We start from the raw sequence: 71,320 nt of genomic DNA on the forward strand, positions 1-71,320 counted from the left end.
TTGATGGGACCCAATAGGTTACCCTAGATTTTGACTATCTTTATACCTTGTTTCACCACTGGTTTTGCTACTAAATTTTTAGGTAGTACATGTTATTGCTTTATGTGGCTTTGGGTATAGAGATATTCATCACTCATTGTTATACTTTTTATCATTTGTTTATTATTTACTGTTCATGATAAGATCATTATGTTAATGGGAACATGGTGAACCACCCGGGAAAACAGTGCTACCACAAGGGTTCAATGGGACGCCCTTGGCTGATTAACTAGGAAAGCTAGTGGATGACTACCTTACCCGAAAGGGGCAAGGGCAGTAGGGGAGTGGTCAGTGTAGGGAGGTCCTTGGGTTGATTTTGCTGCAATGGCGGTCAGGCGAGGGATTCCTGCACTGGAGCTTCCTATAAACTGTAGCGGGTTTTCTAAGCTAGTGGAACTTTGTAAAGACCTCGTAGTGGTACCCTGCCTCGCTTCCTTCGTAGAGGTGTATGGGGTCTCATCAACTCCATGGCAAATGGGTAACACGACTTGTGGGTAAAAATGCGCAACCTCTGCAAAGTGTAAAACTGGTATACTCGTCATGCTCACGGTCATGAGCGGCTCGGACACTCACATGATTAATTTATGGAACTTAAACTCAATTTGTCATTTCATTGCATCTGGGATTATTTTATTATTACTTTTATTTATTATTTCTAAGGTTTGGTATTTACTTACACTTAGTAACTGCTAATAAAATTTTAACCAACATATAAAAGCAATGCTCAGCTTCAGCCTTTATTACATTGATTTGCCTTACACTTCACATGAACTCCCACCTTTGGTGAGTTCATGCACATTATTCTCCACAACTTGTTGAGCGATGAACATGTGTGAGCTCACCCTTGCTGTCTCACACCCCCCCACAGGAGAAGAACAGGTGGTCGAAGAGGAGCCGTCTAACACTGAGGCTTTCAACTTGATCTAGGTGGCGTCTCTCAGTCAGCTTTGTGGCGCTAGGGAATAATACATAGTTCTCTTTATTTTATCATTTATTTTTGTAAGGCTTCCGCTATGTAATAATTATATTTATGATATTTATGACATCTATCTCTATGCACTCTGTTACTATATGTGTTGTCTTCTCTGGCGCATATATGAGATGCACCCGTCTTGGTTCCTTAAAGCCCGGGTGTGACAGCTGCTCCCGTGCAGCTGCGAGCAGGTGCTGCACCGTCGGTCTTGTGTGGAATAGGTCCAACATTTGGCACGCGGCTCCAGCCTACCGCTGCTACACGAACTGGTCGGTCTGTGGCGCCACCTGCAACTACGCCATCCGGGTTGATGTTGGACCCCATGGTGATGGTGGTGGAATTGTCGAGGCGGCCATGGACTCTGGCAGGTTGTTCACTGATGTCGCGGTCTGCGAACACGTGCAGGGTCTCCACTAATGACCTCCACTGCGCCCGTGGACGCCTTGCATCGAACACATGTAGGGCAGATTGCTGGGCGGCGGCACGAGTACCCGTAGACTGTTGGGTAGCCGCCGAGAGATGTGCCTCGACGCCGGCGCGGAGGGCGGAGGAGAACTTGTCGCGGTGTTGAGCGGATTCCACCGCTTGGGACTCCGGAGCGCCGACTCGACGCGCCCACTTGGAGTCAATCGTGGTGAAGCGCTTGTCGAGCTCGGAGAGGATCTCACGAGTCTGTTGCTGCAGCGCCCTGGTAAGGTGGGCATCAATCGGTGATGAAGACACCATAGATGAGAGGGCCGAGGAACGTAGGAATTTGATACCAATTGTTAACAACTACACCAACGGAGTGTATTGATTCAACTCGACAGAAGCAATTACAGAGTAATAGAGTTGAGGTAGGAAGATAGCAGAAGAATCGAGGTAGGAGAAGAAACTCTAGAAGGTTTAAGACGACTGGAGGTACATGAGAGTTGTTCGAAGAAGAACATCGCTAGACGCAGGAGGAAGATGAACACTAAGGTAGTGTTTGGTTGAGGAGCCAAGTAGAACGGAGTCGTTCCATCCCTGATTCTAGGAACGGAGTCACTCTGTTCTTTGTTTGGTAATCTGGAACGGAGCGACTCTGTTTTTTGTTTGGTTGCAGAGTGAACAGAACGAAGTGTGACTGTGCGAGCGGGCTGGGAACGGAGCGGCTCCGTCCGGTTGATTTTTTGGAGCGAAATGGTTCCGAATCTGAGGAGAATATTTTCTAATTGGAGTCATTCCGTTCTAGTTACTTTATAACCAAACAACGATAAAATTGGGACAGAACGGCTCCGTTCTACTTTGCTCTTCAACCAAACACTACATAAGATGTTTTGATATTTTCTTTTATGCCCCCTTCGTGGTGCGACTTTGTAGTATTTCCCCTTAAGTATCTAGGCCAGCATGAGCCAGGTACTGGGCCAGCATGAGCCGTTAGACGCTGATGTCCCTAACAAGGTCCAACCGGAACCTTGGCCGTGGCGTCGCTGTCCGAACGCCAGACAGGAGACAGGGGAGATGAAAAAGAGGCGGCGGTGGTGTGGAACTAGAGATGTCCAAACGGGCCGCCCGGCCCGGTCCGGCCCGGGCCCGGTGAAGCCCGGTCCGTTTTGGGCCCGGCCCGCCAGGCACGATTATAAAACCGGGCCGGGCCGGGTAAGCACGCGGCTTAATTTCTTGTCCGAGCCCGGCCCGCAACGGGCCTAAACGGGCCGGGCCGGCCCGTTTAGCACGAAAAAAGCGGGCTATGCGGGCTAAAAACACGTTTTAGTGTAAAAAAAGCGGGCTTAACGGGCTTAGAGCTAAACGGGCCGTGCCGGGCTAGCCCACCGTGCCTAATTTCTTGTCCGAGCCCGGCCCGCTTATTCGTGCCGGGCCGGCCCGGGCCCGCATATAACCAGGCCGTGCCGGGCTCGGATCGGGCCCAAACAGCGGGCTTCGTGCCAGGCTCGCGGGCCTCGTGCTTGCTTATTGGACATTGGAACTGTGGATATGCTGGGGGCAGACAGGCAGAGAGCTCTGCCTCCCCAGGATACTTCGCCCCTCGTTCCACCGCGAGCCCTTCCGCGTTCCGCCTCTGTTCCGCCGCTCGGGACCCGGGAGACGAGAAGTAGTAGCCCCATCCCCAACTGGTCCTAACCCACGGTACCCAATCCTTGACTCGGTTCTCTCCATGAGCTTACTGCCCCATCTCCATTTCTTCAATCATTACTCGCCTTTCCGTTCAAGGGCGTTGCTTGCCTGGATAACCACGGCATCGTTCTACCCGCCGGGCCCGAGCTAAGGTACTTTGTTTCTGAACCCTTCGTTGGTTTCAGGATTTGTCCCAACCCAAGGTTGGTAATCCCTTGGTGCTGGTGTTCCTCTGTGTTTGTTTCGTCTGTAGTCATACGTGCAAACAAAGAGCAGCAAAAGAAGAACAAGTGGGGCGACAGGGACAGGGAGGAGGGGAAGGCAGAGGAAATGGAAGCCTCTTTCTTGAGGAAAGATGGCGGTGATCAAGCCAGTGCGGCGACAATGTCCGGCGAGCACAGGAACAAGGGCCTTGACTGGGATTTGAACGACTGGAGGTGGGACGCCAACCTGTTCCTGGCCACGCCGGCGGCCATCGTGCCGTCCGAGTGCAGCAGCAGGAAGCTGAGTCGAGCTCAGGGGGAGATCGACTTCGGCGTCGTCGTTGACAAGAGGCGGAGGCTCTCGCCAGAGGAGGACGGCAGCGCCGGTTGCAGCAATTCTGGGGTAGCAGATGGAGACAACAATCATGTGGTGCCTGCTCAGAGAGGGCGGAGCAGCGAGGAGGAGACACCCAGGAAAGGTGCCAGTTCGAGCACCACTCCGTCCTGCCAGGTTGACGGCTGCCATGCCGATCTCAGCGGTGCCAGGGACTACCATAAGAGGCACAAGGTGTGTGAAGCACATACCAGGACGACTGTGGTCTGCATCAAGAATGTAGAGCATCGGTTCTGTCAGCAGTGTAGCAGGTAGGTCAACAATTTCGTTGTGAGATTACTATTGCTGGTAATTTTTTTTCTCTCCTGAGGCATCTTTGTATTGGAGAAAGTAAAGAAAGACGGATCCAGTACAAAATCCAAAGCAGCAAAGAAAAGGAAAATAAAACACACCAGGACACATTACCTGGGTGCCACAGGCACACAACACAAATGAATTGCTGATCATTCAACCTTGAGAATTGCTGAACATATTAGTTTTATGCCCCATGATAGGATCCCAGTTCATGCTGATTATTATCTTGAGAAATTCCAAGCTGTTTTTTGTGCTTGGCAAAACTCTAGGTGATGCTGATCATGTACCTTGAGGAATGCTTATGCCCCACACATAATACTAGTTAGTATAATATAAAAGTGCTTTTACTTGGATCGGTGCTATCGGTACAATATCATATGATTATCTCATTTTTTTACCTTGTGCTACTATTAGAATGTCTTTTGTTATGGAAGAAAGATATTCTTTTGAAATAAAAGTATGAATATCTGAATTTGCTTCGATGTTACCAATTCTGTTCTTTTTTTGTTTATGTTTTACTTGTAAAAAATATTCTTTCTTGTTTTTCATTCTAGGATTCCATGTAGAGACAGCTATATGTCTCTAGTTCATTCAGAGTTTCTACAGTTAGTCCTTGTTCATTAGCCACAAATGGTTAGTTGAGAAGACCCTAATTTAATGAGGTAGCTTTAGTAGAGGTTTGTGCACTTTTCTTAATATTATTACATTAAGTCTAAAACAACAAACTAAAAAGAATGGAGGGAGTTGTTGGAGTGATGGTTTCAATTGATCAGCATTTGGGTAAGGAATATATAGCTAAAAGTTCATTTGATGATGTGGCATCATAATTTCTTCACCTCTATGTATCCGAGACAAGAACACATAGATAATTCAATGAAATTGTTGGGGATATCAATAGAGTGGTGTTGACTTGTTTGATTAATGAGAGGCCGTTTGCTCTAGGCATTGGTATACAATGCCCTTGTAAGTTATAACATCACAATAGGATGCAAACTTGAAGTTTGATGTTGGTCTAGGTGGTGCTATATACTTCTCTTGTAAGTTGCAACATCATGATAGGCTGCTAAATGTATGTAGGGAAAAAACCATGGTTCTTTCTTCTACATGCGTCTTGAGTTTAGCAGCTTATCATGATCTTGAGTTAGCATCGAATTCATATTTTAGTATTGCGAGCATTTGTCATTTCTTTTCATTTTCTCATTAGCTGAAGAAAGTAACTATTTTGTGTGCCATGTTAGGTTTCAGCTTCTTCAAGAATTTGATGAAGGGAAGAAGAGCTGCCGCTCGCGTCTAGCACAACATAATGGAAGGAGAAGGAAAGTTCAACCACAAACTGTTGTGAATGGGAATTCCATGAGTGAAAATCAATCTCTAAGTAACACCTCAATCCTTCTGTTAAAACAACTTTCCAGGCTAGAGTGTAAGTTCTCCTTTACAAAATTCGATTAGCAATTTTAGATGCAAATATTTCAAACCACATTCGATCCACAGGTACAGACATAGTCATTCTAAATGTGTGCTTGTATGGGTGGCAGCTGGTAGCTCCTCTGAGCCAATCAATCATCCTAATTCTTTGGTTAACCTTTTGAAGAACCTTGCTGCTATTGCTAGCACACAGTCATATCAAGATATTCTAAAGAATGCAAATTCAAATTCAATATTGTCAAATGCTGGTAATAATGCTGCAAATGGATCTACTGTGCATGAGCAAACTATACGGTCAATTCCAATCAGAGGAGAATCATTAGCAGGTAAAACATTTTATTATTTACTTGATGCTGTTTAGCATGACAAATACTAAATATATAAAATAAAATGATTTAAATAACTTGTTTTCTCAGAAGAGCCTCCAGTGAAAAGGCGGGTACATGATTTTGATTTGAATGATGCTTGCTTTGAAGAAGTTGAGGTAAATTTCATAAACTACAATAATCTTGAACAAACTATAGCAAAACTGCTTTGTCATGTGGGGCCGGAGTACCAGCGCCAGGCCTGCACACAGGACACCGCCAGGAGCGTGCCATAAGAGGCCACGCAGTCAATTCGGTCAGATTTGGACAGCAAAAGATCAGGGAAGAGTTAGTGGCATGGCTGCCAATCAGGGAAGAGTTAGTTGGCATGGCTGCCAACATGGCTAGAATTTAGGAGAGTGATTATCTCCAGGCTGTGACTGGTCTATATATCTTGTGTAATCAGACTTGGATGGATCAAGGAATAACACCCGATTTCCTAATCTCCCTCTTGCTTAAACATATCCCCTTCACTATTGGGCGCGCAGGGAAGAACCCCTGGTGCATTACCGGTCCACGCTACGAGGTCCGTAGCATGGACCTGCTACCCTGAGCACCGATGCCCTTGACACCAGTCGAACTACACTTTCATTGTCAATCTATGTCTCAAGTATATTTTTGAGAAGCATCTTCATGAAACTTCATTTCCATTGTCCAGTCAAATCACGACACTACACAATTATTGCCATTCAGTATTACAAAAATACATTTTTTTTATTTTAGCTCTTAATGAATTGTATTTTCCGGTACGAATTGAGTATAAATGTGTGGTTTGTCGATAATATTTGACAAAGAAGTATAGTTTTTTTATATGAAAGTGATTTCTAAAAGTGTAGTTTTGCAACAGGTTTTCCAATCTAGTATAATTTTGTGAAAGTTACACTGAAATTTTTAGATTGATTCTTCTAGATGTATTTCTGATGTTTGATTCCTACTCAGCTCAATAGCTCTTATGCACATAACATTTGCAGAGCCGAACAGATAAAATTGTGTTCAAGCTGTTTGGAAAAGAGCCAAAAGATTTTCCTGTAGATCTACGGGAACAGGTCATTTATCATGTTACAAACTGGAATCATGTTTCTGTAACAACTTTGTCTGTGTGAAGATTTTAAGTGCTAATGCGAGCTCTTCCATTAAATTTTTTGAATTTACAGATCCAACACTGGTTATCGCATTATCCAACTGATATGGAAAGCTATATTAGGCCTGGTTGTGTTATTCTAACTATTTACCTCCGCCTCCCTAATTGGATGTGGGATGAGGTAGTATGCACTGCATTAACTGTGACTTAGATATGTATATGTTTTCTTTATAATATATTTTGCAGAAGCAAATTGCTTACTTACTCTTCTTTTCCTTTTCTACTAAAGCTTGATGATGATCCAGCTTCGTGGATAGAAAAGCTTATTAGCATATCCAATGATGGACTTTGGAGAAAAGGATGGTTGTATGCTAGGGTACAGGACTGCCTAACACTGAGTTACAATGGTCCGTTTGTCTTATCTGGAGTGATTATTTTGCATTCTTCTCTTTTCATAGACCAGCTTCATTTGTCTTTCTTTACTTTTTTTTGGTAGGTAGTCTTATGTTTGCATCTCCCTGGCAACTGGTAATTGGCGACAAGCATCAGAGACTGTGTGTAACTCCTATTGCAGTTGCTTGTTCTTCGTCTGTAAAATTCTCTGTGAAAGGTTTCAATATAGTTCAGCCAACTACAAAGTATGTATCTTTTTACATCTAAATGTCTCCTCTAAACCAACTTGTGTGAACTGATAAATCCGAATTTTGTTTTAGATTACTTTGTGTGTTTGGTGACAAATATTTAATTCAAGAAGAGACACAAATGCTACTTGAAGATTCAACTGTGCAGCAAGGCCCTCAATGCCTGACCTTCTCATGTTCCTTTTCTTGTACAAGTGGAAGAGGATTCATAGAGGTGCATGGTTCGTGTGTTTTTTTTAATGTCCTCATTTTTTGTTCATATTACAGACTTGACTCCCTTTTCAGGTTGAAGATTATGATCAAAGCAGCCTTTGTGTTCCCTTTGTTGTCGCTGACAAAGATGTATGTTCTGAAATTCGGATGTTGGAGCATGGATTGAATTTAATTTCATTTGATGAAACCTCGGAAAGAATAGATGATCTGATGGCTTATCGCAATCGGTCGTTACATTTTTTGCATGAAATCGGATGGCTCCTTCAAAGGAGCCATGTGCGAGCTACATCTGAGCAGCCACAGTATTGTCCAGACCGTTTCCCTGTTGAAAGATTTAGATGGCTGCTATCCTTTGCAGTTGATCAGGAATGGTGTGCTGTTTTAAGGAAGCTTCTGAACACCATGTTCCAGGGTGATATTGACCTAGATGTTCCGTCACCAATTGAATTCGCCTTAGGAGAAAATGTGTTGCTTACTGCTGTTAAAAAACGCTCAAAGCCTTTAGTTGAGTTTCTATTAAGATACACAGCAACAGATTACGCCCCAGTGGGCAGTGGAGCCGGCGCTCCAGTTCAGTTCTTGTTCACTCCTGCGATGACTGGACTGTCAAATATTACACCTCTCCATATTGCAGCAACAATCAGTGATGCTACTGGTGTTTTGGATGCTTTAACTGATGATCCTCGGCAGGTAACTACTCTATATTCTCATGGTCTGACCTGTTATAGCTTCCTTTAACTAAAAAATGAATCTACATTCAAAGTAGCAGATTTCCGATTCTTAGTGTGCCAACACTATTTATTGTGAGAACCTAAGTCTGCACATGAAACATTTTCATCCTAAATGCATCCTGTACTTCTAAAAAGAATGGGGACCTTGACCAAAACATGGTTTATGTATTACATTGATTGTCGAATAGATCGCGTAGGGCATTAATATCACATCAGATTTCTGCATTAGGTGTATGATAAAAAAACATTTAGGTCTAGTTTGAGAACCCCATTTTCCAAGGGAAATTAGTTCATTTTTCCTTATGTCCCGTTTGTTTCCTTGGAACTGAATTCCATTTTAATAATTATAATTTAGACAAAACTAATTAAGTTCATATATTTATATATGTAATATATTTGTATATTATCCTAAATCATATGAGCGAGATAGTTATATACTACATTTATGTTATAGCGAAACACGTAGAAGCAGAGGCGGATCCAAGGGTGGGGCAAAGGGGGCCATGGCCCCATCTCAATTTTTATATGCTATTATACCTAGATTTAGATAAACATCAAAATAAAAAACTTTTATATAGTAGGTACAACCAAATCTAATGAAACCTAGTTTTAATCTAACTTTTTCTCGACAGTCCATTGCTCAGCCCGCTCTCCATACAAGTAGTTTGATTCCTTCCTCTAGCGGCTAGCTACTCGACCTACTCGTGGCTCGATCGCTCCTTCGATCATGACTGGATCGGTAGTGGGTGACCAGACCCGTCCGCTACCAGTGTCACCTTGTCTTCTCGTCACTCGTTAGTTCATCGCGTTGTCGGGATCCCACACGCAGCGCCACTACTTTGCCTCATATTCCGCATCGACTGGTGGGTAAGCTATTGGTGGGATCCTACCTTGGCACCATGGTGTCACCACCATCTGCCCTCACTATGTCACCAGGGTCCCACCACGTCGTCGCAATGCAACAATTGTTGTCGCTTGCCACTGTCTACAACCGCTTGCCCTCGCTGCCCCTCGCATGTTGCTGCCTCATCATCGCCATCTCAAGGCAGACTCACCACACAATGACGCGTCGATGTGGCCGCTTCACCCGCCTTTCTGTAGGGTGGCCAAAATGGTTTTCTGATATTCATAACATTTTAGAACGCTCCTGGTATTATCACCTAACCTTGTTATTATCATGAAGCTAATTTTATCTAGTCGTCTAGTATCGTGGTTTGTCTCTTATGGTGTCGCCCCACCTAAAATTTTGTTCTGCGTCCGCCACTGTGTAGAAGAGTGTGCTATAAGTTGTACATCGGAAAAATAACATATAAATCTATAGAATCAATTTCTATATCTCACCCCATGAATTTGAGATAGGCTTATATGATAACTTTGGAAAGTGGTGGAATGTCACATTCTAAAAAAATAGCATATTACATTAGTAAGATTCTAATTTCTTAAAATGAAAGGAAACAAACGGGACCTTAGGAAAATAAGAATTCCTTGAGAAAATAGGGTTCCCAAACTAGCCCTTAACCTTAAAATTTTTCCATTTACTTCTTAAAATTTGTGCAAGCACTGAAAAAAATGATGTCTGGCCTTTTTCTGCCTAAATGTCTGTTTCAGTTGGGAATCAAAGCGTGGAAGAACGCTCGTGACGCCACTGGCTTCACTCCTGAGGAATATGCTCGAAAGAGAGGCCACATATCCTATATCCAATTGGTACAGGACAAAATTGACAGAAGGGTGAGCAGAGCTCATGTCTCGGTTACCATCCCCAGCACAATTGATACTGCCGGAAAGCATGCTAGCCGATTGAAGCCTGCCGACCAAATCACATTTGGTGTGGAGAAAAAACAGCGAGGGATGAACCAAACATTGAGCTGCAGACAATGTGTCCAGCAGGTCCAGCAGCTTGCATTCCACTCCCGGACAAATAGGTTCTTGTCTAATAGGCCGGCGATGCTTTCCTTGGTCGCCATTGCTGCCGTTTGTGTCTGCGTAGGATTGATCATGAAGAGCCTGCCACAAGTTGGTGGTATGAGGCCTTTCCTCTGGGACAAGATACGTTGGGGCCCCAATTGATAGACTGCACAAGACCCAACCCAATTGTATCAGTGTATGATGAAGATGTTTGCGCCGAGCGAAGCTAGATTCTTGTAATGTACATGTTTCTTAGACTAAATGCCTAAATTGAAATTTCTGTTCCATAGTAAAACCTGTGAAATGCTCTAATTTGCCTAGCTTGTAGCTCCATTGCATTTGCATCCTGACTGAGGTAAAGCTTTTACTTGTTTTTATTGAGAGGAAAAAAAACTCAGTCTTAGCTTGAAAAAATACTCGAAGTCTCACCCTTTATCACTGGCGGGCCGTTACTATCTACTCTGCAACGATCACAAGGTATAGTGAGAAGATTTTTTTAATCAGAAATTTGTCCTCGAGGAATCGAACCCGAGACCTAGAGAAAGAAACCCTTTTACTTCTGCATTTTGTTTATTGTTATTGCTTTTTTTTGGTCGAGGGAGGGCGGAGATTGTTTGCACACATGGAATTTGGAAAGATGTAGCCGAGAATAGGTATCTGAATTTTCACACGTCCCATTAACCATTTTCGGTAAAGCTGGTCAGAAGTGCCCACGATACTGCAACCATAAGACGGTCACTACCTGTCCACCTGTGTTCCAAAAATGGGTATAAGGGCGTAGGAAGTTTCATTTCTCAGTTCTTTCCAAGTTTGGCTCGACATTACATATGGCAACGAAAATGAAAGGCATCACAAGCCCCACAAGTCACAGGCTTCTTGAAGAGATAAACAGTATGGGACGCACCCCATAAATTGCGGGTCTGTTTTTTTGCACAAATAGCATAAATATTTCACAGAATTAGCGTAAATAGTTCTTAGAGATAGAATAAAAACCTCGCCTAGCCACTTGACCATGTGCGCAGGCGCATGCATGCAGATCCTATTTTTACGGTAGATCTGATAATTATGCCAGATTGTGCAAGTTTCCACTGCATATGCGAAAAATTTGGAAGATATTTTTGTTTCCATTGCATTGCGCGCAAACAATTGGATGATTCCATAAATATAGAATCGCTCCAAACAGCCATGCAGCTAGACTCATTATAACCAGTTTATGATATATACTGATTCTAATTATGCTACACGATGTAGGTGTCACACCCGGATTTAGGGGGCCAAACCCGAGCGCGAACATCACCAAGTGTGCTAGGATCAAGTCTCACACATATGATGACTCATGGTACAGAAACAAATGTCACACCATTAATATATAACGGAGTTCTGTACAAAATAGATAAATGATTACATCATACGAAGACCACAATCCAGCAACCATAGTTGACTAGCAGATGACGGCCTAGACCTGTCACGAACACCATCACGACATCCTTCATGCGCCTCATCCTGTGGTACCTGTCCTTAACCTAGGGGAATGTGAGTATAGCAAAGGTGAGCTCACATACGTTCATCGCTCAACAAGTTGTGGGGAATAATGTGCATGAGCTCACTTGCAGCGGGGCTTATGTGAAGTGTAAGGCTTACCAAAGGAGATGGTTAGAGTTGAGCATTACTTTTAGAGTTGGTCAAAATTTTATTAGCAGTTACTAAGTATAAGTAGATACCAATCCAAAAAAATAAGAGATCACAATTGATAATAACACCGTGATGCAATGCATACGACAGATTAAGTTTAATTCTATAAATTAATCATGCGAAAGTCCTGAGTCACTCTTGACCGTGAGCACGGCTGATATACCAGTTTTACACTCTACAGAGGTTGCGCCATTTACCCACAAGTCGTGTATCCCAGCTAGCCAGGGTTTGTAAGGCCCTTAGACACTTCCGAGGTGAATGGCTAGGGATCCACTACGAGGCCTTTGCAAAGTTCCACTAGCTTTAGAAAACCCGCTACGGTTTCTGAGAAGGGTAATATAGGAATCCCTCGTCCGAAAAGCCACCGCAGCATGATCGACCCAAGAACCTCCTATACGCAGCTCCTCTATCGCCCTTGCCCCTTTCGGGTAAGGTAGTCCTCCACTAGCTTTCCTAATTAGTTAGCCAAGGGTGTCTCATTCCACCCTTGTGGTAGCGCGGATATCTCAAGTTAAGCTCCATGTTCCAATTAACACAATGATCTTGTCATGAACAATAATTAAAGCAATAGCATAACTGGAACATGTTCATAATATAACATTAATTTCCCAAAACAAGTGGAGCAATAGCAAAACTACCCAAAAATTAAGTGGAAAACAAGGTGTGGGATAAACAAAGCTAGGGAAACAAACCTGTTAGGTCCCATCAAATTAACCTAAACATGTCACAATGATTAACCGGAACATTATTAGATAAAGAAAAGTGATCAAGGGCACAACTTGTCTTAGACTCGAGATTCCCAGGTACCAACTTAGTCTTCAAGTGACTCGTAACCTCGCTGTTATTCATAGCAATACAAACAAACATGATATATGCAAAATTAACATCACACCAAACATCAGAACAAACTGCATAATAATATTCTACACGTCGTAACTAGATCCTAGGTTCGAGAACCACTAAATTCAGAGTTACAGTTATAAAGTTATGATTTTTCGAAGGTGTAAGTATCTACTATAAAGCAAAGGAGGTACAAGATTTTAATCATAGGTTTCATGGTAATACAAAGTTACTAGATGATAAACAATATTAATGTGAGATTAATGCAACTGGAATGGATCAAAAAGGATTTAAAATGAATTACTTATGAATTAAACAAGTTTATGGAATTATTTTTATACTAGAAAACATTTTTTGTTTTTAATTCTGAATTTCTTTAAAGACTCTAGACCACGGTTATTAATCTCTAAAAACACAAGGACTTAGCTGCAAATTCCAGGACTCTACCGCAATGATTTTAACATTAACCCGGACAATGGGTTATTTTTAAAAAAATCCAGGGTTTCTTCTGCAAAACGGCCTGACCGAAGAGGTATCACGTTACTACAACCGTCCGATCGAAATTTGGTGGTCCAGATTAGACTGCGGCTGTAATGAACGGACACACGAAATTGGCCGTCAGATCAAGATCTAGTGATCTGGATTTTATTAATCTAGATCTAATCCTACCTGTTCACATCCAATCCAGCGGACATGGTTCTCCAAGTCGAATCGTTACATCCCTTGTAATCTCCATCGTCCATCACCAGATCGACAGTTAACAGAACATCACCTCAACACCCTCTTCCCCAACTCCACACACGGTGGCACAGAGTGCCCACGGCGCCGCCATGGCCGTCATCTCTCCAAACTCAACTCCCATGTTCGAACTTCGATCAAAGGCAGTAATCACATAGAGGGTAACGATACGATACTGTTGAAGGGTTTCTCACCGTGATTCTAGTAGCGCAAATGCCTTGGCCACGACGTGCGACGGACCTGCGGTGGAGCTCCACCTTCGGCGAGGAATTCATCTATCGAGGTCGCCGTTTTTTGCCTGATGATGCCACGCACACCTTTCCCGATTACCAGCGAATACCCTATTGCCATGGCCAGGTCCGCGCGACGGCGTGTGCGCGTGTTTAGCCATGGTGGCGGACGGCGGGTCTCCCTGCCTCATGGCCCCCGGTGGCGACACAATCAGAGGCCTTGGCGCCCATGGGTGGCTGGACGAGAGGAGGACCCGGTTTTATACTCCGCGCGAAAGGAGGCTAGGCGCGAGCTCATTGGACGGATAGGGGGGGATCTGCCTGGGAGTCGCGCGGTTCTGTACCGAGCTCGCGGCCGAGATGAAAGGGGAAGCTAACGCCACGCGCCCACACGTCAGTGACCCGGTGATGAAGCAGCTGGGCACCAAGGCTGCGGTGGCTGGCCGAGAGGGCCCATTCGTTAGTGACGCTTGCGCGGGTTAACCAGTGCAGTGTGGAGAAGTGGGCCGCTGGGGAAGAATTCGGCTGGGCCAGGAATGGGAGAAGTGAATGGGCCGTCCAAGGGAGGAAACGGCCCATGCGCAGGTAAGTCTTCTTCTTTTATTTTCTTTTATAATTTCAATTTTTTCTCTCTTCTCAATTTCCAAATTTGGTATTTTGAATTCAAATTTGCTGGTGAGTTTCACAGATTAAGTGCACAAATAAAGTACTAGCATGAAGAATTATAATTATTTATATATTTTTCCTTTGTAATGTATTTCCCATTTCTATTTCATTCTCTTTTCTTATTTCTCTTTCCATTTTAAAATTCTATTTTTCAAATTTAAACTTGTCTCATGAATTTGAATACAAATGCAAGAATACAAGAACCCAGCATGGAATGCACATTTCTGTATTTATTTATTTGTTATTGGACCAATATAATCCCATTAATTGAATATGCACAAAGAAAAGAAAATCAAATAATCTCTAAAGGTTCCATAATTCCCAAACACTAGCATTGCTTCTTGTTAAAAGACGCTTGGGTTTGGGACGCTCCCCGCGCTTCACGCGTCCGAGAGCCTTCACTGCGTGACGCGTGGCTGAAAAAAGCCAGAGCAAAGCTGTGCAGTGTCACTGTGCCAGGCCGACCAAAAAGAAGAATCGGAGCCTCCCGCCACGCCGCCGCACGCGTCCGCGGCGGCGTCCACCCCGGCGCCGGCCTCGCGCACCGTCTACAGCGACCGCTTCATCCCCAGCCGCACCGGATCCAACCTCGCGCTCTTCGACCTTGCCCCCTCGCCCTCCTCCGCTGCCTCGTCCTCGCACGACGGCGGCCCCGTGGCCTCGTCCGGATCTGCGCAGCCCGCCGCGTCGCCCTACTGCACGCTCCTCCGCGCCGCGCTCTTCGGCCCCGACACGCCCGACCGCGTCGCGTCCTCGGCCGCTGCGTGCTCCTCGTCCTCCTCCTCCTCCCCGGGGCCCTCGCCTGTCGGCACCCCCGCCACCGGGAACATCTTCAGATTCAAGACAGAGGTGCGCCGAAACGCCAAGAGGGCGCTTTTTTCGGGAGACCAAGAGGAGGACGCGCTGTTCCCCGGCATTTTCACCACCAGGGGCGCGGGACCAAGGAAGGTGCCAAGGTCGCCGTACAAGGTGAGATGGGGAATTCGATTTGCTGCTTTCTTGATTGGGCCTTCTCTGTTTCTTGGGTTCTGGTTCTTGAGGTAGCCTCTGCTGCTTCTTGGCGGCGTGAAAGATTAGACATCTCGCCAATTGCACTCCGAAATGCTGAAAGAGACGTTTTTAACGAACATAATGTGAAATTTGCAGTTTCTTTCTGTTGCTTGCTTGTAGGTGCTGGATGCGCCCGCTTTGCAGGACGACTTCTACCTCAACCTTGTCGATTGGTCTTCACATAACGTCCTTGCTGTCGGGTTGGGCAATTGTGTTTACTTGTGGAATGATCAAATGTGTCCAGTTCAGTGAAAAGGGCAAGATCAAATGTGTCCAGTTTGGTATGGCTGCCAGATTTTCGGACAGCTGCCAGATTTCAGTTTTAGCGCATCTGCAATTTCAGTTAGCTTTAGTTTAGTTCACTCTGCTCTGAAAATACAACTGAATTTCTGACAGAAAACCGAGCAGACTGAACCGAGCAGACTGAATTTCTGAAATAGCAGAAAACCGAGTAGGCAATAATGTGAAATGGGCATGATAAAATAGAATCAGTCTGTAAACAAAACTGATTTTCTGTTTGGATGACCAATATACTGTAACATGTATTTGACTGTAAGCTGTAAGCTGTCGGTTCAGTTCAGTCCAAACTGATTTTCTATTTGGATGACCAATATACTGTTAGCTGTCGGTTCAGTTCAGTCAAACTGAAAACACCTGAACATAGAACTGAAAACAGAACTGTGATTTTTTATAAGGTGTCGGTTCAGTTAAGCTAAATCAACTTCAGTTGGTTGAGGTGCACATCAGAAGCTGTGCTAATTTCAGTCAACTGCCAACTTTTCTAGATCGTTTCAGTCACAAGCTGCCAGTCACAAGCTGTTCTAATTTAACTGTTCTAATTTCAGTCACAAGCTGCCAGTCAAATACAAGGTGCACATCACAAGCTGTTCTAATTTCAGCCATCACATGCTAGATCGTTTCACAGACAATACAAGCTGCCAGTCAAGCTTGGCGCCAACTTTTGATGTAAGCTGGAAACCATATTCTGAAATAAGCCCTGTGTTGGTGATATCTTGGTTCCAATAAGCTCGTCTTGGAGGGTGTTACACCATGCATACAATCATTGCAATTACAAGCTGGCGATACAGGTAATTAGCAATTTATTTTCTTGGGCATGATTATAAGCATCTATTTGCAAGCATGCATTCACTTCTTTCTTGATTGAAGTTTGTTTTTAATACTACGTATATGGTATAGCTACTTATTATTTGTCACATAGTTTCCATGCTATAGTAAATTACGCTGAATAGTATTATGTCATGTGTCCCATGCTCTCTGAATGTTGTTTACTGGAACCTTTTTTTGTGGTTATTTTCTGCAGTGACCTTTAGTCGTATAGATCCTGGAGGGAAACTTGTTATGGGCTTTCGGAAGGCCACAAATACTGTCAGTCTGCCAGTAAGCTAGATTTTCCATCAGACTATCGGTTGTTGTTGCAAGCGCTTGTTTTTCATCTCCTTTCTCATGTTTTTGTTTCAATGTTTGTTTATTACTTTTACACAGGACTCACAGATTTCAGCTATTGCGGATGGTTCCCTTCTCAGTGAGACACTCTTTTCTACTGCAAATGAAAGCATAGGAGTAGTAAGTGGTTATCCTGGATTTCTTCACTCAATAAAGGGAGCTGCAAATTTCCATCCAAGCTCTCTATATGATCATCATATGAACTCAGTTGACGGGGATGTCAGTTAGAATAAGGCAGGTAAATTTGGCAGCAGGCCAGATGAGGGGTCTTTGCAGTTTCTACAAAAACGAAGTCGCAATATTGGTTCCAAAAGCAGGAGGTTCTTAATCGACACTGAAGATGCCATGGAACTAAAGCTTACCTGGGAAGAAGCTCAAGAGTTGTATTAGGTTCTTAATCAAATCAAATCCAACGCTCCACCATCCATCGTATGCCCGGCTTTATCACTGTTTAAACTCTCAGATGCTCTGCCTGAGTTTGCAGGTTTGTATCATACATTGTATTTTCTTTGTTATGCCATCTGCGGCGTCTTGTGTTAAATGTCCCAATACACGAGTTGTGAAGCATTTTATAGCTGCAGCTACAATCGTGAGATATCTAACTGGCACTGCACATTACTCTTTCAGGAGGCAGAGAAGCATCTTTCAGACATGGTGAACTCAAAATCTCTGACTGCGAAGATCGACAATGTTGTTGTCTCGATAGGGCGCCCGTAAGGGCGCCGCAATGTTCTAGTATAAGTGAAAGGGAAATGTGCCTTTGGACCATTTCTATAATGTTTTGGTGATTAAGTGCCCAACACATATTCTTTAAGTTATAAATGTGCCCAAGATTGAAAACGTGCAAATCAAGGCATGAGGTATGTTTCTAGACTTAGTACATTTGTTTTTGTATACTAATATATTTGTCTAAGTGTTAGAAACAGAGAAAAGAAGAAAAGAAAAGAATTGCAAGGGACTTGGTTGTGTGCAGCCGAAGTCTAGCTCAGTCTGGCACACCGGACTGTCCGGTGGTGCACCGGACAGTGTCTGGTGCGCCAGGCAAGTCTCCGGTGAAAAGGCCACTCTCGGGAAAAGTTTGGCGGCGTACGGCTATAATTCACCGGACTGTCCGATGGTGCACCGGATTGTCCGGTGAGCCAACGGTCGTCAGCGCAATGGTCGGCCGCGCAATCCGCAGGCGACGCGTGGCCCGCGCCAACGGTCGGCAGGGGGCACCGGACTATCCGATGTGCACCGGACAGTGTCCGGTGCGCCAACTGGCCCGGAGCTGCAACGGTCGTCTGCGCCTGAAAAGGAAGGAGATCAGTACCAGACCATCTATAGTGACTGTCCGGTGGTGCACCGCTCGACAGAAGGCAAGGATGGCCTTCCTTGTTGGCCTCCAACGGCTCCTAGCTGCCTTGGGGCTATAAAAAAGGGACCCCTAGGCGCATGGAGGGAATACACAAGCATTCACTAAGCATCCAGACTTTGTTCCCGCGCATTCGTTTCATCGTGTTAGTGATTTGAGCTCTATTCGAGTCGAGGACTCTCTGTGTTGTCATTTGAGCTCAAGTCCTCTCTTGTGTGCGTGGGTGTGCTACGATTTGTGTCTTGTGTGTGTTGCTCATCCCAACCTTACTCCGTGCTTTCATTGTGATCTTTGTTGTAAGGGCGAGAGACTCCAATCTTGTGGAGATTCCTTGCAAACGGGAATAATCATCTAAAGGAAAACCGTGGTATTCAAGTTGATCATCGGATCACTTGAAAGGGGTTGAGTGCAACCCTCGTCCATTGGGACGCCACAACGTGGAAGTAGGCAAGTGCTACTTGGCCGAACCACGGGATAAAAATCGCGTGTCTCTTGTGTGCTTTATCTTTGATTGTCTGTGTTCACAAGAACTCACTTCAAGCTACTTAGCCGTTCTAACTTTCATAACTAAGTTTTGTGGCTATTAGTGTTGAATTTTACAGGATCACCTATTCACCCCCCTCTAGGTGCTCTCAATTGGTATCGGAGCTGTACTCTTCACGTAAGGGACTAATCGCCTGAAGAGATGGATCCTAAGGGAAAGGGGATGGTGGTCAACGACAAGGAGAAGGAGTCCATCTTCAACGAGCCAAGAGATGACAAGCCCACTGACTCTGGCTCGAGTCACAAGAAGAAGGACGGGAAGAAGAAGAGGCGCATCAAGAAGATCGTCTACTACGACAGCGATGAATCTTCTTCTTCACCAAGAGACGACGACGATGACGATTCTTCGTCAAAGAAAAAGACGGTTAATCAAAATTACTCTTTTTACTATTCTCGCATGTCGTACAATTCGAATGCACATTTACTTTCTATTCCACTAGGAAAACCTCCACACTTTGATGGAGAGGACTACTCATTTTGGAGTCATAAAATGCATAGTCATCTATTTTCTCTCCATCCTAGCATTTGGGAAATAGTAGAAAATGGAATGCATTTCGATAGTACGGATAACCCTGTGATGATAAATGAACAAATTCATAAGAATGCACAAGCTACCACTGTTTTGCTAGCATCTTTGTGCAGGGATGAATACAACAAGGTGAGCGGCTTGGACAACGCCAAGCAAATCTGGGACACCCTCAAGATATCTCATGAGGGAAACGACACCACCATGATCACCAAAATGGAGTTGGTGGAAGGCGAGCTGGGGAGATTTGCGATGATCAGGGGAGATGAGCCAACACAAACCTACAACAGGCTCAAGACCCTGGTCAACAAAATACAAAGCTACGGAAGCACAAGATGGACAGATCATGATGTCGTCCGACTCATGCTAAGGTCATTTACTGTAATTGACCCCCATCTTGTCAACTTCATTCATGAAAACCCCAGGTACACCAAGATGACGCCCGAGGAGATCCTCGGAAAATTCGTGAGCGGGCGCATGATGGTAAATGAGGCACGATACGTGGACGACACCTTGAACGGTCCACTACCCATCTACGAGCCGCAGCCCGTTGCTCTCAAAGCAACAAGTAGCAAGGAGACGCTACCAAGCAAAGTAGCACAAGTTGGGGCTGCCGGGCTTAACGAAGATGAGATGGCCCTAATCATCAAGCGCTTCAAGACCACACTAAAAGGACGCAGGGAGTACCCCAACAAGAATAAAACAAGGGGAAAGCACTCCTGCTTCAAATGCGGTAAGACTAGTCACTTTATAGCAAATTGTCCCGATAATGATAGTGACCAGGGACAAGAAAAGAGCGGGAATAAGGAGAAGAAAAAGAGCTACAGGAAGGCAAAGGGCGAGGCACACCTCAGGAAGGAATGGGACTCAGACTGCTCTTCTTCCGACTCCGACGACGAAGGACTCACCGCCTCGGCCTTCAACAAGTCTTCCCTCTTCCCCAACGAACGTCACACTTGCCTCATGGCCAAGGAGAAGAAGGTAAGTGTTCGAGATACCTCTAAGTACACTACTTCTAGCGATGATGATTCTAGTGATGATGAAGTAGATTATACTGATTTATTTAAGGGCTTAGATAGAGCTAAAGTAGATAAAATCAATGAGTTAATTGATGCTCTAAATGAAAAAGATAGATTGCTAGAAAGGCAATATGACATTTTGTATGAGGAACATGACAAATTTGTTAGTGTTCAAAAGTCTCTTGCCTTAGAACTTAATTAAAAGAAATGAAATGATGTCTTCTGAGTTGTCTGCCTGTCAGGAATCTGTCTCTAGTTTAAAGATTTTGAATGATGATTTAAATGCTAAGCTAGAGAAAGCTAATAAATCTAGTTCATGTGTAGAGCATGTTGTTATTTGCAATAGATGCAAGGACTTTGATATGAATTCTTGTAATGAACACCTTAATTCTATTGCTAAACTAAATGATGAGGTGGCAAGTCTTAATGCTCAACTTAAGACTTGCAAAATTGATTTTGATAAATTAAAATTTGCTAGGGATGCCTACACTATTGGTAGACACCCCTATATTAAGGATGGACTTGGTTTTCGACAGGAAACCGAGAACTTAAGGTCTGTTTGGTTGGGCTGTGGCTGTGAAAAAAGTTGCTGTGGGCTGTGAGCTGTGGAAAAAGCTGCTGTAGGCTGTAAGCTGTTAAAAAGCTAAAAACCGTTTGATGGAAACCACTAAAAGTCATTAAAAATTCTTCAATATATGTTTTCACAGTTCCATCTGAAAAGCCACTAAAAGCAGGTCTAGGGGTGCTTTCAGATTTGCACTACGAGAAAGTCGGCTTTTAGAAAAAGCTGCTTTCTGAATCCAGCCCTTTGGTTAGCTTTTGGCTTTTAGGGGGGCAAAAGCCAAAGCCAAAAGTCAAACCAAACACACCCTTAACAAGCCAAAAGGCTCCCATTCTCAACAAGGAGAAAGGGAAGGCTCCTATGGCTAGTAGTTCTCAAAAATGTCATGCCTACATTTATGATAGAAAACTTTCTAGAAATGCTCATTATAATAGGAGTTATGATCATGTTGCTTATAATGGTTCACATGCTATGGTTGCTTCTAGCTCTACTTTTGTCCATGGTAGAAGTAGGCCTAGGAGAAGTAATGTTGTGCCTCATGTGCCTAGGAGAATGTGCAATGAACCTTCTACCATCTACCATGCTTGCAATACTTCATTTACGCTTTTATGTAAGAATGAAAAAGTAGTTGCTAGAAAGTTGGGATCCAAATGCAAGGGGGACAAGACTTGTATTTGGGTTCCAAAGGCTATTGTGACTAACCTTGTAGGATCCAACAAGAGTTGGGTAGCTAAAACCCAAGCTTAAATTGCCTTGCAGGTTTATGCATCCGGGGGATCTAGCTGTATAATCGACAGCGGATGCACAAACCACATGACGGGGGAGAATAAGATGTTCACCTCCTACGTCAAGAACAAGGATTCCCAGGATACAATTATTTTGGAGATGGGAACCAAGGCAAGGTCAAAGGTTTGGGAAAGATAGCCATCACAAGCGAGCACTCTATTTCAAATGTATTTTTAGTAGAGTCATTAGGATACAACCTCCTGTCTGTAAGTCAATTGTGCCACATGGGCTACAATTGTTTGTTTACAAATGTTGATGTTTCTGTCTTTAGGAGTGATGGTTCATTAGCGTTTAAGGGTGTATTGGACGACAAACTCTATTTAGTTGATTTTTTGAAAGAGGAGGCCGATCTAGATGCATGCTTAATAGCTAAGACTAGTATGGGCTGGCTGTGGCATCGCCGTCTAGCACATGTTGGGATGAAGAACCTTCATAAACTTCTAAAGGGAGAACATGTGTTAGGACTAACCAATGTATGTTTTGAAAAAGATAGACCTTGTGCAACTTGTCAGGCAGGGAAACAGGTGGAAAGCACTCATCACAACAAGAATGTGATGACAACATCAAGACCACTGGAGCTTCTTCACATGGACCTCTTCGGACCCGTTGCCTACCTTAGCATCGGGGGAAGTAAGTATGGTCTAGTAATTGTTGATGATTTTTCCCGCTTCACTTGGGTGTTCTTTTTGCAGGATAAATCAAAAACCCAAGGGACCCTAAATCGCTTTCTAAGGAGGGCTCAAAACGAATTTGAGCTCAAGGTGAAAAAGATAAGAAGCGACAACGGGTCCGAGTTCAAGAATCTGCAAGTGGAAGAGTATCTTGAGGAGGAAGGCGTCAAGCACGAGTTCTCTGCTCCCTACACACCACAGCAAAACAGTGTGGTAGAGAGGAAGAACAGGACGCTTATCGACATGGCGAGGACGATGCTTGGAGAGTTCAAGACACCCGAGCGGTTTTGGTCGGAAGCTGTGAACACAGCCTACCACGCCATAAACCGGTTATATCTGCATCGCCTTCTCAAGAAGACCTCCTACGAACTCCTTACCGGTAACAAACCCAATGTTTCTTACTTTCGTGTATTTGAGAGCAAATGCTACATTTTGGTGAAGAAAGGTAGACATTCTAAATTTGCTCCCAAAGCTATAGAAGGGGTTTTACTAGGGTATGACTCAAATACAAAGGCGTATAGGGTCTTCAACAAATCATCGGGTTTGGTTGAAGTCTCTAGCGACGTTGTATTTGATGAGACTAATGGCTCTCCAAGAGAGTAAAATGATCTTGATGACATAGATGAAGATGATGTTCCAACGGCCGCAATGCGCACAATGGCGATTGGAGATGTGCGACCACAGGAACAATAGAGCAAGATCAACCTTCTTCTACAATGGTGCATCCCCCAACTCAAGATGATGGACAGGTTCCTCAAGAAGAAGCACATGATCAAGGGGGAGCACAAGAAGAACAAGCTATGGAGGAAGAAGCATCACTGGCCCATCCAACTCAAGTCCGAGCGACGATTCAAAGAAATCACCCCGTCGATCAGATTCTGGGTGACATAAGCAAGGGAGTAACAACTCGCTCACGTTTAGCTAATTTCTGTGAGCATTACTCGTTTGTCTCTTCTATTGAGCCTTTCAGGGTAGAAGAGGCCTTGCAGGATCTGGACTGGGTGTTGGCCATGCAGGAAGAGCTCAACAACTTCAAGAGGAATGAAGTTTGGATCCTGGTGCCACGTCCAAAGCAAAATGTTGTGGGAACCAAGTGGGTGTTCCGCAACAAGCAAGACGAGCACGGAGTGGTGACACGAAACAAGGCTCGACTTGTGGCAAAAGGTTATGCCCAAGTCGCAGGTTTGGATTTCGAGGAGACTTTTGCTCCTGTGGCTAGGCTAGAGTCTATTCGAATATTATTAGCCTATGTCGCTCACCATTCTTTCAGACTGTTTCAAATGGATGTGAAGAGCGCTTTCCTCAATGGGCCAATCAAGGAGGAGGTGTATGTGGAACAACCCCCTGGCTTTGAGGATGACAGGTATCCCGACCATGTGTTTAAGCTCTCTAAGGCGCTCTATGGACTTAAGCAAGCCCCAAGAGCATGGTATGAATGTCTTAGAGATTTCTTAATTGCTAATGCTTTCAAGGTTGGGAAAGTCGATCCCACTCTTTTCACTAAGACTTGTGATGGTGACCTTTTTGTGTGCCAAATTTATGTCGATGACATAATATTTGGTTCTACTAATCAAAAGTTTTGTGAGGGGTTTAGCAGGGTGATGACACAAAAATTCGAGATGTCGATGATGGGCGAGTTGACCTACTTCCTTGGGTTCCAAGTGAAGCAAGTCAAGGACGGTACCTTCCTATCCCAAACGAAGTACACTCAAGATCTTCTCAAGAGGTTTGGGATGAAGGACGCCAAGCCTGCTAAGACACCAATGGGAACCGACGGGCATGTCGACCTCAACAAAGGAGGTAAGTCCGTTGATCAAAAGGCATACCGGTCTATGATAGGTTCCTTGCTTTATTTATGTGCTAGTAGACCGGACATTATGCTTAGTGTATGCATGTGTGCTAGATTTCAATCCGACCCCAAGGAATGTCACCTTGTGGCCATTAAGCGAATTCTAAGGTATTTAGTTGCTACGCCTTGCTTCGGGATCTGGTATCCAAAGGGGTCTACCTTTGACTTGATTGGATATTCAGATTCCGATTATGCTGGATGCAAGGTTGATAGGAAGAGTACATCAGGGACGTGCCAATTCCTAGAAAGGCCCCTGGTGTCTTGGAGTTCAAAGAAACAAACCTCCGTTGCCCTATCCACCGCTGAGGCCGAGTATGTTGCCACAGGACAGTGTTGCGCGCAACTACTTTGGATGAGGCAAACCCTCCGGGACTTTGGCTACAATCTGAGCAAAGTCCCACTCCTATGTGACAATGAGAGTGCAATCCGCATGTCGGATAATCCTGTTGAACACAGCCGCACTAAGCACATAGACATCCGGCATCACTTTCTGAGAGACCACCAGCAAAAGGGAGATATCGAGGTGTACCATATTAACACCGAGAACCAGCTAGCCGATATCTTTACCAAGCCATAGATGAGAAAGCCTTTTGCAGGTTGCGTAGTGAGCTAAATGTCTTAGATTCGCGTAACTTGGATTGATCTATAGCATACATGTGTTCTATTTATTTTTATCATGTTACTTTATGTTGTATTGTTGCTTATTTATGGTGCTCAAGTTGTGCAAGGGATCCCCGGACCTCACAAGTCCATGTGTGAATGATGCACATATTTAGGGGGAGATGTGCTACAACTTGACCCTTTGAGACTAATCTGTTTGGTTGAGTATGCTTGATGTAGTCTCAAAGGTGCATTGAAAGGGAAATGTGAACTTGGACAATGAAAAGACTTCCACTGCACTCCGATATTAGTGTACTTATTTCCAAGTTCATTCTTATGCCCTTATTGCCTTTTTGCTCTTAATTGACATTTTTGGTGAGGCAATGGGGTTAAAGGGCCAAGAATGATCCCGTTTTGGTGCTTAATGCCAAAGGGGGAGAAATTAAGGTCAAAGCAAATGGATCAGCTACCACTTGTGAATTTTGAAAACAATAGAGATAGAGCTTGTGATTTGTCCAAAATACTCTTATTGCAAAATTTGGTCTCTTGTGGGGGAGAATTTATGATTATGGGAAAAGGGGGAGTTTTTGGCACTTGATCAATTTCACTCTTGGATTATCTCTCTTTATGCCCAAACAAGTGAGTTTGACTTAGAGATAGGAAAATGAATTTGATTTGCAAAAACAAACCAAGTGGTGGCAAAGAGCGATCCAAATATGCCAAATTATAGTCAAAAACAATTTGGTATTCAATTGCATTGATATTGCACTTCTTTTGGTTGCTTTTGGTTGTGTTGGCATAAATCACCAAAAAGGGGGAGATTGAAAGGGAAATGTGCCTTTGGGCCATTTCTATAATGTTTTGGTGATTAAGTGCCCAACACATATTCTCTAAGTTCTAAATGTGCCCAAGATTGAAAACGTGCAAATCAAGGCATGAGGTATGTTTCTAGACTTAGTACATTTGTTTTTGTATACTAATATATTTGTCTAAGTGTTAGAAACAGAGAAAAGAAGAAAAGAATTGCAAGGGACTTGGCTGTGTGCAGCCGAAGTCCAGCTCAGTCTGGCACACCGGACTGTCCGGTGGTGCACCGGACAGTGTCCGGTGTGCCAGGCAAGTCTCCGGTGAAAAGGCCACTCTTGGGAAAAGTTCGGCGGCATACGATTATAATTCATCGGACTGTCTGGTGAGCCAACAGTCGCCAGCGCAACGGTCAGCCGTGCAATCCGCGGGCGACGCGTAGCCCGCGCCAACGGTCTGCAGGGGGCACCGGACTGTCCGGTGTGCACCGGACTGTCCAGTGCGCCAACTGGCCTGGAGCTGCAACGGTCGTCTGCGCCAGAAAAGGAAGGAGATCAGCACCGGACCATCTACAGTGACTGTCCAGTGGCGCACCGGACTGTCCGGTGCGCCACTCGACAGAAGGCAAGGATGGCCTTCCTTGTTGGCCTCCAACGGCTCCTAGCCGCCTTGGGGCTATAAAAAAGGGACCCCTAGGCGCATGGAGGGAATACACAAGCATTCACTAAGCATCCTAAGGCATCCAGACTTTGTTCCCACGCATTCGTTTCATTGTGTTAGTGATTTGAGCTCTATTCGAGTCGAGGACTCCCTGTGTTGTCATTTGAGCTCAAGTCCTCTCTTGTGTGTGTGGATGTGCTGCGATTTGTGTCTTGTGTGTGTTGCTCATCCCAACCATTTCAATATCTACGTCTATTCCGATAGCTTCGGTTAAGTCTATCTCAAATCGCCCTTCTAGCCCATCTTCTTGGAAGAACTCTCCATCATATGTGTCCGGGTCTAAGTTGTAATCTTCATCGTTAGGAACAGGTAACCTCCCGTGCGGCGATACCTTATACACAACATCCCAACCCTTAAGATGTTCTTTCGTTTGGCACTCATATGGGAGATAATACACTTGTGTGGCCTGTTGGGCCACGATATAGACATCGTCTCCTGGTAAGGTGGAATCTTGTCGAATTTCGACTATCCCAAGATTAGAATGTGTCTGTCTCGTCACTTGAGAGTCAAACCAATGACATTTGAATATCACTGGAGTAAGAGGTTTGGAACCATAAAAATTGAGCTCATATATTTCTTCAATTCGTCCAAAATAATCGACATCGTCAAGGCCGGGCATAAAGACTCCAGAACACGTTGTTTTCCGATTGGGCCGACTTTTGTCGTAGTTTGTTGTGCGAAAACAGTATCCATTGACGTCATACCCATAATATTTCTTGACCCTATAAGCAAAGCCGTTAGCTACTTGTCTCAACTCGGCACTCATAGACGGATCTCTTTGGTCGTGCAAGTATTCGCAAGTTAAAAGACGCTAAATTGAGTTCAAAGACGTATCTCTTTTAAAAACTAAGCACGTACCTTACGTTTGAACCAGGAAATGAAATCGGGCAACCCATTTCTCGCACCCTTTCTAAGAAGAGTGCCATATTCTTGTGGAGTGGGGTCCCTTGATCGACGCCAGAATTCATGAAGAAATTGTTCCATGTATGGCGTCACCTCTTCAAGGTTGGTCAATACATATAGCATGATATGCCGCCACTCTTCATGTGTCAGGGTCTTGGTGGTTGAGCCACTTGCGCTTCCGAGTTGGCCTCGAAATATGCTAAGGTTCGATTCATTGTCGCCATCATTGTAACGAGGGGGTGGATTATGCACGCTCGGCAGTTTGTCACCATAATAAGTTGTTGTGAAGTTTGAGACCTCCTCTAGAATGTATGCCTCTGCAATGGAAGCCTCGATTTTTCATTTATTTCTACATTTCTTTCGAATAGTCTTTAGACATCTCTCGATTGGATAGCACCAACGTCCCTGCATGGGCCCCCCCATTCGTGCCTCATAGGGGAGATGAAGAATCAAATGCTGCATTGGATTGAAGAAGCCGGGTGGAAATATATTCTCAAGCTTACATAGTAACACGGGTGCCAATCTTTCCATGTTTGCAACCATGGTCCAAGATAACTCTTTTGCACAAAGCTGACGGAAGAAATAACTCAACTCTGATAGCGCTAGCCAGACATGCTCAGGGACATAGCCTCGAACCATCGCAGGAAGAATCCGTTCAATCCATATGTGGAAGTCATGACTCTTCATCCCTAAGACTCGTATAGTAGATAAGTTCACCCCCTACTTAGGTTAGCTGCATACCCATCAGGGAACATCAACATCTTGATCCACTGAAGTACTTCCTTCCTCTGGGCCCTACTTAGGACGAAATCAGCCTTAGGCCTTCTCCATGTCTTTCCGCCACTTGGCGGCTTCATCTCTAGGTTTGGTCTATCACATAACGCTGCCAGATCCACTCTTGCCTTCACGTTATCCTTTGACTTATCAGGAATGTCCATAATTGTTGCCCACAGTGCCTCGACAATATTCTTTTCAGTGTGCATCACGTCAATGTTGTGTGGAAGGAGCAGGTCGTCATAATAGAGGAGCCGAGTCAAGCCAGACTTATGTGTCCACATATGTTGCTCACCATATCCCACAAAACCACCTTCTGTATTGGCCACGAGTCCATCTATCTGTTGACAAATTTCGGCACCAGTCATCATTGCAGGTGGGCAGTCTGTCACTACGACACCTTACGTAAAGTTCTTGATGTCTAGGCGGAATGGATGGTCAGGAGGGAGAAATTGTCGATGTTTATCGAAGGACGAATATTTGCCACCCTTTTTCAACCAAATGAACCTGAGAGCTTCCTTGCAAACTAGGCATGGGAACTTATCGTGAACACACCAGACACAGAATAGCCCATACGCGGTAAGTCATGCATGGAGTACTGGTACCAAACATGCATTCTGAAGTTTGTCTTCGTAGCTCGATCATACGTCCATACCCCTTCCTCCCAGGCACGTACCAATTCATCAATCAAAGGCTCCATGTACACACCCATTTTATTCCCCGGGTGTCCGAGAATTATCAACAACACGAATATATTCTGCCTTTGAAAGCACACCAGGGGGAGATTGATTGGGATAACAAACACGGGCCAACATGTGTACGGGGCAGCGCTCATTCCATAGGGATTGAACCCATCTGTGGCCAACGCAACACGTACATTACGAGCCTCTTCGACTTTCTCACGGTGAATGGCATCAAAGTGTTTCCATGCTTCACCATCGGATGCGTGCACCATCTTGTCAAGATTGTATCGTTTTCCATTTTTGTGCCATGTCATCTGTTTTGCGGATTCCTCTGTCATGTACAGACGCTGGATCCTCGGTATGAACGGAAGGTGCCGTAGAATTGTCAAGGGGATGTCGAGCTGCCTCTTATGTCCATCACCAGAGTCTACCTCCATGAACCTAGACGATTTACACTTGGGACAGTACTTTGCCTCCGCGTATTCTTTCCTAAATAACACGTAGCCCTTCGGACAAGCATGAATCTACTCATACGTCATCTTGAGTGCACGAAGGAGTTTCTGTGCCTCGTACATGCTCTTTGGCAGAACGTGATCATCCGGAAGCAGGCTCCCAATAACTGTCAACAAGCCATCGAATGCGTCTCTACTCATGCTGTACTGCGACTTGAACGCCATTACACGCCCAATGACATCCAGTTGAGAAACCTTTGTCTAACCGTGAAGGGGCTTCTGTGCTGCGTCGAACATGTCGTAGAACGCCTTTGCAGTCGGCTCTGGCTCGTCATCCACACATCCTCCCGTGTATTGTGCCTCCTGATAGTCGTTCAACATATCCGCTACCCCCGCATCTGCGTCATAATCCTCGACACGTTGTCTCAACACCTCCTCTCTCGTACGATGCGCTTCACCATGAAATATCCACCGAGTATAGCCCAACGTAAATCCATTCTTCCAAATATGTTCTACCATGGCCTTCTTTGGTTTTCTTTTCCGGTTGGTACATTTGCTACACGGGCATGGGACTAGACTCGCTCCTTTAGCAGCTTCGCCATATGCCCGTTCCACGAAATCATCGGTCTTTCTAATCCATTCAGTGGTGACATCGTTCATTCCTGTACGGCCCGTGTACATCCACTCACGGTCCTCCATCCTCTAACACAAGCCTAGCAACAGAAAATTTCGGCAGCACCTCCCCTACACGGGGAGGTTTCCAAATCCTGCAAATAAAACTATCAGCACGATGGCTGACATACACGCATAATTCAACGGCACGATGGCCACAATCATATATATATATATATATATTGAATCCATGCATGTTTTAGAGTTTGGCATTCTTTTTTTAATCTACTAGAAAAAAGGTTATCCACACAATGCAAATTCTAAGTACCTAGTGGCTAGAGATAATATAGCTCTAACTATCCATCACATTATCAATCACATGCTCAACAAAAATAAAGAATGATTTACCAAACGACGGCGTGGTGCTGGGCGCGATGGCGGTTGAGGGCTAGGCGTGGGGACGACGGTTGAGGCCGGGTCGCGGCGACGGCGGTGTCGGGGCGCGGCGGTGACGGGGCGCAGCGGTGGTGTCGGGGCGGTGCGCGAGCGAGGGAGAGGGGCGTGGTGGCCTCGAGGGGTGGCGGGTGCGGCGGGCGCGGCAAGGGGCGCACGACGGTGAGAGGCGCACGGCGGCGAGGGGTGCACGGTGCGGGCGCGGCGAGGGGCGCACGACGAGCAGCAGACGCGGCGGGCGTACGGCGAGCGACAGAGACGAGTGAGTGGAGAGGAAGGAGAAGGCGCGCGGGCCATTTATTTCTCCTCTTTGCCAAGTGCCCGCGATCTGACACTCGACAAAGATTTTTTTAAAATTTTAAAATATGCTTTGCCGAGTGCCAGATCACGGGCACTCGGCGAAGACGGCTTTGCCGAGTGTCAGCTGACAGGTACTCGACAAAGATCTGTTCTAGGTTCTTTGCCGAGTGCTAAGGGGATGTCACTCGGCAAAGAAGATTCTTTGCCGAGTGTCAACCGGCTGACACTTGGCAAAGCTATCTTTACCGAGTGTCATCTTTGAACACTCGGCAAAGTACATTTTTATTTTTTTAATTTTGGCAACCAAACTTTTTGTGGTATGTTCCTACACTATGTAGATCTATATGTACCATTTTAGGACAATTAGAAAAATGTTTTCTATAGCTAGTAGATTTAGTTCGTTTATTTGAATTTCTTCGAAAAATTCACAGTTGAACTGCAAGTCACTCAAAACTTGGAAAACCGTGCGTGCAAACATAATATCCATGCTATTTAGCACAAGTTACGACCGACTTTAGGAGCGGACCGGAAACTTCGAGCACCATGCTCACTCAACATGGCCGTGAACTTGCTATCCAGTTATTTAAAAATTGTATAAAACACAAACAAACTCAGAAAATCATGAAACTTGTCCACGTGTCATGATATCATATGTAGAGGCTGTGATAAAATTTTTAGAATGTTTAGAGAAAGTTGTGAGACACTATGTGTAGAAACTTAAGAGAACTACACATGAAATCATAGAGTTTCAATGTGGATCTCTTAGGTTTCTACACATAGTGCGTCACAGTTTTCTCAAAACTTTTTCAAATTTTTATCACAATCTCTACATATGATATCATGACACGTGGATAAGTTTCATGATTTTCTGACTTTGTTTGTGTTTTATACAATTTTTAAACATGTGGATGGCAAGTTCACGGCCATGTTTAGTGAGCATGTTGCTCGAAGTTTCCGGTCCGCTTCTGGAATTGGTCGTAACTTATGCTAAGTAACATGGATTTCATTTTTGCATGCACTGTTTTTCAAGTTTCGAGTCAGGGGTGGCCCCAAAGCGGAATTGACCGGTGGTGGTTGGTCGAAGCTCCAGTGGGTAGCCACTCCCTTCTCAGGGAACCGTACGTGAGACTTCCGCATCATACGGCTCCGTCCCGAGCTTCCGTCGTCGGCCCTTGTCATTAGACCACTATGCTTGTCTTTTCTGCCTTGACTCTCGAATCTTTTGCTTCTCGGGTGGTGGCGAACAATGTAGCTTGCGTTGTGGGAGATGCCCGCCCGTCGGGCCCGGCCTGCTTCCTGCCCGAAGAAGGCTAGCCAGACTAGTGGTAGGGGACCCGACCGTAAAAAACCCTACCTTTCGAACCCGCCCGTTCGTTATATCTATAGATAGAGAGAGATCCGTGAAAGTCATTGCCTTATGTTATGGTTGCCCCCCATGGCCTTTACGCAACTACGACTACTGTGATGTGAGCGGTTCTATTGATTTGATCTTTCCGGCCTCCACTTGTACGAAGATGCATGCATAAAGGGACCCGCCCCTTTATTTATCTTTATTAGGACAGGACCCTACCCTATTCTCGAACCCTCTGCCGAGCTCTACCCTGCCCGCATTTAGGGCCTGTTCGTTTTTCTCTCAATCCATGTGGATTGAGTGAGATTGGATGGGTTTCAATCCCAAATAAGTCAAAACCTTTCACAATTTTTTTCAATCCTATCCAATCCATATGGTATAGGAATAACCGAACAAGCCCTTATTTGGAAGGGGGCCAAAGAAATGTCTCCACCTGCTGCCAACAGTCTTTCTTCGGAATTCTACTGAACGGGTCGATCCTCCCCTCCGTTTGTTTTAGCAACTTATCCTAAGGTCTCTTCGCCAAGAACTCTCCGGCAGCAACGACACAGGAACTAACCTGCCTGCTGTGGCGGGGCGGCTTTAAACAACAATAAGACCTGGACGATTATCCCTACCCTCGGTAGCTTACGAGTTTACGTCCATCCCTGGTCGGGTCAGCCGAATGTCAATGTAGAGGAACTGCTCGCTGCTAAGAGGGGGAGGGACGGGCGGGTGCTCGTCGCCGGCGAAGGGTTTGACGGAGACTGAGCAGCGATAGCAGCTGTCGCCTAGTCGTCAACACGAGAGAGGGAGAGAGTGCGTGTCACGCGGCGACAGGAATGGGAGAAGAGGCAGGGCCGCAGCTCAACTGCCGCGGCATGCGCCGTTCGGGAGGAGCTCGGCGCCCACGCACACGTCCGAATCCTTGGTGGGGGCCTGGGGGCGTTGAGACTTGCGAGATGGGATCACGAGACCGGTTGCTATGGGAAGGAGGTGCGCGGCGAAAAACAGACTAATAAGAGGAAGATGCATGAAAGAAATAAGGCATCACCCATAGCGTCCTTCCGGTATCTTCAATAATGTGCTCTATAAAAGTGCTCTAAAATTAAAAATAGATATTTTTTTATAAAATTTATGACACCAACAAAAAATTAAGCTCCAACAGGAAGCCCTAAACCAAGTGATTAACCAAAATATGTTAAATCTACTTCGTTTATTTGGAAAGGAAAGTTTTATTAAGCGTCCGTTTGTTTAGTTCTATATATGGGGCAGCTCAATAAGGTAAAGTATATTTGTGTTACTTTAGAAGATGACCTATATTTTTTTTGTCAATTTTTTATAAAATATAGTATTGTTGGAGCAGTTTTTTTAGCTTGAGCCCTATAATTTAATTTTGGCACTACACTAAGATAAGTCACAGTTGAAGATGCTCTTAGGAAACTACACTAAGATTGTTTGTCTTTATCCGATGACAATTTTACCAAGTGTTTGTTAGGCGAGAAGCGGGGTAGAGGAATAGATCTACGCGCTTACGATGGTCGAAACTCGTGCTTTAAAGAGTAGAGATATATAAATATAAGGTGTGATGAGAAGTTCCATGCATGCTATAGATTAATTAGAATAATATTTTTCTAAATGAAAAAAGTATCCTCCATATGTACATTATTACTCATAATTACCAACTTTTTTGCAATCTAGTCCTTTTCTTGTTTTTTTTGCACAATTATGCCCTTTGCAGTTTCATTTCAAAAAATGGACCCCAGGCTCGGTGCCATTATCATTGGCGCCTAGCTATACTGTGATGGCACCAATATTAGTGGCGCCAGAGAGGGTGACGTGGTTGGTGAGGTGGCGGGGTCGGCGCCATAGATCTTGGCACCGACCCCTTGGCGCCGGTGCGGATTCCTGTCAGGGGGTCGGCGCCATAGATCTTGGCGCCGACCCCCTTTATACCGGCCGGGTCACCATCCTTTCTCGCTAAGGACGCTGGGCCCGCCACCGAGCTCTTCACCGCGCCCATGCCCGCCTCCCCACGTGTTCACCGGACCTGCGCCCGCCGCCCCCCTCGCTCCCCGCCACCGCTCCCCACCCGCTGCCCCCGCGCCCGCTCGCCGCCACCCGCCCGCTGCCCCGCCCCCGCCGTCCCGACCAACCGCAGCCGCGACTGCGCCGTCACCGCCGCCCCTGCGCCCATTGTCGTCCCGTCCCGCAGCAGCAGCTGCCCCGCCGGCCCTCCGCCACCGCGCCACCGTTGCCCCGAGCCGCCCTCGTCCTACCTCGTCCCCCGGCCGTTTAGGTAATTTTATTTTAAGCATTATTTAGTATTTTCAGTTATTGTATTTGTATTTTTGTATGTGATAAATGAATGTGATTGTCTTGAAAATAGTTATGTAGTTGTTTATTGAATGTGATTGTCGTGAAAATGAATGTGATTAATGCTAATTTTATCGAATATGATGAATGTGAGTTGAATGTGCACGTTTTCTATCCTCCCCGCGCAGGGGAGGTGCTGTCAAAATTTATAATTAGTTATTGAGTAGTTAGTTATAAGGTGGTTAGTATTTTAGTGGGTTGTGGTTATATTTATAGTTATGTAGCTACTAATTAGTGGGTTGTGGTTAGGCAATAACCATCCATAGTAGATATTGAATGTTTAATTCGTGTTTCAAATAGATGGACAATTTTTTGAGCTTATATCATGGAGGCAATGTGGAAGAAGATCCGTATAGAAATGCCAAGTTCATTGACATGCGACATGTGCCGGTACTATTCGTTGGTAGACCCTCCTTGAGTGATGTGTTTACAAAGGCTAAACAAAAGCTAGGTTACCATGAAGATGATGACATTGCGGTTGACAGAGTGCTTAACATTGGTCATCCACCAAATGTCATAAGATGAGTCATCCCAATTGATTCTCAACTGGATTGGGATAATTATGTTACTTCGGCTATGAAGACCCATTTGCAACTCATGGAGGTTGTGGTGCGTCCGGTTGTAGTAGACCGTCCCCCTGAAGACTTTGATCGTGATATCGATGACGTGCCAACTGTTTCTGATGCTCAATCTGGCCCCAATTTGATCCCATTAAGTCAGCCAGGAGATGGCCTGCAGACAGATTCTGTTGCGTGTATCCCTTTGGCACAAACCAATTGCAGTAAGTTTCATCGGCATTACATCTTCATTTTGGACCATGAGCACTTTGCTCATTCCATTTGACGTGGGACTGATCATCTTGAACATGTTGCAGGAGAGACCCCTGCTGTTGTGGTTGATCCGCAGACCGTGGCACGTGGTTGCTTCGGCGATGGATTTATTGCCTCGAACAGTCCTGAGTTTAGGAATGAAGAGGAGCCATATGCCTTTGCTATGGCTGCCGATTCAGATGATGATCGCCTGGTTGGTGAACTCACAGAGAGTGACATTGAGATGTTGCAACGTGTTTTTCTAGACGGTCGGGATCCAAGAGTGCATGAGTTCAGCGATCTTAGTCTTTCTCATCAGGCAAATGCAGAAGGAAGGGATGATGAGCTGCTAGATGCTCCTGAGGCTGGTCCTAGCATGATGATTGAAAAGGGTAGGGTCTTCAAAGACCTGACTGCCTTGAAGAGGTGGTTGCATCATTATGCAGTCTTCCGTAAGAGGCTGTATAGAGTACTTCATTCGTACGAGAAACTTCGTTACACGGTTGTATGCGACAAGGATAACTGTGCATGGAGGGTCTGTGCTAGGATACAAAAGATCACCGCAAAGTGGAAGATAACAAAAGCAGTGGGGCCACACACCTGTGCTGAACATGAGTTAACGATAAAACATCGCCAATTGACATCTACCCTCATTGGGAAGCGACTTATGGGAATACTGTAGTTAGAACCAAATATGAAGGTTAGGACAATCATGAGGATTGTGGAGAATGTGTTTGATGGGTATAAGATAACATATGGTAAAGCTTGGAGGGCTAAGCAGTGTGCGTGGAAGATGATATATGGGGACTGGGAGTCTAGGTACGAGCATCTACCTGTTCTTTTAAATGTAATGAAGGCGGTCAATCCAGGCATGCATTATGAGTACATCCCTAAACCAAATGCATAGATTGATGGGAGACAGATATTCTTCCGTGCGTTCTGGTGCTTTCCCCAGTGTGTGGATGCCTTCCGGCATTGTCGTCCTGTCTTTTCAATTGACGGCACGTTTCTTCTTGACAAGTACCAGGGCACTCTTCTAATTGCCATATCCATTGATGCAAACAACAAGCTAGTTCCCCTAGCATTTGCTTTGGTTGAGAAAGAGAACAAAGACAGTTGGGGGTGTTTCTTGCGACTGGTCCGGATACATGTGGTTGGCTCAGGATGGGAAGTTGGTGTAATATGAGATCGGCACTAGGGAATACTCAACGCGGTCTGTGAGCAGATCGATGGGTACCCTCCTTTGCATCACATGTGGTGTACTCGACACCTTGCTGAGAATCTTCTGCGTAAGGATGGTGTCAAGGATAACTTTGAGCTTTTCCAGGAGACATGTCGCCAGCTGGAAGACAAGTTCTTCAGAGAAAAGTTAGAAAAGCTCAAAGTCGCAACAAATGTCGAAGGCAGAGATTGGTTGACTGGATGGATGCTGGATTTGGAGAAGTGGACGAGAGCTAACGACTTAGGTGGATGGAGATATGAGTTCCAGTGTAGTAACATGGCCGAGTCATTCAACAAATTATTGTTGGGCATACATGGCATGGTTCAATGATAGACACAGCCATGCAGTTGGATTGCAGAATGAGGGAGAGAGATGGGCTCCAAAACCTAAGACTTTTCTAGAGAAGGCAAAGGAAAGGGCGAACACACACAGTGTTGATTGTTTTGACTTACAGTCAGGGACATATGAGGTATTCCTTCAAGCTGATACTACTCTTGACGGTGAGTCACAGGAGTCCAGGAAGCATGTTGTTGTCCTTAATGACTTGTCATGTACTTGTGGCGCACCGAGGCAGTACCATTTTCCATGTTCTCATCTAATCGCAGCTACCTGAGCTCGCAACTTTGACTTAGAGAGGAGGATACCCCAAGAGTTTACTATTGACAAACTAGTGTTGACTTGGAGTCCAAGATTTATTCCTTACCGTGACCCGGGTGAGTGGCCTCCATACGATGGCCCAAAGTATGTCACCAATCCAAGCAGTCGTTGGACCAAGCGTGGATCGAGGAAGAGGACGAGGCACAAGATGGTTATGGATCAGGTTGGTAGTAGGAGTAGGAGGGGAAGGAGAACATCATTTCTTACCGACCCCGAACAGTATGAGTGTGGCAAGTGCGGTAGACTTGGTCATAATTCACACACTTGTCATTGGAAGATTAGCGAGGTTTGTATTGTTTAGTATTTTTATATTACGTTAATTTTAGCGAGGACATGGAGCTGTTGCTCGCTGTGGCTGCAGGACCAATGTTGCACATGACGTCGATGTACCACCGTATAGCCACACAACAACGCCATTCACAAGACTGGGCATTGGCTTCGACTACGATCAGGATGAGATCGGACCTTCACAGCTTCAGGGGGCTCCTTCGACACAACCCTTACAACCAGAACATCGTAATGGACTTGTTTGGCCTCTACAGACTTGTATGGCCTTTTTATGGACTTGTATGAATTCTATGGACTATTATGCACTTGTTTGGACTTTTATGAGCTTGCTTGGAATTTTTTAAACTTATATGCACTTGTATGTTATGCTTATGTATGTGTATATGTTGGATTGATAAAAAACAGGAAAAACTCTGACAAAATTTTGTGAAATCTGTGAATATGTCATGTACCCTTTTCAGAACTATTACATAGCCTTTTCAGAAACATCAATTTTCAGACTAGCATCTAGCCTTTTCAGATCCATTTCGTAGCCCTTTCAGGAGCAATAATATCCTACAATGTCACTGTTACATATAGCCTTTTCAGAGCTATTACATAGCCTTTTAGAATCAACAATATCCTATATTATGAGTATGACATGTAGCCTTTTCAGAATCAGAACATAGCCTTTTCAGAGTGTCTTGTACATATCCGTTATCATAATCCATTACACTACCTATCCTTTCGCCTATATATACACGATCCTTTATACATTTGCTTTATTGTGCAATACAGATGGCTTCAGGGTCTTCTAGGGTGTGGGAAATGAGAGAAGAAAGGATGGAGGGAAGTTACCTCCAATGTGTTTCAATTGCCTCTTGGTCCAGATTTTTTTGAAGAGGCGGTTTTTAACTTTCCAGTTCAAAGTAAAAAAGATTTCAACAAAGAGGTTAGACTTAGGTCCTACGATAATAGGATAGAAGATTGGCCGAAGTGCATGCATGGTGAGGATTGCTTGGTGCAGATGTTCGTCGAGGGGGGAATTGATGGAGGCCGGCGTTACTTCAGATGTCCTTATGCATATGTAAAAATTAATTTCTAATCCTTTGTTCTATATAATTTTGTTGTTGAGTGAAACTAACTATAAACATTTATGCAGCATTGTGGGTTCACTCATTGGGTAGATCCTCGTCCGATTTTTCCGCATGCGGAATACATATCCTACCTACAGAATAGGATATTTGATCTAGAGAGGGAAGTAAGCAACATAAATGGCGAGGAAGAATGAGACAACAACAATGGTGGTGGTTCACAGGTTCAAGTATGCTTAGATCTATATTGCAGTTGCCCTTGCCACAACAAGAATGTTGGTCCTCCAACGTCTCCACCGCAGCCACAACAGACAACAACAATGGGAGGATACTATGGAGAAGGGTCCACACAATTTGGAATGTGGGAGCACTACTAGAGAACTCTTCTGTATCATTTGCTTTAAGCATGTTGATTTTCTTTATCAATTGCTTTAAGTCGTCTTCAACAATTGCTTTTAAAGTCCAATTTGAACCCATAATTGTTCATCAATTGCTTTTTATGTCGTTTTCATCAATTTGAAAGTAGTTCATTACCAAATATCATTGTTCGACACTACATAGTACCGAATAATAAGTTCATTACTACATAACATCAAATAAACACCTAGACTACTGAGTGCAACGGGGCCATTTGCTCTTGCGAAATGCATCAGGGTTCTCCTCCATTGCTTCCTTTGCACGACATGCACGCTCAAGCTTCTTCTCCTTCTCTTCCCTGCATTCAGCAACACGCCTCATTTCCTGCTCGTCTTCTCGTCGTTGCTCGGCAGCAAGCTCCTCTCGTCTTTTCTCCATCCTCTCTTTATCCTCTGCATCCCACTTTTTAAGATTCTCCAACCACTTCTTGTCTTTCTGTGATATTTCTGTGTCAATCCACTGCTCAAAATCACAAAGCGGTGGAGGAGTGTACAAAACATGCAATTATTAGTAGGCAAAGAAAACATTCACCACTCCGAGTCTTCAAATTGTTAACATATTACAAGACTTTTCTCACCAGTAAATTCAGCCGACGCTGAACAATCGTTGGCTCAAATGCAAAGTTAGCACACATCCAATACCTCTGTCGATAGGTGTCATGATCCTCAGACTTATCTGAAAGTCGCCTAGAGGGGGGGGGTGAATAGGGCGAAACTGAAATTTACAAAGTTAATCACAACTACAAGTCAGGTTAGCGTTAGAAATATAATCAAGTTCGCGAGAGAGGGTGCAAAACAAATCGCAAGCGAATAAAGAGTATGACACGCGAATTTGTTTTACTGAGGTTCGGTTCTTGCAAACCTACTCCCCGTTGAGGTGGTCACAAAGACCGGGTCTCTTTCAACCCTTTCCCTCTCTCAAACGGTCCCTCGGACCGAGTGAGCTTTCTCTTCTCAAATCAACCGGGAACAAAACTTCCCCGCAAGGACCACCACAAAATTGGTGTCTCTTGCTTTGGTTACAATTGAGTTTTGATCACAAGAAAAGAATGAGAAAGAAGGCAATCCAAGCGCAAGAGCGCAAAGGAACACAACAAATCACTCTCACTTAACACTAATGCTTTTGTGGAATTGGGAGAGGATTTGATCACTTGGGTGTGTCTTGTATTGAATGCCTAGCTCTTGTAAGTGGTTGGAAGTTGGAAAACTTGGATGACTTGAATGTGGGGTGGTTGGGGGTATTTATAACCCCAACCACCAAACTAGCCGTTTGGTGGAGGCTGTCTGTCGTATGGTGCACCGGACAGTCCGGTGCACACCGGACAGTGTCCGGTGCGCCAGCCACGTCACCAGGTCGTTGGGTTCCGACCGTTGGAGCTCTGACTGCTGGGCTCGCCTGGATGTCCGATGGCACACCGGACATGCACTATAGAGTGTCCGGTGCGCCACTTCGCGCGTGCCTGACTTCTGCGCGCTCTGGCGCATTAAATGACTCTGCAGGTGACCGTTGGCGCGAAGTAGTCGTTGCTCTGCTGGCTCACCGGACAGTCCGGTGCACACCGGACATGTCCGGTGAATTATAGCGGAGCGATTTCCCAAAGCTGGCGAGTTCCAGAGACGCTTCATTCCTGGAGCACCGGACACTGTCCGGTGTACACCGGACAGTCCAGTGAATTATAGCGGAGCGCCTCTGGATTTTCCCGAAGGTGAAGAGTTTGGCTTGAAGTCCCCTGGTGCATCGGACACTGTCCGGTGGCACACCGGACAGTCCGGTGCTCCAGACCAAGGCTGCCTTCGGTTAACCCTTGCTCTCTTTGTTGAACCCAATTCTTGGTCTTTTTATTGGCTAAGTGTGAACCTTTGGCACCTGTATAACTTATACACTAGAGCAAACTAGTTATTCTAATTATTTGTGTTGGGCAATTCAACCACCAAAATTAATTAGGAAAATAGGTGTAAGCCTAATTCCCTTTCAATCTCCCCCTTTGTGGTGATTGATGCCAACACAAACCAAAGCAAGTATAAAAGTGCATAATTGAACTAGCTTGCATAATGTAAGTGTAAAGGTTACTTAGAATTGAGCCAATATAACTACTCATAAGATATGCATGGATTGTTTCTTCAATTTTTGACATTTTGGACCACGCTTGCACCACATATTTTGTTTTTACAAATTGTTTTGTAAATTCTTTTCAAAGTCCTTTTGCAAATAGTCAAAGGTAAGTGAATAAGATTTTGCAAAGCATTTTCAAGATTTGAAATTTTCTCCCCCTGTTTCAAATGCTTTTCCTTTGACTAAACAAAACTACTCTCTCCCCTTTTGAACACAATGAGATACTAATTTTGAAAATCATACCATTTTGAAATACTACTTTCTCCCCCTTTTGAACACAATAGGATACCAATTTTTCCAATTGAAAATCATTTTTAAAACTAGGGTGGTGGTGCGGTCCTTTTGCTTTGGGCTAATACTCTCTCCCCCTTTGGCATGAATCGCCAAAAACGGAGTCATTAGAGCCCTTTTTATAACTACTTTCTCCCTTTTGGTAAAAGACATAAGAGTGAAGATTATACCAAAGACGGAGTCCGTTTGCTTTGTACTTAGGCTCTCTCCCCCCCAAAGATGGAGAGTTGCCCGGAGCAACGACGAAGGATGAGTTATGGAGTGGAAGCCTTTGTCTTCGCCGAATACTCCAATTCCCTTTCAATATACCTATGACTTGGTTTGAAATAGACTTGAAAACATATTAGTCATAGCATATGAAAGAGACATGATCAAAGGTATATGAATGAGCTATGTGTGCAATTTAACAAAAGAAGTTCCTAGAATCAAGAATATTTAGCTCATGCCTAAGTTTGTTAAAAGTTTGTTCATCTAGTGGCTTGGTAAAGATATCGGCCAATTGATCTTTAGTGTTAATGTAAGCAATCTCGATATCTCCCTTTTGTTGGTGATCCCTTAGAAAATGATACCTAATGGCTATGTGTTTAGTGCGGCTATGCTCAACGGGATTATTCGCCATGCGGATTGCACTCTCATTATCACATAGAAGAAGAACTTCGGTTAGTTTGTAACCGTAGTCCCTAAGGGTTTGCCTCATCCAAAGTAGTTGCGCGCAACAATGACCTGCGGCAATGTACTCGGCTTCGGCGGTAGAAAGAGCTACGGAATTTTGCTTCTTTGAAGCCCAAGACACCAAGGATCTTCCCAAGAACTGGCAAGTCCCTGATGTGCTCTTTCTATTGATTTTACACCCCGCCCAATCGGCATCCGAATAACCAATCAAATCAAAAGTGGAACCCCTAGGATACCAAAGCCCAAACTTAGGAGTATAAACTAAATATCTCAAGATTCGTTTTACGGTCGTAAGGTGAGCTTCCTTAGGGTCGGCTTGGAATCTTGCACACATGCATACAGAAAGCATAATATCCGGTCGAGATGCACATAAATATAGCAAAGAGCCTATCATCGACCGGTATACCTTTTGATCCACGGACTTACCTTCCGTGTCGAGGTCAGATGCCCATTGGTTCCCATGGGTGTCTTGATGGGTTTGGCATCCTTCATCCCAAACTTGCTTAGAATATCTTGAGTATACTTCGTTTGGCTAAGGAAGGTGCCCTCTTGGAGTTGCTTCACTTGAAATCCCAAGAAATACTTCAACTCCCCCATCATAGACATCTCGAACTTTTGTGTCATGATCCTACTAAATTCTTCACATGTAGATTCATTAGTAGACCCAAATATGATATCATCAACATAAATTTGGCATACAAACAAATCATTGTCAAGAGTTTTAGTAAACAAAGTAGGATCGGCCTTTCCGACTTTGAATCCATTAGTGATAAGGAAATCTCTAAGGCATTCATACCATGCTCTTGGGGCTTGCTTGAGCCCATAAAACGCCTTAGAGAGTTTATAGACATGGTTAGGGTACTCACTATCTTCAAAGCCGGGAGGTTGCTCAACATAGACCTCTTCTTTGATTGGTCCATTGAGGAAGGCACTCTTCACGTCCATTTGATAAAGCTTGAAGCCATGGTAAGTAGCATAGGCTAATAATATGCGAATTGACTCAAGCCTAGCTACGGGTGCATAGGTTTCACCGAAATCCAAACCTTCGACTTGGGAGTATCCTTTGGCCACAAGTCGGGCTTTGTTCCTTGTCACCACACCATGCTCATCTTGCTTGTTGCGGAAGACCCACTTGGTTCCTACAACATTTTGATTAGGACGTGGAACCAAATGCCATACCTCATTCCTAGTGAAGTTGTTGAGCTCCTCTTGCATCGCCACCACCCAATCCGAATCTTGTAGTGCTTCCTCTACCTTGTGTGGCTCAATAGAGGAAACAAAAGAGTAATGTTCACAAAAATGTGTAACACGAGATCTAGTAGTTACCCCCTTATGAATGTCGCCGAGGATGGCATCGATGGGGTGATCTCGTTGGATTGCTTGGTGGACTCTTGGGTGTGGCGGCTTTGGTTCATCATCCTCCTTGTCTTGATCATTTACATCTTCCCCTTTATCATTGCCGTTATCTTGAGGTGGCTCATTTGCTTGATCTTGTACTTCATCAACTGGAGCTTCATCCTCATTTTGAGTTGGTGGAGAAGCTTGCGTGGAGGAGGATGGTTAATCTTGTGCATTTGGAGGCTCTTCGGATTCCTTAGGACACACATCCCCAATGGACATGTTCCTTAGCGCGATGCATGGAGCCTCTTCAACACCTATCTCATCAAGATCAACTTGCTCTACTTGAGAGCCGTTAGTCTCATCAAACACAACGTCACAAGAAACTTCAACTTGTCCAGAGGACTTGTTAAAGACTCTATATGCCCTTGTGTTTGAATCATATCCTAGTAAAAAGCCTTCTACAGTCTTAGGAGCAAATTTAGATTTTCTACCTCTTTTAACAAGTATAAAGCATTTGCTACCAAAGACTCTAAAATATGAAATATTGGGCTTTTTACCGGTAAGGAGTTCGTATGATGTCTTCTTGAGGATTCGGTGTAGATATAACCGGTTGATGGCGTAGCAGGCGGTGTTGACTGCCTCGGCCCAAAACCGATCCGATGTCTTGTACTCATCAAGCATGGTTCTTGCCATGTCCAATAGAGTTCTATTCTTCCTTTCCACTACAACATTTTGTTGTGGTGTGTAGGGAGAGGAGAACTCATGCTTGATGCCCTCCTCCTCAAGGAAACCTTCAATTTGTGAGTTATTGAACTCCGTCCCGTTGTCGCTTCTAATTTTCTTGATCCTTAAGCCGAACTCATTTTGAGCCCGTCTCAAAAATCCCTTTAAGGTCTCTTGGGTGTGAGATTTTTCCTGCAAAAAGAACACCCAAGTGAAGCAAGAATAATCATCCACAATAACTAGACAGTACTTACTCCCGCCGATGCTTATGTAAGCTATCGGGCCGAATAGATCCATGTGTAGGAGCTCCAGTGGCCTGTCGGTCATCATGATGTTCTTATGTGGATGATGGGCACCAACTTGCTTCCCTGCTTGGCATGCGCTACAAATCCTGTCTTTCTCAAAATGAACATTGGTTAATCCTAAAATGTGCTCTCCCTTTAGAAGCTTATGAAGATTCTTCATCCCAACATGTGCTAGTCGGCGATGCCAGAGCCAGCCCATGTTAGTCTTAGCAATTAAGCAAGTGTCGAGTTCAGCTCTATCAAAATTCACTAATTATAGCTGACCCTCTAACACTCCCTTAAATGCTATTGAATCATCACTTCTTCTAAAGACAGTGACACCTACATCAGTAAATAGACAGTTGTAACCCATTTTGCATAATTGAGAAACAGAAAGCAAATTGTAATCTAATGAATCTACAAGAAAAACATTGGAAATAGAATGGTCAGGAGATATAGCAATTTTACCCAATCCTTTGACCAAACCTTGATTTCCATCCCCGAATGTGATAGCTCGTTGGGGATCTTGGTTTTTCTCGTAGGAGGAGAACATCTTCTTCTCCCCTGTCATGTGGTTTGTGCACCCGCTGTCGATTACCCAGCTTGAGCCCCCGGATGCATAAACCTACAAAACAAGTTCAGTTCTTCACTTTAGGTACCCAAATGGTTTTGGATCCTTTGGCATTAGATACAAGAACTTTGGGTACCCAAACACAAGTCTTTGATCCCTTGTGTTTGCCCCCAACATACTTGGCAACTACCTTGCCGGATTTGTTAGTTAAAACATAAGATGCATCAAAAGTTTTAAAAGAAATGTCATGATCATTTGATGCACTAGGAGTTTTCTTCTTAGGCAACTTAGCATGGGTTGGTTGCCTAGAACTAGATGTCTCACTCTTATACATGAATGCATGATTAGAGCCAGAGTGAGACTTCCTAGAGTGAATTCTCCTAATTTTGCTCTCAGGATAGCCGACAGGGTACAAAATGTAACCCTCGTTATCCTGAGGCATGGGAGTCTTGCCCTTAACAAAATTAGACAATTTCTTAGGAGGGGCATTAAGTTTGACATTGCCTCCCTGTTGGAAGCCAATGCCATCCTTAATGCCAGGGCATCTCCCACTATAAAGCATACTACGAGCAAATTTAAATTTTTCATTTTCAATTTCATGCTCGGCAATTTTTGCATCTAGTTTAGCTATATGATCATTTTGTTGTTTAATTAAAGCCATGTGATCATGTATAACATTAATATCTACATCTCTACATCTAGTGCAAATAGAAGTATGTTCAACGGTAGATGTAGAGAGTTTGCAAGATTTTAATTCTACAACCTTAGCATGCAATATATCATTTTTACTTCTAAGGTCGGAAATGGAAGCATTGCATACATCTAAATCTTTAGCCTTAGCAAGCAATTTTTCATTTTCATTCCTAAGACTAGCAAGAGATATGTTCAATTCTTCAATCTTAGCAAGCAAATCATCATTATCATTTCTAAGATTGGGAATTGAAACATTACAAGCAATAGAATCAACCTTAGCTAACAAATTAGCATTCTCATTTCTAAGGTTGTCTATAGTCTCATGGCAAGTGCTTAGCTCACTAGATAATTTTTCACATTTTTCAACTTCTAGAGCATAAGCAGTTTTAACTTTAACATGCTTTTTGTTTTCCTTGATTAGGAAGTCCTCTTGGGAGTCCAAGAGATCATCCTTCTCATGGATGGCACTAATTAATTCATTTAATTTCTCTTTTTGTTGCATGTTTAAGTTGGCAAAAAGAGTACGCAAATTATCTTCCTCATCACTAGCATTATCATCGCTAGAAGACTCATATCTAGTGGAGGATTTGGATTTAACCTTCTTCTTTTTGCCGTCCTTTGCCATGAGGCATTTGTGGTCGACGTTGGGGAAGAGGAGTCCCTTGGTGACGGCAATGTTGGCGGCGTCCTCGTCGTCGGAGGAGTCGCTAGAGCTTTCGTCGGAGTCCCACTCGCGACAAACATGGGCATCACCGCCCTTCTTCTTGTAGTACCTCTTCTTCTCCTTTCTTCTTCCCTTCTTGTCGTCGCCCCTGTCACTGTCACTAGAAATAGGACATTTTGCTATAAAGTGACCGGGCTTACCACACTTGTAGCAAACCTTCTTGGAGCGGGGCTTGTAATCTTTCCCCTCCTTTGCTTGAGGATTTGGCGGAAGCTTTTGATGACAAGTGCCATTTCCTCGTTGTCGAGCTTGGAGGCGTCGATGGGTGTTCTACTTGGTGTAGACTCCTCCTTCTTCTCCTCCGTCGCCTTGAATGCGACCGGTTGTGCTTCGGACGTTGAGGGACCGTCGAGCTCGTTGATCTTCCGTGAGCCCTTGATCATAAACTCAAAGCTCACAAAATTCCCGATTACTTCCTCAGGAGTCATTAGTGTATATCTAGGATTACCATGAATTAATTGTACTTGAGTAGGGTTAAGGAAAATAAGTGATCTTAGAATAACCTTAACCACCTCGTGGTCATCCCATTTCTTGCTCCCGAGGTTGCGCACTTGATTTACCAAGGTTTTGAGCCGGTTGTACATGTCTTGTGGCTCCTCCCCTTGGCGAAGACGGAAGCGACCGAGCTCCCCCTCGATCGTTTCCCGCTTGGTGATCTTGGTTAGTTCATCACCCTCGTGCGCGGTCTTGAGCACGTCCCAAACTTCCTTGGCACTCTTTAATCCTTGCACCTTGTTGTACTCCTCCCTACTTAGAGAGGCGAGGAGTATGGTTGTGGCTTGGGAGTTGAAGTGCTCGATTTGGGCCACCTCGTCCTCATCGTAATCCTCATCCCCTATGGATGGTACCTGTGCTCCAAACTCAACAACATTCCATATACTTTTGTGGAGTGAGGTTAGATGAAATTTCATTAAATCACTCCACCTAGCATAATCTTCACCGTCAAAGGTTGGCGGTTTGCCTAATGGAATGGAAAGTAATGGAGTATGTCTAGAAGTACGAGGATAGTGTAAGGGGATCTTACTAAACTTCTTGCGCTCATGGCGCTTAGAAGTTACGGAGGGCGCGTCAGAGCCAGAGGTAGATGGCGATGAGGTGTCGGTTTCGTAGTAGATCACCTTCCTCATCTTCTTTTTCTTGTCCCCACTCCGATGCGACTTGTGGGAAGAGTGTTTCTTCTCCTTCCCCTTCCCTTTGTTGCGGGACTCTCCCGATGATGCTTTCCCGTGGCTTGTAGCGGGCTTGTCGCCGGTCTCCATCTCCTTCTTGGTGTGTTCTCCCGACATCACTTCGAGCGGTTAGGCTCTAATGAAGCACCGGACTCTGATACCAATTGAAAGTCGCCTAGAGGGGGGGTGAATAGGGCGAAACTGAAATTTACAAAATTAATCACAACTACAAGCCGGGTTAGCGTTAGCAATATAATCAAGTTCACGAGAGAGGGTGCAAAACAAATCGCAAGCGAATAAAGAGTATGACACACGGATTTGTTTTACCGAGGTTCGGTTCTTGCAAACCTACTCCCCGTTGAGGTGGTCACAAAGACCGGGTCTCTTTCAACCCTTTCCATCTCTCAAACGGTCCCTCGGACCGAGTGAGCTTTCTCTTCTCAAATCAACCGGGAACAAAACTTCCCCGCAAGGACCACCACAAAATTGGTGTCTCTTGCTTTGGTTACAATTGAGTTTTGATCACAAGAAAAGAATGAGAAAGAAGGCAATCCAAGCGCAAGAGCTCAAAGGAACACAACAAATCACTCTCACTTAACACTAATGCTTTTGTGGAATTGGGAGAGGATTTGATCACTTGGGTGTGTCTTGTATTGAATGCCTAGCTCTTGTAAGTGGTTAGAAGTTGAAAAACTTGGATGACTTGAATGTGGGGTGGTTGGGGGTATTTATAACCCCAACCACCAAACTAGCCGTTTGGTGGAGGCTGTCTGTCGTATGGTGCACCGGACAGTCCGGTGCACACCGGACAGTGTCCGGTGCGCCAGCCACGTCACCAGGCCGTTGGGTTCCGACCGTTGGAGCTCTGACTGCTGGGCCCGCCTGGATGTCCGGTGGCACACCGGACATGCACTGTAGAGTGTCCGGTGCGCCACTTCGCGCGTGCCTGACTTCTGCGCGCTCTGGCGCGCATTAAATGACTCTGCAGGTGACCGTTGGCGCGAAGTAGCCGTTGCTCCGCTGGCTCACCGGACAGTCCGGTGCACACCGGACATGTCCGGTGAATTATAGCGGAGCGATTTCCCGAAGCTGGCGAGTTCCAGAGACGCTTCATTCCTGGAGCACCGGACACTGTCCGGTGAATTATAGCGGAGCGCCTCTGGATTTTCCCGAAGGTGAAGAGTTTGGCTTGAAGTCCCCTGGTGCACCGGACACTGTCCGGTGGCACACCGGACTGTTCGGTGCTCCAGACCAGGGCTGCCTTCGGTTAACCCTTGCTCTCTTTGTTGAACCCAATTCTTGGTCTTTTTATTGGCTAAGTGTGAACCTTTGGCACCTGTATAACTTATACACTAGAGCAAACTAGTTAGTCTAATTATTTGTGTTGGGCAATTCAACCACCAAAATTAATTAGGAAAATAGGTGTAAGCCTAATTCCCTTTCATTATCAACCTTACAAGGATCACCATAAAAACACATAGGCACTGGAACACCAGTTGACAAAGGCAGCGGGTCGAAGACAGTTCCGGTCAAAGGATCCTTCCTAAATTTCGATAAGATCTATAACAATCACAAATATAATAGACTCACAAAATATGATTTAATACAACGCTTACCTTTGTTTAGCAGCTTTACCACATCTAGACTTCCTACAATTCAGGCTGATATCTCTAGTTTCGAAGAATAGAAATGAGTATAAAAAACAGCCGGTCGTAGGGGTTATTTATAGGCACGTACCTCGGCGCTAAGATCTACGGCGTCGAGGTACGTGCCACGTCGGTGCCACGGTATCACTCCGTCTGACATATGCACGCCAAAAATATTGGCGCCGACACACACAACCTCGACGCCAATGATGACGGCGTCGAGCTAAGGGTCCATTTTTTGAAATGAAACTGCGAAGGACATAATTGTGCAAAAAAAAACTCTAAAATGACCAAATTGTAAAAAAGTTGGTCGTAATTACACGGTTACCCACCATGTACTGGCTAGTCTAAGAGAATTTTCAAGTGACTAGTCAAATGGCTCGTCAAACCAAAATTTAGCTACTCAACAGTAAAATAACTCTCTAACTGACTAGCTATCTAACTCGCCAAGCTATTCGACTCTCCAAATTGGCTCTCTCACTAGCCAAATTTGGCTAGCCACCCTGACTAGCCAAACTAGTTATATAGCCTGTTGGAGTGAGATGCTATATATATAGTATAAGCTTTATGAGATAGTAAATAGATAGATAAGTAAAAAGTAAAAAATAAAGAGTCCGTTCAAAATGCTCTCAGATACTGTTGTAGTTTGGGTGGTCAAAAATATTTTCTCCTAAGATTCTTTCGGTTGTAGCTAGAACATGCCACTTTTTCTTATTCTGTTGGAGCGCTGCTTCTTGTTGGAAAAAAAACGCTCCACAGACTTCGAATCAATTTCATTTCATCTAATAAAAAGACCGTCCTTTTAAAAAAAAACAGGACCATTTAATTTCCGTACAAGTATAACTAACACACTTGAGAACAACTAGCACGGTCCTTTATCTCAAAAACAGACCATTGATCAAAAACGTCTCCACCGCGTAGTCGGACTCTCATGCATGCGTGGCGGTGCCGATCAACCTAAGAATTGACTATTATTCTGTTTTTTTGTCATTGTTTACCCTTTGGGAATTAATTATTATGATTAGTTCTATGCTAGCGTTTTACTTTAATCAATGAACATGATGAAATACAATGATGATACTATGAATTTATTCTGGATATGATGATATACTTGTGGTATTTTAGAAGACTCGAGCGGTTTCTCGAGTGCCTCTTCGTAAGGACCTGTTCGTTGGATGACCACCCGGAAAAACAGTGCAACCATGAGGGTGGTATGGGACACCCTTAGCTAATTAATTAGAGGAACTAAGGTGTAGTTCGCTTCGCCGTCGTGCCGTCAATGGGGCTCGGTGTATGCCGCTCGCTCTGCCGAGGGTGGATTGCCCCTTGGGAAGGAGTGCGGTACATTTAGGAAACCTAACGAACGGCTACAACCTCAGGGAATCTTTGTAAAGGCTTCATAGTGAATCATTGGACATTCACCTCGGGAGTGAATAAGGGTCTTGCAAGCCTAGGCTAGAGAAAGAATCACGACTCGTGGGTAAAGTGTGCAACCTCTGCAGAGTGTTATGAAACTGATATATCAGCCGTACTCGCGGTTATGAGCGGCCAAGGGAGCTCCATTGATTAGAGACACATTGAATCAAAGATACCTTATTTACAGATGATGACGAGGATAATGTTGGTTTCTATTATGATTATGATTTCAGTTATTCTTTCCGTTTGGAAGGAGTACTTTTGGGTTAACAACTTGGGTTAATGTTAAAACCTGGCTCTCTACTAGTAATAATTACCTAATCAACTAAAAGTAAATGCTTGACCTTATACCCACATAAAGCTAGTCCACTACAGCCAAACGGGACATTTGCTGAGTACGTTGATGTGTACTCACCCTTGCTTTCACAAAACATCAGGTTGCCTTTGGTGCAATCTATGCTCAGGTAAAGAAGGTGTCGAGGCGGATCTCCAGGAGTTCCAGGACTTCGACGAGTTCGAGGATTAGGCTAGCGACCTCCCCCAGTCAGCTGCCTATGGTGGGTTAATTTACGTTGGCTACGTTTCGATTCTGTGTACTTTGATTTATATTATGTAAATGGCCCTAGTATGTAATATTATTACTTACTCTTTATTGTTATTCGAAGCATTGTGTTATGATGAGTCATTTATGTAATCGTTGTGTACGTGAATTTCTGATCCTGGCACATACATGGTTCGCATTCGGTTTACCTGGTGTGACACTATAATTTAATTTTGGCACTAAGATAAGTCTTTATCGGATGACAATTTTATCAAGTATTTGTTAGGCGAGAAGCGGGGTAGAGAAATAGATCTACGCGTTTCAATGTAACGTACGATGGTCGAAACTTGTGCTTTAAAGGAGTAGAGCAATATAAGGTGTGTTGTGAAGTTCCATCTTGGTGGACGCTATAGATTAATTGGAATAATATTTTTTCTAAATGAAAAAAGTATCCTCCATATGTACATTATTACTCGTAATTACACGGTTACCCATCAGCCATGTACTGGCTGGTCAAAAACAACTTCCTTAGATTCTGTTGTAGTTTGGGTGGTCAAAAATATTTTCTCCTAAAATTCTTTCGAGTGTAGCTAGAACATGCCACCTTTTCTTTTCTGTTGGAGCGCTGCTTCTTGTTGGAAAAAAAAAACCCAGAGGCTTCGAATCAATTTCATATCATCTAATAAAAAGGCCGTCCTTTATAAAAAAACAGGACCATTTAATTTTCGTACAAGTATAAGAAACACACTTGAGAACAACTACCACGGTCCTTTATCTAAAAAACAGACCATTGATCAAAAACGTCTCCACTCTCCACCGCGTAGTCGGACTCTCATGCATGCGTGGCGGTGCCGATCAATATAAAGGCGCGTCAGCAAGCGAATTCAGATCCCGTCTTTTTTCCTCCTCATCAGCCTCCATCTTCGTAACCAGCGACAGAGCAGAGCGTCTTCCTGCAGCGAGCGGCGTTCCGTACGGGCGTGGAGATGGCGGAGAAGAGCCCGCTTCGCCGGTGGAAGCGCTTCCTTCCGGCGTTCGGCGCCATCGACGCCGCCATTGAGGCCGCCACACACTGCTCCCGAGACAATCACCGGCAAGTGAGGGGCGATATCGTGGAGATACTCTGTGATGTCACGGGCAACGATAGCGTCGAGCGAGCGGAGTGGCTCTGCCAGCTGCTCGACGAGGCGATGGTGGAGGCTCTCGAGACGCTGAGAGTGGTGGAGGCGACCCCGACCCTGCTGGCAACCACCAACGTCATCGAGGCCGTCGGTGATCTGTGGAGTCACGAGTCTGGGAGGGTGCGCGGCCTCGCATGCAGCATCATCGACGGGTGGACGACATCCATCAATGGTAAAATCTCCAGATGCAGAGCCATCTTTGAGAAACTATCGCAGATAGATCAAGAACAAGAGGCAGTATGCGTTCCGGTCGACACTGATCTTCCGGTTCAACGAGACAAGAAGCAATGGTTGTGTGCCAAGAAGAAGATGTCTCCCGTCGCCGTCGGCGTCGCCGTCGGTCGCATCCGCAGCGAGCAGACAGGGGATGCAAAGCGCAAGTTCCCTGGAGGCTACTACCGAGAAGAAGACGACCAGAAGCGGCGACGCAATAACAATGTCGTCAGGCAGGTGGTTGACCAGAGGCCCAGAAAGACGACTTCGAAGCGATCGGAGAGGAAGCGAGCGAGCTACTGGAAAGGCGCTTCTTGGCTGCTTGATGATTGATGAGTGCGAATCTGTGACATGAGAATTCTTGTACCATAAGTAAAATAGTAGAAACTCTTATTATTGATGTTAGAGCAATCCCCATGTTTATACTGAACACAGTTAAATAAGCAAAGGTTCATGATTCCATATATTTTTGAGTCATGTAATTAGAATATAAGACATTATATTAGTCTGGGATGCTGAGGAATTGGAAATAGAATTCAGAAGAGACTATGAAAAAGGTGAAAGTGAGTGCGAGGATCCACTGTACTCTGTTAGCTGACATTATATCAGTCTCAATAACACTAACAAAGATGAAATGATCAGGAAACTTGAGAAATTATACTAAGTCTATGTACCCTTCATTTTAGAACATTTGGAGGGGTAACAAGTTGGTTCAAGAGCTAAAAGTTATGGAGAAATAAATGTAAGGGTAACTTCTTTAGAAAGGCAAACGATTTTAATTTTATTAAATTTGAGATGCTTTAACTCTAAATTTTCAAATGACTTATAATTTGGGTTGAAGTAACTGTGAATTTTTTCGGGTGCAAAAAAAGCAATTTTGGCCTTGGACAGGCTTCAAAGAAGATTTAAGATAGTATAGTATTCAATGCAAGATAGTCTCTGCAATTTTAAAGAACCATGGCCTATTAAAATAGCACAGACTCACTAAAATAATTTTTAACAGAGATAGATCATACAAAGCAACAATGTTAGGTAGATGGTCAGTCAGATGCCTAGAAAGATGGACACGGCCTTGAAGCAGACCAAGCTAGCGAGCGAGCTGCTGAGCATCAATGGATGAAAGACTATTAGGGCCTTGTAATCATGTTTGTGAATATGCGAGAACCCTTTCGTTCCATTCAACAACTATTCTGACCATACTGCAATAGCCTATGTTCTGTTTCCACTCGAGTAAAAATATTGCAAACTCTTATTAAGTTATTATACTAGAAAGAGCATGCATCATGTTCTATGTTCAGATCAAATACTTTATGCACTTTTTGGAATCATCACTCAATCAATATATATAAGAAGGATTCACGTTTTCCAAATATTTATGAGTCATGTAAATAGATACAAAAACATTCTAGTGTCTTACTGCTGAGATGCAGAGTAATGGGGCATGGATTTCCGAAAAACCTTTGGAAATGAGGTTACAAGTGAGTGTAACGATCTACTGCACTTATCTGACATATCTGACTGTTGTATGAACAAAGTAACAAAGATGATCCAGAAACTTGAGAAAGTACTTTGTCAAGTATCTGTACTATTTTGTTTTAGGAAATTTGGAGGGGTAACAAGGAGGTAAAATGTTGTGGAGAAACAAAACTACACCTGAAATGGAGGGCATGGTGTTGATCTACCAAGCTATGCACGAAAAGATGTAGAAGGGAAAGCGTCCAAGAAAAAGAAACAGAACGGTAAATCAAACTGCAACATTGTTCTGTGTGCGAAACAACCAGCCATGTTTTTTTCCAATCCAAACTAGCAATTTTTGATTAGATGTGCTTCAAAGAAGCCTCATGCTCAATATAGGATTCATGTAACATGCAGGACCCATGGGACACAGGGAGAGGCGGAGAGCAGTGGCAGATCCAGAAGCAAATCAAAAGATCCTAAATAATAGAAAACTAGATATCATACCGATGGTACATTAATAATACATATAAAAAATGCAAATGCAGAAATCAATTTAAAGTGCTTAAGTAATTTGTAAAATATTATAAAGCTTTGATAAACAATCATTCTATGTTAGCATAATATGCCTTATGGTACGAAATGTTATAAATCAAATCATAATTATTAGATGCTAGACATTTGCATCTATTCATACAAAAATCAAAATCAAACAAAAATATGATGAAAGTAGGCCAATTTTCACTATGAGGCTTGAGCTATATTGTGATAAGTGAGGGATATTGATGTCACACCCGGATTTAAGGCCAAACCGGGTACGCCTCAAATGTGTGATATGATGATTGATGACTGCGAATCTGTAAGATGAGAATGGTTGTAATCTTATTGGTGCCTTTTCTTGTAATCGTATCGTGCTCAACTCTTGCTATCAGGCACCGTGCGTTGCTGACGCTCGCGGGTGCGGGACCGCACCTCCCTCAACCAAGCTCGGTCGTGGCCCCATTGCGGCAGCAACACATCCGTGGTGGGCCCCCCCTGCAGAGGCAGCGGTTCGTGGCTTTGTCTAGCCTATGTGCACAGTGTACATTATTAAGTGAGGAACAAAACATTAGTAGAATGCTGTCATTTGATTGATGCATTTTTTTAATTTGATCCCAGTTTTCTATTTTTTTGTTTTTGTTTCGAGAGAACTGTTGGAGTAATTCAGCCCTAAAAATTTTAGACTACCCTCAATAATCATTTTTTGGTAGAAACCTTTTTGGAGTTGCTCTAAGATATCAATACAATATCTGATGCACCCCTTTTACCAAATTTCCATCTTAGACACTATCAAATCCTAATTTTAGCTTTGAAGATTTTAATTTGGATTTACAAAATTCCAAGATACATAAATCTAGCTACATTGATACACATTTCTAAAGAGACACAATGTTTCAGTAACATGTAGAGAAAATGAGTGGCGTACATGATTTCTAAAAATAATTTTGAAGATGTCAGGTTTTATCAGGAAACTTCTGCATTAATTTATTGCAATGCTCTCCTTTTTTATTCAGCTAGAATGGCATTTCAATTCAAATCCATTAATTAGAATAAACTATAAACTTTTAAAAAAGGGGCTTGGACACTGCTATGAGCGCCAAAAATTGAGGAAACAACAATAGTAATAAATGTTCCTATAGAAAGTAACTACAATTGTATTTGAAATGGAAATAAGGAGCAACTCTTTGTAGTAGTGGACAAAAGCGGGGAGACAATTTATAGGATAGTTTGGAAACTCACTAACGTCTGTTGTTAGGTATGTTTAGTCTGATCCATGGTGAAGAAAATAATAATATGTTTATCACATTTACATGTCACTGCAAAACTTGTCCGTAGTGTTTATTGACAGTTTTTCATTGCATGGGAATTCGATTATCTTTGTCTGGATAAGCAGCAACTAATGATGCACAGAAGATCATGGTAAGATGTTCTATATTCTTTACGCAATTCTTGGTGCTTGTTCCTAATTGATATATGATGCATGGTACACGTCACAACACTTACTTTCGCATTCAAAGGAAACAAAAACAATTGTGCTTAGCATTTAGTCCTTCGCTTCTTTATTTGCTAGTCCCGTATTTAATTCAGCATTTTAAGAATTAGATTAATTCATCTTAAACTGTGTAGATTAATTCAGCATTTTTGACCATATTTGGTATTTGTTTATTTATTTTCGTCTTGAAAAGACATTTAAACCATATAAATTAATAAAAAATAAAAAGGGGGCATCTTTACATGAAGTAAGTTTGTAACAGTCAGATGAACAAATGGTACACTTTTGAAGCAACAAAATAAACGAAAATAAGAAATATAGCTCAAATTGTAGTTGTAGTTGGATGTTACAAAACTTGGTAAGAGATGTGTCCATTTGTAATGAATCTATATTTATATTTTTGTATAATCCTCTGAATTTTTTACCTCCATTAACTAGGACCAAACTATGATTTCATGCCAAGTTTCACTATTTTTTGACCATATTTGGTATTTATTTATTTATTTATGATTAAAAAGTCATTTAAACTATATAAATTAGTAAATACTAAAAAAGGTATCTTTACATGAAGTAAGTTTGTAAGAGTTAGATGAACAAATGGTACACTTTTGAAGCAACAAAATAAAAGAAAGTAAGAAATATAGCTCAAACTCTATAGTTGTGGTTGAATGTTACAAAACTTGGTGAGAGATGTGTCCATTTATCAGGCACCTACATTCATATTTTTTTATAATCCTCTGATTTTTTTACCTCAAGTAACTAGGACCAAATTATAACTCTATCCGGAAGTAATGCGAAAATACGACTGAAACTGGCAAAGCAAAATAACTTATGATGCATGCTGCTTTGGTCCTTACGCGGTCCATTGCCTGTCGATCAGTACATATCCGCGCACCTGGCCTAATCCCACCTACGGGCCTGGAGGGCATGAACGGGGCACATCGCGTGGTCGGCGTTCGCGGAGTGTCTAGGCCACCTGATTTTTGGCAGGCCGCCGGCGTGCCCGCTTGCGTCGGCTGTCGGGGAAGCAGCAGCCCGTCCGGTGTAGATCCGACGGCCGGAGCGATGGATTCGGCGTGCGCTCGTGCAGAGAGAAGTTGTCAGGGCTCGGTTGCTCCCCTACGCCATTGTTGCACACTCGCCGTCGAGCAAGCAGTGGCTTTTTCTATGATTTGGGGAAAAAAGAAGGAACTAGTCCCACATGTTAGGACATGGGTCCCATCTGTCAGACATCTAACGGACGGAACGGGTCCCTAGGCTGATTTCTGAGCACAACACAATGGTGGAAGGGGAAATCTTAGGAGAGAATTGAGGTAGGGGTAGAACTGAGCAAAATGTTTAGACTAGTGAGAAAAGTGTAACATCAGATGCCCAGAAATATGGACCCAGCCTCAAAACAGACGAGAGGAAGCGAGCGAGCTGCTGAGGATATCGACAAATGAAAAATGTTTCTCGATGTCGCTGTGTCACATGGGTTTATGAATTAGGGTTGTGTAATCATGTTTGTGAATCTGCGAAGATCTTTTCTAGGTTTCATTCAACAACTATTGTGACCATATTGGTGCCTTCTCTTCTGAAGATGTCCACAAGAAGCAATAGTCTTCTTATATGTTCTGTTTTTGCTCGAGTAAAAACACTACAAACTCTTAGTATTTTTCTAGCAAGAGCGTGCATCATGTTATGTGTTCAGATCAAATATTTTATGCACTTTTAAAGTCATCACTCAATCAATATATAAGAAGGATTCATTGTTTCCAAATATTTATGAGTCATGTAAATAGATACGAAAACAATCAAGTGGCTTACTACTGAGATGTAGAGTAATAGTTCATGGAATTCTGAAAAACCTTTGGAAATGAAGTTGCAAGCAAGTTTGAGGCTCTAGTGCACTTATCTGAGATATTTGACAGTTGTATAAACATAGTAACAAAAGGATCTAGAAACTTGTGGAAGTACTTTATCAAGTATATGTACTATTTGTTTTACGAAATTTGGAGGGGTAAAAAGTTGTAACACCCAAAATCCTAATTTTGGGATTCATAAATATTTGTCCAAAACAGGGGAGTTAAAAAACATAGAAACAAATAAACAATAAAATGATGATAAGATGAGAGTGTTCCTCTCATGAACTATATAATTAACACTTTAAGATGTTTAACTAAAGAAATCTTGATAAAATATTATCCAAACATCTTCCTCTAAATAAGTATTAAACATCAAACTTTGGATAAATCCTTAAGTTGATTATACATTCAAAATAATGACTTCTTTGAAATAAATAAACAAAATAGACGTATGTGGTTAAACAAATATTAATTTCAAATAATATCCAATAAAATCTTTGCATTTCATGTTGGAGTTCCATGTTGTGCATCTTAATTGATGTTTGAATTTGAAACCCGAATTAGGTTTAAGTTTGAAATAGGAATTTGAAAATTTGAAAAAAAAACTAAAATAGAAATTCAAAATAGAAAAGATAAAGAAAATTTGTGTTAGGCCGGAACCTTCCAAATCGGCGCAACTAGCCCTCCAGTCGGCCACAGCGCGGCTTGGCGCTGACACATGGGGTCGCCCTGTCAGCGGGCCGCTCTTCGTCCGCGCAAACAAATCATCGAAGCTTGGGCGCACCCTCGCTCCCACACCCCGTCGTGGTCAGGCGTTGCCACATCCCGGGTAGCTAAAGGTGAGTCTGTACTAAGTTCATCTCTCTCTCCGCTTCGTATAGCCCTGCCGGATAGAAGGATAGAGCGGACTATCGCGTGGTCGGGGAAATGCGGTAATGGCGCCGTCGTGCTCGTGTTCACGGGCGCGGCTACCGGAATGCGCTCGTAGGGATGAAGTCGAGCCGTTCGATCTAGATCAGATGGGTCGGAGCAGATCTCAGGCGTTTGACATCTAGGTCGTTGAATATCGATTTGATGCGCTGCAACGTGTATCGACTAAGATCAAATCTGAGACGTTGAATTTAGATCGAGCGACTCACAACAACAGATACCCCTTTGTCGATGCCAACTAACAAAAGAGTCCCTGTCCTTACCTGTAATTAACCCGACATCCTGTTTTATTAGTGTCGGCGTTTCGAACCCGGGGGGTCCCTGGACCGACGAATAAATTGTCGCCGCGTGCCCCAGCCCAGATGGGTCGGCGCGAGACGGAGCGCGAAGGGGGGAAGAAGCCGGAGGGAGACAGGCGTAAAAGGGGAAACCCGCGGCCTTCGTGTTTGTCCCGCGCCCAGGTCGGGTGCGCTTGCAGTAGGGGGTTACAAGCATCCGCGTGGGAGAGAGCGAGAGGCTTATGCGCGCCGTCCCGTCCTTCCCCCGCACGGCCAACCCTTTGTAAGAGGGCCCTGGACCTTCCTTTTATAGGCGTAAGGAGAGGATCCAGATGTACAATGGGAGGTGTAGCAGTGTGCTAACGTGTCTAGCGGAGAAGAGCTAGTGCCCTAAGTACATGCCGTCGTGGCAGCCGGAGAGGTTTTGGCACCCTGTTCGTGTGATGTCGTGGCCATCGGAGGAGCGCTGGGGCCTAGCGGAAGGACAGCTGTCGGGGCTATCGAGTCCTTGCTGACGTCTCCTTGCTTCCGTAAGGGGGCTGAGAGCCGTCGTCGTCATGGAGCATGCGGGGCGCCATCATTACTTGTTTACCGGGGCGAGCCAGATGGGACGCCGGTCTTGTTCCCCGTAGCCAGAGCTAGCTAGGGGTAGGGTAATGATGGCCCCTCCTGTGACGTGGTCGGTCCGAGCCCTGGGTTGGGCGAGGCGGAGGCTCCTCCGAGGTCGAGGTCGAGTCTGTCTTCCGAGGCCGAGGTCGAGTCCGAGCTCCTGGGTCGAGCGAGGCGGAGACCGTCGGCTGAGGCCAGGGCTGAGTTCGAGCCCTGGGGTCGGGCGAGGCGGAGTTCGTCGTCTTCCGGGGCTGAGCCCTGGGTCGGGCGAGGCGGAGTCCGTCATCTTCCGGGGCTAAGCCCGAGTCCGAGCCCTGGGTCGGGCGAGGCGGAGTTCGTCGTCTTCCGGGGCTAAGCCCGAGTCCGAGCCTTGGGGTCGGGCGAGGCGGAGTTCGTCGTCTTCCGGGGCTGAGCCCGAGTCCGAGCCCTGGGTCGGGCGAGGCGGAGTCTGTCGTCTTCCGGGGCTGAGCCCGAGTCCGAGCCCTGGGTCGGGCGAGGTGGAGTTCGTCGTCTTCCGGGGCTGAGCCCGAGTCCGAGCCCTGGGTCGGGCGAGGCAGAGCTTCCTATGGCGCTCGAGGCCGGACTTGGCTGCTGTCAGCCTCACTCTGCCGAGTGGCGCAGCAGTCGGAGCGGCGCAGGCGGCGCTGTCCTTTTGTCAGGCCGGTCAGTGGAGCGGCGAAGTGACTGCGGTCACTTCGGCTCTGTTGACTGAAGGGCGCTCGTCAGGATAAAGGTGTCATGCCACCTTTGCATTAAATGCTCCTGCGATACGGTCGGTCGGCGAGGCGATCGGGCCAAGGTTGCTTCTTGGCGAAGTCTGGGCCTCGGGCGAGCCGAAGGTGTGTCCGTTGCTTGAGGGGGCCCTCGGGCGAGACGTGAATCCTCTGGGGTCGGCTGCCCTTGCCCGAGGCTGGGCTCGGGCGAGGCGAGGTCGTGTTCCTTGAGTGGACCGAGCCCTGACTTAATTGTACCCATCAGGCCTTTGCAGCTTTGTGCTGATGGGGGTTACTGAAAGGGAATTAGGCTTACACCTAGTTCCTATATAATTTTGGTGGTTGAATTGCCCAACACAAATCTTTGGACTAACTAGTTTGCCCAAGTGTATAGATTATACAGGTGTAAAAGGCTCACACTCAGCCAATAAAAAGACCAAGTTTTGGATTCAATAAAGGAGCAAAGGGGCAACCGAGGGCACCCCTGGTCTGGCGCACCGGACTGTCCGGTGTGCCACCGGACAGTGAACAGTACCTGTCCGGTGCACCAGGGGACTCAGACTCCAACTCTTCACTCTCGGGAATTCTCGGAAGCCGGCGCGCTATAATTCACCGGACTGTCCGGTGTGCACCGGACATGTCCGGTGCTCCAAGGAAGCTCGGCCTCCTGAACTCGCCAGTCTCGGGTTCGCGCGGCAGCCGCTCCGCTATAATTCACCGGACTGTCCGGTGTGCACCGGACTGTCCGGTGTGCCAGCGGAGCAACGGCTCCCTGCGGCGCCAACGGCTCCCTGCGGTGCATTAAATGCGCGCGCAGCGCGCGCAGACGTCAGGGCTGCCCATACCGGTGCACCGGACATCAAACAGTACATGTCCGGTGTGCACCGGACACCCAGGCGGGCCCACAAGTCAGAAGCTCCAACGGCTAGAATCCAACGGCAGTGATGACGTGGCAGGGGCACCGGACTGTCCGGTGTGCACCGGACTGTCCGGTGCGGCATCGAACAGAAGCCTCCAGCCAACGGTCAAGTTTGGTGGTTGGGGCTATAAATACCCCAACCACCCCACCATTCATTGCATCCAAGTTTTCCAAATTCTAACCACTTACAAGAGCTAGGCATTCAATTCTAGACACATACAAAGAGATCAAATCCTCTCCAATTCCACTCAAGCCTTTAGTGACTAGCGAGAGAGATTTGCCGTGTTCTTTTGAGCTCTTGCGCTTGGATCGCATTCTTTCTTTCTCTTTTGCTCTTGTGATCAACACTCAATTGTAACCGAGGCAAGAGGCACCGATTGTGTGGTGGCCCTTGCGGGGAAGTTTTGTTCCCGGTTGATTGAGAAGAAGGAAAGCTCACTCGGTCCGAGGGACCGTTTGAGAGAGGGAAGGGTTGAAAGAGACCCGGCCTTTGTGGCCTCCTCAACGGGGAGTAGGTTTGCAAGAACCGAACCTCGGTAAAACAAATCCACGTGTCACTCTCCTTATTTGCTTGCGATTTGTTTTGCGCCCTCTCTTGCGGACTCATTTATTATTACTAACGCTAACCCCGGCTTGTAGTTGTGTTTATATTTGTAAATTTCAGTTTCGCCCTATTCACCCCCCCCTCTAGGCGACTATCAGTTACCAGCTGAGATTAGGAGCCTTGAGGGTACCCCTAATTATGGTCCCCGACAGTAGCCCCCGAGCCTCGAAGGGAGTGTTAATACTCGCTTGGAGGCTTTTGTCGCACTTTTTTGCAAGGGGACCGGCCTTTCTCGGTTGCGTTTTGTTCCGGTGGGTGCGTGCGAGCGCACCCGCCGGGTGTAGCCCCCGAGGCCTCGGAGGAGTGGTTTGACTCCTTCGAGGTCTTAATGCGTTTCGTGATGCTTCGGCCAGTCTGGTTGTTCCCTCATGCGAGCTGGCCGTAGCCCGGGTGCACGGTCGGGTCCCAAGTTCTCGGGCTGGTATGTTGACGCTGTCAACGGTTTGGTCGGAGCCGGGTTTGCGAGAGCAGCCCCCGAGCCCCTGCACAGAGCGAGAGGACGGTCAAGGACAGACTCGACTTTTTTACATACGCCCCTGCGTCGCCTTTCCGCAAGGAGGAGGGGGGGAGAAGCGCCATGTTGCCCTTGGAGGGCGCCGAACATGGTGTCTCCAGTGAGCTGCTGACGGGTAATCCGAGTGGACGCCCATGCCCCATTTGTTAGGGGTCGGCTAGAGGCCCGGAGGCGCGCTCCAAAAGTACCTTCGGGTGATCTGCCGGACCCGGTCCCCTTTTGACAGGGTCCGAGGGCTCGATGCCTCCCTCTGATGGGATTCCGTTACAAGATCATTCCCGCTGGTCTCGGAAATGTCCTAGGGTACCTCGGGAGCGTAGCCCGAGCCTTGGTTATGTATCGAACATACCCAGGGTCATCCCTCGTTTTGCGTCTGAGGCGGCTGTGAACCCTTCGAGGGCCAGCCTACGAACCCCTGATCAGTAGTGGGCGCAGAGCCCAAGTGGCCTGAGGCGGCCATTGAACCCTTCCGAGGGGCCAACCTTCGAACCTCTGACCAGTAGTGGGCGCGGAGCCCGAGCGCTCTGAGGCGGCTGTTGAACCCCTCCGAGGGGCCAGCCTTCGAACCTCTGATCGGTAGGGGGGCTCGGGGCATGTTTCCTTCGCGGAGAAGGATCCCTTTCGGGGTATCCCCCTTTCCCGGTCCCTGTTGTAAGAGAGAGAAAGAGGAAAAGGAAAAGGATACGAAATCGAATGACGTGGCACACCTTTTTTGACGCGGTCATTATGGCGAAGGCGAAGCGTCGCCCGCTTCTCCTGCCAAAGGTGCCGCCTGTCCTGCCGCAGAGTTAATGCGACGAGACGAGTGGTTCGCGGGGCAGCCGTTGCGCGTGTGAGCCGTTCGAGGAACGGGACACGGGCGCGCCGTCTTCACGCCGTGAGAGAGGGTTCCCTTGCTGTCCCTGGATGGGACGTGAGCTTGGCTGACGACGCGACTGCTGCTTCCGCCCGCCTGCCACCGCCATTGCTGCCGGCCCATTTTTGGCCGTATCGACCGTCGCGCCTCCTCCCGCGGCTGACTGACCCGTGATCGATGTGCCTGGCTGGCACTGTTGGGTCATACGCAGGGTTGCCTCGAGTCGCGGTACTGGTTCCGTAGTCAAGGAGGCACGGTAGTGGCGCGAGTGGCGGTGCAGTTGCTCGCACGTAGCAACCGGTGCGCCGGTTGTATGACGTGTGGGCCTGGGCCTCCATTTTGGGCGCGTTGGAGTCGAAGGGATGCGCCCACTTGGCGCGGTTGCATGCCGCCTACATGGCTGTCCGCCCTTTCACCCGCTGGTCTGGGCGAAAGTGGAGGAATGCTTGTAACCGCTGGGCAGTTGCGCGCACCGCGCGCGGCGGTTTGGCTTCTTCTGCCCTGGGCCAGCTTGCATGACGCATGGGACCCAGCCCCCGGGTCGTAGGGGGAGGACCTTGGAGCGTGTTGGAGAAGACTCAGCCCGCGATGGCTGAGGACGCAAGTGGGTGAGTTGCCTTTAAAAGGAGGGTGCCCCCTTGAAAGGCAACCATGTCTTCGCGCTCCCTTATGCATCGCGTCTTTCCACCTTCCGAGCCCCCGGATGGGGAACACCCGCGATCCTTCCGCCTTGTTCGTTGGAGGAACGCAACTTCGCGGAAGTTGGTACCTTTCAGCCATCGTTCGACTTCAAGGATTTTTATCAGGCAGCCCGGCCGCATCCCCTCGCCGGTGGTCACCCAAGACGGTGACCACCAGCTCCTGGGTGGGGAGAAGCAAGCCGGGCTGCGATCTTGGTCCCGCCCTCAACTTCAAGGATCTTCATCATCCTTGCTGGGGCGGAGGCCGGGCTGAGCCGGAGCTCTACCTCCCGCGCGGGTTCGTGAGTCAGCCTCTCCCTCAGCATTCAAGGGAGAGGGCGCTCACCGGCCTAGCGGGAGGGTCGGACTCCGACAACGCGGGGACGATCGGCGGCGAGCGTCGTCAGCTTCAGCTCGTTGGGCTCGCTGGCTCAGCTGGCTCTGGCTCGGCTCCCGGTGCCCCCTCTCGCCGCAAGGGCGGTTGTCGCACCGCGCGCACTGGAGGACCGCCCAAGACGTCGCGCGCTGCTAGGGCGGCGTTCGTGTTCTGGGGCTGTCCCGCCTTTGCCCCGGTACGGCGCCTCTGCGCGGAGGTCGGTGCTTCGCTCGTCCGGGAGGATCCGAGTGGGGATCTGCCGGTGGGCAGACGGCTCCTGTCGTCGGTGCTGAGGTGGCGGCGGCTGGAGAAGTCCTCGTCGCCGACGGGATCACTGCCACCATCCGCGCTCCGGGCCTCCGGCTCTTTGTACTTGTCCTCGCCCCTCGAGCGTAGACGTGGGCGAGGGCATTATTGCAGCGGCGTCCGCCCTGAGGCCATTGCTGCTGCAGTTCGGCCACCCGGAGCGGAGGTCGTTGTCGCTGCTGCTGGAGCGGGCGACGGTGGGCGACCTGGAGCCTTGTCGCCCCGCGGGCCCCCCAATGTGGGGGGTTGTTCGTACCCACGGAGGTGGAACCAGAGTTCCGTTTGTAATGGCACCTTGAGTGCCAGTGTCTGTTCATTAGGTTGTCGGGGCCTGAACATGTATGTATTTTTGGCACGGAGCCGTGTTTTTTCCTCATTTCGAGCACTAAGACTCGCCTGTCAGCTATCTGAACCGCTTCACCAAGTGTGAGTTGCCTCGTGCGAAGGTGACGAGTGAGGTATCCGTATCCCGGAGGCGTAGGAATCCCTCGGCTCGGTCGGCCTTGCCGCCCGAGGCTTCTCTTGCTTAGTTAAAGGAACCCCTCGGCCGCCCTTCGATGAGCCGAAGCCCTTCGATGTCAGCATGGGCAGGGGTAGAGTTGGCTCGAAAAGAAGATTTGGTCGGCCGGAGCCTGGCCGGGTCGTCCGCTGGCGGGACCGACGCCGGAGATGAGTTGCCGAGGCCATGAGCCGGGCTGATGTCCTCGGGGGACAGCTGGCTGAGGCTTCAGTGTGGCCGGCCGAGCCGTCTGCTCGAGCCGGATTCCAGGAGAAGACCTTGGCGGCGATGGCCCGGGCGTGGTGCTGATGTCGTCCTTCAGAGTGGGGATCCTCCGACCGCGTCGCCGTCCGAGGCTAGGTCGGACCTCGCCGAAGGTGTAGTTGACGCCGAGGGTGCTGCTGCTCCCTTCAACTGTCAAGGTCCGAGCCTGCAGGATCGGGTTATCTTGTAGTGTGCGTATGTTTTCTGCGGCCGCCGAGGCCCAAACATACTGTCGTCGTGTTGTAAAGCTGTGTTTCTTTTCCTCTTGTTTCGAGTGTCTGGACTTGTTTGTCGGTAATAGAATTACTTGTCCGAGCGAGAGTTACTTTTCACAGAAGGTGACGAGTGAGGTATCCGTATCTCGGAGGCGTAGGAGTCCCTCGGCTCGGTCGGCCTTGCCGCTTACGCGTACTCTTACTCGTCCGTGGGATTCTGCTATCGATATAGTCAAGAAGGCCCGAAAAATCGTTTTGGCAGAAGAGTTTTCGAGCGTGAAGACTTGTTCGGTCCGCGGAGTCACCTATCCGAGCGTGAGTTACTTATCGCAGAAGGTGATGAGTGAGGTATCCGTATCCCGGAGGCGTAGGAGTCCCTCGGCTCGGTCAGTCTTGACTGCTTACGTGTACTCCGTCGTTTTCAGGATCCCACTTTCGAAGTAGTCGAAAAGCACGAAAGACGTCCCGGTAGAAAATATCTTTTTCCGAGGAAAATTTTGACGCAGAGGGGGTTCCCCCCTTCTAGCCCCCGAGGGAGGGTCGGGCTTTGCCGAGGCAAGGCTGACCCTTCCTTGATGACTAAACTTTGTGCGTGAGCGAGGTGTATGAACGACTTGAATGCATCTTAAGGGTAGAAGCGACGTAGCTGTCGGATGTTCCAAGCGTTGTTGTAGACCTCGCCTTGACTGTTGGCCAGCTTGTACGTCCCGGGCTTCAGAACTTTGGCAATGACGAACGGCCCTTCCCAGGGAGGTGTGAGCTTGTGCCGCCCTCGGGCGTCTTGTCGCAGTCGAAGCACCAGGTCGCCCACCTGGAGGTCTGGGGACCGGACCCCTCGGGCGTGGTAGCGTCGCAGGGACTGCTGGTACCGCGCCGAGTGTAGTAAGGCCATGTCCCGAGCCTCTTCCAGCTGGTCCAGTGAGTCTTCTCGATTAGCTCGATTGCTTTGGTCGGCGTAGGCCCTCGTCCTCAGGGAACCGTATTCTAAGTTTGTGGGCAAGATGGCCTCGGCCCCATAGACTAGAAAGAACGGTGTGAAGCCCGTGGCTCGGCTCGGCGTCGTCCTCAGACTCCAGACCACCGAGGGGAGTTCCTTCATCCATCGCTTGCCGAACTTGTTGAGGTCGTTGTAGATCCGCGGCTTGAGTCCTTGTAGAATCATGCCGTTGGCACGCTCTACTTGCCCTTTGGTCATGGGGTGAGCCACGACGGCCCAGTCCACCCGGATGTGATGATCCTCGCAGAAGTCCAGGAACTTTCTGCCGGTGAACTGGGTGCCGTTGTTGGTGATGATGGAGTTCGGGACCCCAAAGCGATGGATGATGTTGGTGAAGAACGCCACCGCCTGTTTGGACCTGATGCTGTTTAGGGGTCTGACCTCGATCCACTTGGAGAATTTGTCGATGGCGACCAGCAGGTGCGTGTAGCCCCCGGGTGCCTTCTGCAAGGGGCCGACGAGGTCCAGACCCCACACAGCAAACGGCCAGGTGATGGGTATGGTCTACAGAGCCTGAGCGGGCAAGTGTGTCTGTCTTGCATAGAACTGACACCCTTCGCAGGTGCGGACAATTCTAGTGGCGTCGGCCACCGCTGTCGGCCAGTAGAAACCTTGTCAGAAAGCGTTTCCAACAAGGGCTCGAGGCGCTGCGTGATGACCGCAAGCCCCCGAGTGTATTTCTTGCAAGAGCTCCTGGCCTTCAGCGATGGATATGCACCGCTGGAGGATGCCTGAGGGGCTGCGGTGGTAGAGCTCCTTCCTGTCCCCCAGCAAGACGAACGACTTGGCGCGCCGCGCCAACCGCCGAGCTTCGGCTCGGTCGAGGGGTAGCTCTCCTCGGTGGAGATATTGTAGGTACGGGGTCTGCCAGTTCTGATTAGGCGTGACCTCGCTCCGCTCCTCCTCGACGCGCAGTGCCTCACTCTCGGGGGCCGAGGGTGCCTCGGGCTGAGCCGAGGGTGCCTCGGGCTGAGCCGAGGATGCCTCGGGCCGAGCCGAGGGTGCCTCGGGCTGGGCGAGGGTGCCTCGGGCTCGGGCGCGTTGTCGGTCTTGACAGAGGGTTGATGCAGGTCTCGGGAGAAGTCGTCTGGGGGAACCGTTGTCCGCCCCGAGGCTATCTTAGCCAGCTCGTCCGCAGTCTCTTTGTATCGTCGGGCGATGTGGTTGAGCTCGAGCCCATAGAACTTGTCTTCCAGGCACCGAACCTCATCGCAGTAGGCTTCCATCTTCGGGTCGCGGCAGTGGGAGTTCTTCATGACTTGGTCGATGACGAGCTGCGAGTCACTGCGAGCGTCGAGGCGTCGGACCCCTAGCTCGATGGCGATGCGCAACCTGTTGACCAGAGCCTCGTACTCGGCCACATTGTTGGACGCCGGGAAGTGGAGGCGTAGCACGTAGCGTAGGTGCTTCCCGAGGGGCGAGATGAAGAGCAGGCCCGCGCCTGCCCCTGTCTTCATCAGCGACCCATCGAAAAACATGGTCCAGAGTTCCGGTTGGATCGGAACTGTTGGGAGTTGGGTATCGGCCCATTAAGCCACAAAGTCCGCCAAGACTTGGGACTTGATGGCCTTCCGAGGGGCAAACGAGATTGTCTCGCCCATGATTTCCACCGCCCACTTTGCAATCCTACCCGAGGCCTCTCAGCACTGGATGATCTCCCCCAGGGGGAAGGATGACACCACAGTCACCAGATGAGACTCAAAGTAGTGTCGCAACTTCCGCCGCGTCAGGTTCACCGTGTACAGCAGCTTCTGAATTTGTGGATAGCGGATCTTGGTCTCGGACAGTACCTCTCTGATGAAGTAGACTGGCCTCTGGATAGGCAATGCGTGCCCCTCTTCTCGTCTCTCAACCACGATCGCGGCGCTAACCACCTAAGTGGTGGCGGCGACGTAGATCAAGAGGGCTTCCCCGGCGGCGGGAGGCACCAAGATGGGCGCGTTCGTGAGGAGCGCCCTCAGGTTCCCGAGGGCTTCCTCGGCCTCAGGGGTCCAAGTGAAGCACTCGGCTTTCCTTAAGAGGCGGTACAGAGGCAGGCCTCTTTCGCCGAGGCGCGAGATGAAACGGCTCAGAGCCGCAAGGCATCCCGTGACCCTCTGTACGCCTTTAAGTCCTTGATGGGCCCCATGTTGGTGATGGCCGCGATTTTCTCCGGGTTGGCCTCGATGCCCCGCTCGGAGACGATGAACCCCAAGAGCATGCCTCGGGGGACCCCGAAGACACACTTCTCGGGATTGAGCTTTACGCCTTTCGCCTTGAGACACCGAAATGTCGTTTCAAGGTCAGAAAGGAGGTCGAAGGCTTTCCTCGTCTTGACTACGATGTCATCGACGTAGGCCTCGACCGTTCGACCAATGTGTTCGCCGAACACGTGGTTCATGCACCTTTGGTATGTCGCACCTGCATTCCTCAAACCGAACGGCATGGTAACATAGCAGTACATGCCGAAGGGTGTGATGAAAGAAGTCGCGAGCTGGTCGGAGTCCTTCATCCTGATTTGGTGATACCCTCTTTGATGAACCCTGCCGCCATTAGCTTGTGGATCTCCTCGCCTATGGCTCTGCGCTTTTCTTCGTCGAATCGGCGCAGAGGCTACTTCACGGGTCGGGCTCCAGCTCGGATATCCAGCGAGTGCTCGACGACATCGCTCGGTATGCCGGGCATGTCCGAGGGACTCCACGCGAAGACGTTGGCATTTGCGCGGAGAAAGTCGACGAGCACTGCTTCCTATTTGGGATCGAGCTCAGAGCCGATCCGGATCTGCTTGGAGGCATCGTTGCTGGGGTCGAGAGGGACGGATTTAACCGTCTCCGCTGGCTCGAAGTTGCCGGCGTAGCGCTTCACGTCTGGTGCCTCCTTGGAGAGGCTCTCCAGGTCGGCGATGAGGGCCTCGGATTCGGCGAGGGCCTCGGCGTACTCCACGCACTCCACGTCGCATTCGTACGCGTGTCGGTATGTGGGGCCGACGGTGATGACCCTGCTGGGGCCCGGCATCTTGAGCTTGAGGTAGGTGTAGTTGGGGACGGCCATGAACTTGGCGTAGCATGGCCTGCCCAGTACTGCGTGGTAGGTTCCTCGAAACCCGACCACCTCGAACGTGAGGGTCTCCCTTCGGAAGTTGGAGGGCGTCCCAAAGCAGACGGGTAGATCGAGTTGTCCGAGGGGCTGGACGCGTTTCCCGGGGATGATCCCGTGAAAAGGCGCAGCGCCTGCCCGGACTGAGGACAGATCGATCCGCAGGAGCCCAAGGGTCTCGGCATAGATGATGTTGAGGCTGCTGCCTCCGTCCATGAGGACCATGGTGAGCCTGACGTTGCCGATGACGGGGTTGACCACGAGCGGGTATTTCCCCGGGCTCGGCACGCGGTCGGGATGGTCGCCCTGGTCGAAGGTGATGGGCTTGTCGTACCAGTCTAGGTAGACTAGCGCCGCCACCTTTACCGAGCAGACCTCCCGACGCTCTTGCTTGCGGTGCCGAGCCGAGGCGTTCGCCACTCGCCCACCGTAGATCATGTAGCAGTCGTGGACCTCGGGGAACTCTCCTGCCTTGTGATCTTCCTTCTTATCGTCGTCGCGAGCCCTGCCACCCTCCGCGGGTGGCCCGGCTTTGTGAAAGTGGTGCCGAAGCATGGCGCACTCCTCAAGGGTGTGCTTGACGGGCCCCTGATGATAGGGGCACGACTCCTTGAGCATCTTGTCGAAGAGATTGGCGCCCCCAGGAGGTTTCCGAGGGTTCTTGTACTCAGCAGCGGCGACAAGGTCCGCGTCGGCGGCGTCGCGTTTCGCTTGCGACTTCTTCTTGCCTTTCTTCTTGGTGCCGCGCTGAGTTGACGCCTCGGGGACATCTTCCGGTGGGTGGCCCTGGGGCTGCTTGTCCTTCCGGAAGATGGCCTCAACCGCCTCCTGGCCAGAGGCGAACTTGGTGGCGATGTCCATCAGCTCGCTCGCCCTGGTGGGGGTCTTGCGATCCAGCTTGCTCACCAGGTCGCGACAGGTGGTGCCGGCGAGGAACGCGCCGATGACATCCGAGTCGGTGACGTTGGGCAGTTCGGTGCGCTGCTTCGAGAATCACCGGATGTAGTCCCGGGGAGACTCTCCCGGCTGCTGGCGGCAGCTTCGGAGATCCCAGGAGTTCCCAGGGCGCACGTACGTGCCCTGGAAGTTGCCGGCGAAGGCTTGGACCAGGTCGTCCCAGTTGGAGATCTGCCCCGGAGGCAGGTGCTCCAGCCAGGCTCGAGCGGTATCGGAGAGGAACAGGGGGAGGTTGCGGATGATGAGGTTTTCATCGTCCGTTCCACCCAGGTGGCAGGCCAGCCGGTAGTCCGCGAGCCACAGTTCCAACCTCGTCTCCCCCCGAGTACTTTGTGATAGTAGTCGGGGTTCGGAACCGGGTCGAGAACGGCGCCCGTCGTATGGCCCGGCTGAAAGCCTGCGGACCGGGTGGTTCGGGCGAGGGACTCCGATCCTCCCCGCTGTCGTAGCGTCCCCCACGCCTGGGGTGGTAGCCTCGGCGCACCCTCTCGTCGAGGTGGGTTCGACGGTTGCGGTGGTGGTGCTCGTTGCCGAGGCGACCCGGGGCCGCAGGCGCTGTGTTGCGCGTGCGCCCGGTATGGACCGAGGCTTCCCGCATGAATCGGGAAGTCGCGGCACGATGTTCTGAGGGGTACCCCTGCCTTCGGGAGGCAGAGCTTTCGGCCCGTCGGACCGCGGCATCCTCCAGGAGATTCTTGAGCTCTCCCTGGATACGCCACCCCTCGGTGGTTGATGGCTCCGGCATCGCGCGAAGAATTATCGCCGCTGCAGCCAGGTTGTGGCCGACCCCACTGGA

At 46.9% G+C, this 71,320-nt stretch overlaps 2 protein-coding genes, 1 long non-coding RNA gene and 1 other non-coding gene across 5 annotated transcripts; 3 read left to right on the forward strand and 1 right to left on the reverse strand.

Annotated features, from left to right (window-relative positions):
- The first annotated feature begins 2,955 nt into the window (after positions 1-2,955).
- On the forward strand, positions 2,956-10,738 carry LOC103650076 (squamosa promoter-binding-like protein 1). Of its 2 annotated transcripts, none has more exons than XM_020550207.2 (13): positions 2,956-3,121; positions 3,206-3,261; positions 3,363-3,957; positions 5,239-5,420; positions 5,536-5,751; positions 5,842-5,909; positions 6,762-6,836; positions 6,945-7,052; positions 7,161-7,278; positions 7,368-7,509; positions 7,585-7,726; positions 7,798-8,415; positions 10,065-10,738. In XM_020550207.2, exons 3-13 carry the CDS (start codon positions 3,440-3,442, stop codon positions 10,521-10,523), a joined length of 2,646 nt encoding a protein of 881 aa, XP_020405796.1. In that variant the 5' UTR covers positions 2,956-3,121; positions 3,206-3,261; positions 3,363-3,439; the 3' UTR covers positions 10,524-10,738. The 2 variants fall into 2 exon arrangements, with proteins under 2 accessions (XP_020405796.1, XP_035822107.1); XM_035966214.1 differs by having other exon boundaries at positions 2,965-3,121; positions 5,845-5,909.
- Positions 10,739-11,701: 963 nt separating this feature from the next.
- On the reverse strand, positions 11,702-14,253 carry LOC103650077 (uncharacterized). Its single transcript, XR_563885.4, has 2 exons — positions 13,826-14,253; positions 11,702-11,884 (listed from the first exon to the last, which is right to left on the reverse strand). It is a non-coding gene; the product is annotated as an uncharacterized lncRNA (long non-coding RNA).
- Positions 14,254-16,582: 2,329 nt separating this feature from the next.
- LOC103650078 (uncharacterized) lies at positions 16,583-17,420 on the forward strand. Its single transcript, XR_004857131.1, has 3 exons — positions 16,583-16,665; positions 16,899-16,975; positions 17,081-17,420. It is a non-coding gene; the product is annotated as an uncharacterized protein (transcript).
- Positions 17,421-51,993: 34,573 nt separating this feature from the next.
- LOC103651932 (uncharacterized) lies at positions 51,994-52,734 on the forward strand. The gene has a single exon (XM_008677598.1). It carries the CDS (start codon positions 51,994-51,996, stop codon positions 52,732-52,734), a length of 741 nt encoding a protein of 246 aa, XP_008675820.1.
- Positions 52,735-71,320: the final 18,586 nt, after the last annotated feature.

This window comes from Zea mays, chromosome 3, assembly GCF_902167145.1.
Source record: "Zea mays cultivar B73 chromosome 3, Zm-B73-REFERENCE-NAM-5.0, whole genome shotgun sequence".
NCBI classification, from domain to species: Eukaryota; Viridiplantae; Streptophyta; class Magnoliopsida; order Poales; family Poaceae; genus Zea; species Zea mays.

What these genes read in the sequence shown, in the direction of transcription:
- LOC103650076 (XM_020550207.2), top strand. Translation starts at nt 3,440, where the DNA reads ATGGAAGCCTCTTTCTTGAGGAAAGATGGCGGTGATCAAGCCAGTGCG. An exon ending in CAGAGGAGAATCATTAGCAG is followed by an intron (nt 5,752 to 5,841) that starts GTAAAACATTTT and finishes TTGTTTTCTCAG; the next exon opens with AAGAGCCTCCAGTGAAAAGG. An exon ending in TAACTGATGATCCTCGGCAG is followed by an intron (nt 8,416 to 10,064) that starts GTAACTACTCTA and finishes TGTCTGTTTCAG; the next exon opens with TTGGGAATCAAAGCGTGGAA.
- LOC103651932 (XM_008677598.1), top strand. Translation starts at nt 51,994, where the DNA reads ATGGCGGAGAAGAGCCCGCTTCGCCGGTGGAAGCGCTTCCTTCCGGCG.